The following is a 69,657-nucleotide window of genomic DNA, read 5'->3' on the forward strand; positions in this document are numbered from 1 at the left end:
TGTCGAGTCGGTTCTGAGTCACAGTGACCCTGTATAGGGTTTCTGAGGAGTGGCTGGTGGGTTTGAACTGATGATCTTGTGGTTGTTAGTCCAGCGCTGATCCTACAGCACCATATCAGGAGTCCATATATTTGGCAGTCTAGACCCTTCATTTAGAAATGGCTTGGTTGTGACAGCAAGGAATTGAATCAGAAAGAGGGCTTTATTGACTTCCATAACTGAACCATTCTGTTAGTTCCACCTGAATTCAGCCCTAGGGCAGCTGTCTCACACATACATGTTCCTTCCATGGGCCTCCTCCCAGAGCACATAAACACTAATGTGGATCATTAGCTTTAATCACAGACAACAGATGATAAATATAGTTGTGAATTGCATGAATCAGAAATTGCAGTTTATTTTGGAGGAAACTGCCAGAGCTTGTTGGGTGGCCAGGGCCCCCTAAACCCAGGCCCTGACTTCCCAGAAAGCAACGTATCTGCTGTCAGCACCATGGAGTCATTGGGACCCCCATAAACACTGCCTGCCTCTACCTTCATTCATCGAAATGGGTTCACAGACAGCATACCGAATGCCACATGGGCCTGGCAGGTAACACTTAGGAGAGAGTGGATTGAGTGGGGTACCAGAGAGGGTGGGGGGAAGGCAATCAACCCTGACCAAAGGGGCAGCCAGTTGCCACACCCATGCATCCTTTTTTTTAAGGCCAGAAACCCAGCTTTCAGGTGACAGCTAAGTATTGACCAATAACTCAAAATCTAAACATACCTGTGGGGGACAGGGGACCCCTGGTCTGTGACTCTTCCTCAATCAGTCCTCAGGGGACAGGTTTCCCCCTCAGTCCCAGGACTGTGAGCCTTACCCCTTGCTTGTGCCAACGCAGCTATCAAGTAACCTGAAGAACCCTGCAGGTGGCCAGCACGGGTGAGGAGGCAGTAAGAGAGTTGGAGTAGGTGCCCAGCTTGCAGAAGAGACCATGCTGGAATGAGAGCACAAGGTCATCTTAACCCTAACCATCAAGTCATAGAGACATGGGGTGACCCCTGGTGGCTCCGTCTCCTTAGCTGGCCTCTCCTGCAGGCGTTCCAGTTTAACTACTGCAGAAATGAGGTCTAAACTGAGGGCTGGCCTCCTGCCCAGTGGAAGCACCCCAGGTGCCTATCTGCCCCTCTGCCCCAAGTAGCTCAGGCCACCAAAAGCCAGCGGAGCCCTTACCCAGGCTGCCAGCTGCCCCAAATGGCTCAACCCCCACAGAAGATGCCTCCCAGTCTCTAAGTCGCTGCCGGGAGGAAGAGGGGATTTGAACATCTATCTCACAGTTGACAAAGCTGAGACTGGGTGCCCTTGGCTGAGCCACCCACCCCTCTGAAGGCGCTCTAACAATCCCGACAGCAGAGGCTGAGGCAGGGGCCACCCGAGACCAGCCATGCCCCGGGCACGCACCTGGAGACCGTCCCAGCCAGGTGTCTGGCCTGGAGGCCACGCAGATGCTGCGGCAGGCCGAGCTGGCCCCAGGGCCGGCCCTGCCAGCACTCCCAACTGCGGGTGCGCGGGCTCGGCGCATGTGACCTAACTGGGCTCCCAGGAGTTTGGCGGTGACGCCGAATCGCCTCACTGCACGCCAAGCGTCCATTGGCTGCGCCGCGGCCCGCGGGGCGGTGCTTCTCTGGCCCGGTGCCCCAAGTGCCCCGGGTGACGAACTGACCCATTATTCAGACTGCTCTCCTAGACCTGATTCAGGACTTCAGGAGCGACATTGTTGCGAGGTCCGGGACAAGTCGCTTCACTGTCCCGTGCCTCAGTTTCCTCATTTGTGAAATGGGGGCAGGAATACGTGGGCTAATACTGGAAAACCATTTGGCACAGAACCCGCCCACTTACGCCGGCCGGTTCCTCACCCTCACCCACCAGAAGCCTGGTGGGGTCTCAGTGGCCTACTGCCTAATGGCTGACCACAACCTGTGTGTGCTCACATCTGTCCAGCCAGGAGGTCTCCAGATTTTTGGAGTGTAGTGGGCAAAACCAGCACATTTCCTGAACAATAGGGTCCCCAGCCGTCATCTTGGACTATGCCCCATAGGGGTATCTAGCCAGTCTTCAGTCTCAACTGGCATTTCCAGTCTGTGCCGCTGGGTTCACCTTCACCTTTCTTCACCCTCTTTCCCTCTCCCTTAACTCTTTCAGCCCTGGTGCTGGTGGTGGTGTGCTGTGGAGTTGGTTCTAACTCATAGCTGCCCTGCATACGGTTTCCAGGCTGTAAATCTCTACAGAAGCAGAATATCTTACCTTTCTCCCACAAAACTGGTAGTTTCAAACTGCCAACCTTGAGGTTAGCAGCCCACCTGGTAACTACTCCTACAGTGTGTATTTATTAAATGGTGCCCTTTACATATGTGGCAACCACCTTTAAAGAACAGGCAGGTCTGTTCTGACGATGACTGGTTGGTTGCACAGGGAGGCCTATATCCACTTTATAGATCCAGTAACAGGTATCCTGATGTGGAGTCATAAGATAAGCACTCCATCTCAAGGTTGGTTTGAACTGCAAGGTTGGAGGTTCAAGCTCACCAGCTGCTCCTTGGAAACCCTCTACAGGGTTGCTGTGAGTTGGAACCTACTCCATGGCACTTAATCACAACAACTTAGGTTCTGAAAGGGGAACTAAGTGATTGAACAAGCAGATGAAAAACCAGACTGGCTGCCTGGCTTTGAAGGAAGAGATCTTTAGGCTTCACCCAGCACCCCTCCACTGCTCGCTCCTCTCCCTAGAAAGAGCTGTTTGGATTTTTTAAGGAAATCGCCAAATTCCCAAGGCCTTCTTGGTGCCTAGTCCCTCGGGGGCTGCAAGCGAGAGAGAAGATCCGTCAGTGTCACGGAACAGAGACTCATGCAGGGTTGAGGTCCTGTGCAGATTCCTAAGCAGGCTACTTTTGCAGGAGATGTGGTTTGGAGACACACACACACAAACACCACGAATCCTAGCCACCCCTATTCTGGGTAATTTTCCATGACAGCCACTTCCGGGAGGGAACAAAGCAAGCTGCACGTCCAGGCCAAGCCTCTCTCAGCCCAGGCTCCCCACTCCTAAAGTGAGCCTCTAATTTTACTCTTGGAAGGTGTGGCCAAATGGGCTATATCTGGAGTCTGAACAAGGCCTTCCTTCATTGGGATAGATGACTCACTGAGGCCCAAGAGGGTTCCAGACTCAATGAGCATTTTTCTCTTGCTGCCTTCTACCAAGAATGCTTGTCTCCGCTTGTACATTTGCTGGGACAGGCAGCTCACTGCCTTCCCACTTTTACATTCCTGAATGTTAGTTCCGGTTTATTTCTTTTCTTTTTTCCGGTTAATTTTAATTCACATAGTTGGGATGACTTCCCTCCCACTTGCTCTACCTGGCTCTGTCACCAAACCACAGGATTCAGGATTTGACTCCAGCCTTTTCCCCAAAAGGGCTACCTGCTGACCTGGCCCCAGCTTGTCATGTCCCAGGGCATCATGGCTCAAGGCTAACACTCAGTGTCTTCCTCATGCCCTTATCTTGGCTGTTCCCGGCAACAACCACCAAGTTTGAAGTCAGCCCCAAGCCTAGTCCAGCTGTAGTTTGTGGCCTTACACAGGTCTCTCGGGGCCAGCCTTCCTCCAACAACTGGACTGGGCCTGCTGGCCACCATGTTCTTCTCCAGCACCTGATCATTGTTGTTGTTAAGTGCCATCAAGTCAGTTCCGACACACTGACCCTGTATAAGGTTTCAAGGAGTGGTTGGTGAACTTGAACTGCCGACCTTGCAGTTCAAGTGGACTTTGCAGTCTGGCACATTAACCCACAGAGCAACACCAGGACTCCAGATCATAACTGATGAGAAATTCCAGTCTCTCCAGGCTCCCCTTTAGCCACCTCCTCCTGGAGAAGCCACCCTCCTGGGGCAGGGGAGGCTCTTCTGCAGGGAGGGCAGGCTGATCTCACAGGCAACCTTCCAGCCAGCCTATTGCACATGGAGAAACCGAAGCACAGTGGTGACATAATTAAACCGAGGCCACACAGCAGGTCTGGGCAGAGACATATCTTGGCTCAGGTCTGTCTGGTTCTAAGTGCCGGAAGTACCAACACTAAATGAGGTTTGTCAGGACCCCTAGAAACAATTATGGATTGAATTGTGTTTGCCCAAAATAAGTGTTGTAAATCCTAATCTCTACGCCTATGGTTCCATCTGTCAGATTGTAGTGCCGTGGTGGCTTGTGTGTTGCTGGGACGCTGGAATCTATGCCACCAGTATTTGAAATACCAGCTGGGAGATTTCCAGCAAGATGACAAGACTAGACAGACGCATTACGTGGACCCTCTACAACAAAGATATGAGAGTCTAAATGGAACCGACACAGATGAAAGGTTAGAGAAGTAGATTGAATGCTTGCTGGGAGAAGCTGAGCAGGGATGATGAAAGAGGGAGACCAACTGGTGAATGGCTGGCCAGACGTGATGCAACCATCTTGTGAGCAGCTTTGGCAACAAGTGGCCTGGCAAAGCAGACTCACACAGGTGAAGGGAAAGGTGCAATTCCTTCTTTTTGCCCCATGCTCCCACCCTCATCCACCCCCAGCACAGGCCCTGCTCTCCAGGAGTTGGGAGGCATGTAGTTGGCAGCCACCCCACTAGGAGGCGGAGACCACTTTGGTACCTGGATTCAGGTGGGCCTGGCTCCAGACCTACAGAACCTACAGAGCCACCAGACTAGCATTTAACCAGTCACCCTGCCCTCAGCTGCCCTGGGGTCCTAACAGACACTGACCCCAACTCCATCAAGGGTCTCCACAAACGACTTCTAGATTGAGTGCCCTGAACACAGCATACAGGCCATAGAAACTCCATCTAGGCCCAGGAACTTGGTTGTCACATCCTCAGAGACTCAGTGCGTGAGATCCTTGACTTGCAGGAGCTCCCAGAGTTGTCTCCTCCCTGGGTCCAACAACTGCGCTATCTTTTTTTTGTTTTGCTTTTGGGGTTTATTTTATGCCTTTGGTTGTTTCATTGTTTTTGTTTGTTTCGTCTTTCTCTTCCTTCTTCTCTTTCCATTCCCTTGAATTTTATCCTTTCTATATCCGCTTTTTCCCCCTTCTTTTCTTCTGTCTCTCATTTCCCTTCTTCTTTGCTTTCCCTTTTGACCCCGCTTTACTACTCTCAACTCTATCTTTTCATCATCCCCTTGACTTTTCATCATCCCCCTGACTTTTATAGATTTTCATCCCTTTATTTTCTCTCTTTTATGTTCTATTTCCCTGTCCCTCTTTGGTCTTGATAACTGTTATATCTTTTTTTTTCTGGTTGCAACTTCTTGTTGTTCCCCACCACCACCTTTATCATTTTCTGTTTTCATTGTTGGTTCCTTGTTTTATTAGTCTTTTTTATTTTCTTATGTATGTGTGAAGGGGAGGGGTTTTGTCTTTCCCACCCAACAGGAGACAGCAACCGTGCCCATACCACCCACTGGGCATGAGCGAGTACCAGCTCCTATAGTACTTGATCAATGATGTTGCTGTTGTTAAGTGCCATGGAGTCAGTTCCGACCCACAGCGACCCTGAACAGGGTTTCCGAGGCTGTAAATCTTTACGGGAGCAGAAAGCCTCATCTTTCTCCCGCGGAGCAGCTGGTAGTTTCGAACTTCTGACTTTGAGGTTCACAGCCCGATTCGTAACCACTACACTACCAGAGCTCCTTATAGACAGCAGTCAAATCCACCCTAAACTGAGGTGCATTAATGGTGAACTAGAATGGTATACACGCTTCTATTCTCTTAACTACACACACAGGATCTACAATAGGCAGATCCAAAAGATGGAGACAGCCTAAATGTCCATCAACAGAAGGCCTAAGCAAGCTTTGGTACGTATATACAGTAGAATACTATGCACTGTTGAGGAATAATGCATCTACAAAACACATCACAACATGCTGAGTGAAATTAGTCAGTCACAAAAAGACAAATATCTTGAGACCACTGTTGCAAAGAGTTAAGAAAAGGCTTTCTTAATAAAAGAAACAATCTGTGATGGTCACAGGGGCGGGCTAGAGAATAGACGCATGTTAACAGGGACGGCAGTATACAACAAGAGGGAGGTTAGCAGAAGAAAGATGGAAGGTAGCGGGAGACACAGGGAAGAATGCAATCACTAAAATAAACAAAGGTAAATACTGTTAACTGATGGCACATGGGGGGGATTGCAATCATTGCAACGAAGTAAACTATATGATTTGCTGAATGTAAAACTGATGATCTGTTCTGTAAACCTTCACTCAATACACAATAAAAAGTTTAAAACTAAAACAAAACCCAGCAGGTTTACTCTTGGTTTCAGCAGAGCTTCCAGACTAAGACATACTAGGAAGAATGGTCAGTCACTGAAAACCTTATAAATAATAGTGGAACATTGTCAGATATACTACAAGAAGACCAAAACATTATTAATAGCAGCAGAACATTATCAGATATAGTGCCAGAAGATGAGCCCCTCAGGTTGGAAGTCACTCAAAAAATGACTGGGGAAGAGCTGCCTCCTCAAAACAGAGTTGACTATGACGACGTGAATGTCGCAAAACTTTTGGAACCTTCATTTGCTGATAGGGCACAACTCAAAATGAGGAGAAACAGCTGCAAACATCCATTAATAATTAGAGCATGGAATGTATGAAGTATGAGTCTAGGAAAATTGGAAGTTTTCAAAATGAAATGGAATGCATAAAGATCAACATCCTAGGCATTGATAAGCTGAAATTAACTGGTATTGGCCATTTTGAATCAATCATATGGTAACTATGCTCAAAATGACAAAGAGATATGGTGTCACATTCATCATTAAAAGGAACGCTATCATAGGCAGCATTATATTGTACTTTACACTAGATCTTGAAATGTTCCTACAATGAAGACCTGTTAATACCACTATGATTCAAATTTATGCATCAACCACTAAAGCCAATGAAGATGGAATTAAAGAATTCTGGTATGGTGCTATAGGATAAGTACTCAACCACAAGGTTGGTTTTAACTGTAAGGTCAGTAGTTCAAACTCACCAGCTGCTCCTCAGAAACTCTATACCAGGTCTCTATGGATCAGAACCCACTCGACGGCACTTACCAACAACAACAACAACCAACTTCTTCAGTCTGAAATTGATCAAACATTCGATCAATATGCATTGATAATTACTGATGATTGAAAGGCGAAGATTGGAAATAAAGAGGAAGGATTTGGCCTTGGAAAATATGTCTTTGGTGATAGAAATGATGTTGAAGATCGCATATTAGAATTTTGCAAGACCAATGACTTATTCATCACAAACACGTTTTGTAAACTACATAAATGGCAACTGTACACATGGATCTCACCAGATGGAATACACAGGAATAAAACTGACTGCATCTGTGGGAAGACACAGTGGAAGAGCTTAATATCATCAACCAAAACAAGTCCGGGTCAGACTGCAAAACAGACCATCAATTGCTCATAAGCAGTTCAGGTTGAAGCTGAAAAAAGTGAAAACAACTCCATGAGAGCCAAAGTATGATCTTGAATATATCCCACTTGAATTTAGAGATCATCTCAAAAACAGATTTTGTGCATTAGACACTAATGATTAAAGACCAGAAGAATTGTTGGATAGCATCAATACAGAAAGAAAGCAAAAGGTCATTAAAAAGATAGGAAAGAAGAAAAGACCAAAATGGATGTCAGAAGTAACTGAAATTTGCTCTTGAGCACAAAAGAGCTAAAGCACATGGAAGAAATGAGGAAGTAAAAGAGCTAAAGGCACTGGTGCAGGAATTAGTGGAATACACATGGAAATGTTTCAACAAACTGATACAGCTCTGGAGGTGAACACTCATCTGGTCAAGTGATTGGAAAAAGATCCATATTTGTGCCCATTCTAAAGAGAGGTGACCAACAGAATGTGGAAATCATCAAATAAACTACAGCCCTTCAGGATGGATTGCATCTCAACATAAAACAAAAATTCTCAAAACTGCACTAATAAAATCATGATAATTGGAGAAAAGATTAAAGCTGTTCACGATTTTTTCAATTTTCTTGGATTTACAATCAACACTTATGGAAGCAGCAGTCAAGAAATCAAAGGACTTATTAAATTAGGCAAATCTGCTGCATAAGACCTCTTTAAAATGCTAGGGAGCAAAGTTTAAGAACTAAAGTGTGCCTGACTCAAGCCAGGTCATTTTCAATTGCCACATGTGCATGTTGGATACTGGATAATGCAGATTGTAGAAGAATCTGTGCATTTGAGTTATGGTACTGTAGAATAAGATTAAAAGTACCATGGGCTAACAGAAGAATAAATCTGTCTCAGGAGAAGTGCAGCCAGAATGCTCTGCAGAAACCAGGATGGCAAGACTTTGTCTCTCATACTTCAGACTTATTATCAGGAGGAACTAGACCCTGAGACGGACATCATGCTTGATAAAGTGGCCAGTCTGAGGGAAAAAAGGAAGGCCCCTCTAGTGAGCTGGATTGACAAAGCAGAGCAGCAAAGGGTTTAAGCAACAATTTTGAGAATGGCACAGGATGGGGTAGTGTTTCAGTGTGTTGTGCATAAGGTTGATTTGAGTCTGAACCAACTTGAAGGCATCTAACAGGAACAACAGTGCTTATGGTTCTGTAGGATAAGCACTGGACTGAGAACCACTAGGTCGATGGTTTGAGCCCACCAGTGGCTCCTTCAGAGATAAACTCTCCAGATTTTCTGCTCTGGAAAAGATTTAAGAGCCTCAGAAACCCGATACAGGTTCACTAAGACTCCACTTGACAGCAGCACTCAACAACATACCTATTGTTATAATCCCATTTGGGAAAGACTTGTCTTTGCTATGTTATGAGGCAGGGTTTGTGTAGGGTGTATTTTGAATCAATCTCTTCTGAGATATAAAAGAGATTAAACAAGTAAAGCAGAGATTGGGGAAGAGATAACATGCTACAAGAAAACTGCCCAGGATCAGAAGCTCAGACATAAACAGAAAGAGAAAAAGACTTCCCCTAGAACCAGCCCCCTGAATTCCGACTACTTGTTGAGGTGGAGTCGGTTTTGACTTATAGCGACTCTGAGTAGGGTTTCTGAGGAGCCTTTGGTGGGCTTGAACCGTGAACCTTGTGGTCAGCAGTCCAGTGTCCACCCTACATTGCCACACCAGGACAGAGATTAGTAATCCCTAAACTGTAAGAAAATAAATTTGCTTGTTAAAGCTATCCACTTGTATTTCTGTTACAGGTAGACCTTGAGTCCTGGGGCTTCCATTCGGCTTCCCTAACTTGGTGATGGAGAAACTGAGTCTCAGGTAAGGGTAGTGACCTGCCAGGGCTTCCAAACAGTTGACTGCCCTTTTTTGAGGCTGGAGTAAATGAGCGAGAGCGGCCGGCCTGAGGGGGAAGAGGGGGTGTATCGGGGCGGGCCCACAGATCAGAAGTTGGGGTTCCCGGCTCTGCCCAGATGGGGCAGAGCCCTAGACGGTGATGGGCGTGGCCTTGGCTCCCGGCTCCGCCCCGCCGTGCCCGCCCACTGACCACCGACGCCAGCGGAGTCCAGCGTCCGAGGGCCTTTCCGTGGGCGCCGGACTGCCGCTGAGGTCGTGGGGGCCTGTGGGCCGCCCGGAGGAGGCGCTGCGCCATGGACGGGCCGCCCTTCAGTGAGGTGGCCTTGGACCAGGCGCTAGCCGCGCCGTGCGAGCTGGACGTTGCGCTGTTGACCGACATCGAAGGTGCGTGGGAGCAAGGGGCAGGGGCCGGGAGAATCGTCCCTCCGGCTGCACGGCGGTGGGCAGCGCGGGTCCCCAGCGTTTCTGGGCTGTGCGCTTGGCGTTTCCGGGCCCCGCCGAGCCTCTCCGGTGTCCCCGGGCCGCAGAGATCCCACGCCGGATCGCGCCCAAGTTACTCTAGTGTCACAGGTGCCCAGGTTCCCGCGCCCCCCGCCCGGGCGGCCGCGGTGGGAGCTGAGATCCGGAATCGCCAGGACAGCGCCACCTCCGACCGTGACGTTAGCGCGGGGTTACTTGTGGTCATTCCCTTGGGTCGAGGAGTTCAGCGCGGCGCAAGAGCTCCTGCGCAGGCGCACATCCGGTCCCGCCCCTCCCCTAGGGTTCGGTGGACTGGGTTGGCTCTCGGTCCGGTGAGATGCACAAGCACGCAAACCCGTAAATAGATAAATAGTTGTACGTTGGGGTGAGGGGTAAAACCATCAAAAGAGCAGGAATGACTGAATTTGGGGATACCAGTGGCAGCAAGTACACCGGTCAGGGGCTGTTGTTTGTGCACTGTTCTGGCATATTATTGCGTCAAGATTGCTGTGTGGGACTTTGAGGAACACGGGCCGAGTTGTAATGACTAGTGGGAATACTGAGACCAAGAGCCCAGGAGCAAGCTGAGAACCTCACATAACCTGGGTGGCCATGTCTGTGGGTTTAACAGTCTGAGCCTCCCACTCCTACCACACTGCAGCCTTGCCGATTAGACCTATCCCTAGTGCAGGGGTGGTGACCTTTTTTCTGCCAAAATTTATAACATCATTCATGGACCCATACAAAATTATCAACTTAAAACTTAGCCTGCTATATTTGGTCAAACATTTAACTCATCTCTAATGTGACAGCTGGAACTGCGGTATGATTTTTGTGGGTTTTATAGGCCCGCGGAGTTCTCGGGTGGCACTGTCGGTTAAAGCGCTGGACTGCAAAGTCACTTTGAACCTCAAGGTCGGCGGTTCAAGCTCACCAGCCGCTCCTTGTATAGACAGGGTCGCTGTGGGTCAGAAGCACTTAACAACAGCAACATTACTGCCCGTGGATCTGACGTTTTCCACCCCAGCTCTAGTGCTATGGGAGGAAAGAGCTTAGAAGGAGGGAACCTGATGGAAGAAGTTTTTCAAAGCTGGTCAAGTGGTTGGTGGCAGCCTGTCCCAGACTCTGCAAGAGGGGCTGCCGGCACTGCTCTGAACCTCAGAGCTCCCTGGGCCTCACTCAGGCCATTCCAGGCCTGAGTGTAGTGCCAGTGGGTGTGCCGTGAGAGTCAGAACTGGGACCTGAATCAGGTCCTCTGGGCCTCAGTTTTCCTGTCTGAAAGAATAAGGATGAGAGTGCCCCCATACGGGAGTTGGGAGTGTGGAACTGGAGATAATGCATCCCACCAACACCAGCCTAGATTTCTCATCAGCTAAGTTTTACAACAGTTATCTTCCCTGATTCAAATACCGGCCCTGGGGAGCACCTCAGGCCCTTGCTGTCCAAGCGATGAGGAAACATTGAGGCCCCTGGACACTGGGGACCCCTGTTTGCTGGGGGTGGGGGACTGGGAGGACATGGAGGTTTACCCACTGCAAAAGAGGGTTTTACTTAAGCTGTGTGTACTATTCCCCCAATTTCACAATTAGTCTTTTCGTTGTAGAAAAATTAGACCATGCAGGTGAGCAAAGAAAAAAAATAAAATTCTCCTTAAACCCACCACCCAGAGATAAACCCTAGTAATTATTTGGGGGATTAGTTCCTTATGTGTATGAGAAGGCTTCAAAAAGTTTGTGGAAAAATAGAATTGAACGATAATGAAAATTTCCCCAGAACTTTTTGAAGCCCCTAATATATATGGTTTGGCATGGCTGCACACTTTCAATCTACTTTTAAAAAAAGAAAATCATTTTATTGAGGTATAAATTGCATACCATAAAATATAATTTGCTTACCATGAATGTACCCATGAATGTGCCTGTTTTAAGTGTACAATTCAAGGATTTTTTGTAAATATGCAAAGTATGTAACTATCGTCAGTTTTACAGACCTCTCCTGTCTGTTCACAATGAACTTCCATTTCCAGCTCCAGGCAGAGACCTGTTAGAGCCTCAGTCAGCCCCAGGACCAGGTTGGGGAGGGGGATGCTGGGTCTACCTTTGGAGGAGTCCAGGGTGAGGAATGGGGGCACCAGGCTAGAGATCCAGGAGGCAGTAGGGAACCTCCCCCCAGAGGGGGCAGTCTGAGCAGGGTGTGTTTTAGAAGTTCTTGCTGGCTGCTTAGGAGGAGGATCATAACATAAGCAGGTAACATTTATTAAACATTTACTATATGTTAGACCTGTGCTGCCATCTTTGTAATCCTCCAACAACCCCAAGAAGATAGATGTTAATCATCTTACAGAGGAGACTGTCATACAGCCAGGCCATACGGAGTCTGGATTCAAGTTCTTAATCAGTACAATCCTAAGACTGGGCAGGGAAAGGGACAGCAAATTGAGCAGGGAACGTAGGAGGTAGCTCTCTGTAAGTTATACTGTGAGTGACTCCCAAAGGGATCAGAGGGCAAATGGTCAGCCACTGCCTTCTCCCCACCCAGAGTGGCATCTGAGTCATCAAACTGGAGACTGGCCCTGGAGAGCCAACTAAAGGCCTCTGCCAAACTCTCTGTCATATCATGGGGTAGAGCTGCCACCTGAGTCCTATCTCTGTGGGTCAGGAAATTGCCCTGGGTTTGAGTCCAGTCTGCTCTGTGTGCTCAGGGCCTCTGCCTTGTAAGTACTCCAGAGGAGAGAGTCTTGCACACATTGCAGGCTGTAACTAAGCCAGAGCCACCACCACCTCCATCTGAGGCTGAATGTATCTAATCTTTTCACAAACTCCTAATTGCAGAAGAGGTGACTGCAGATGGAGCTCAGGGTGATCGGGAAGGGGCCGCATGTATCACCAGGAGACAGGGCCTGACTGTCTGGTGACACGGTGCCTGGAGCACGTCCACATCTGTCCTTGTCTGCCTCACCCTGGTGACTGCCAGAAAGTCATGCATGACTTTCCCATGATGCCCTCCTGGATCCCCCTCCCTATTCCCTTTCTCTCTCCCAGCCTGGGGGGTCCTTCCCAAAGTGCGTATCGTCACCACAGGAGAGGCCTTTTCTCTGATAGAGATGGCACAGAGGGGCTACATGCCACCCACTCCTCTCCCCAGGTTCTCTGTCTCCAGAACTCCTCCTGGCCATACCAAGCACAGACACTCCTGGGAAAAATAATTCTAGACTTGTCACTGCCCAATTCCCAGCTCTGGGTACAGAACTCACTAGCTCCCCAAACTTCCATATCTCCCCAATACTCGAAGGTGCCATCCTTCATTTCTGAGTGGCCTTAAGCCCTAGGGTCCAGCCTGCACACTCACTTCCCTTGCCACCCCTTGTCCTACCATGGTGCCACAGAAAGCCCTACCTGTGTGGCCATGAATGGTGGTTCCCTGCTTTTCTGAGCTGCCATGGATCCAGCCCTAGTGCCACTGAGAAGACTTTGACGGGGAGGAAGGTGCTAGGAGTGGGTCCCAGGGAGACTTTCAGGCAGATGGCTGGGAATTACCTCTTGCCTGTTACTCAGCCAGACACAAACATCCTTAGTGATTGGGTCGGCTCCAGGCAGGGGTCACTGCTGCATTGAGACCTGGGACTGTTGTCAGGTGCGGTTGGGTCGCCCAGATGGAAGTTGCACTGTGGCCTTCTCTCCTGTGAGCTATACCCTCTAACCTCTCGATACACCCTCTAACTCTGGGACTGACGGGGTCCACACAGTGTGCAAGTCCCACGTCCCACAAGGCTCCACAGAGATGGCTATGGTGGGCAGGGAGAGCCTGAGAAAGGCATCTAGCTGGGGTCCTGGTGAGAGGGGATGGCAGGGGAGACTTACAGGCTGTGGGAGGTGCATTTGTGACATGGAGAGACCCATCCTGCGTGGAACTTGCTCCCCACTGTCCAGCTCCCCACTGTAGGCTTTGCTTCTTCTAGTCACACTCCAGGCCTTGGGGGTCCCATTCTCCCTGCAGCCAGAGGGCAGGGGCTCCTGTCTCCACATCCAGACCCTACTTCATGACCCTGGGTAAACTGTTTAACATCTCTGACCTTCAGGCTGTAATCAGTACAAGTGGGAACAAAATAGAACCAGCATCTTGGGGTTCTGGGGATCAAAGGAGTAGTTCAAGTGGAGTGTGTACGTGGGGTGGTCACAGCTGGTCCCCAGTCAGTGCCACTTAGTAGTGGCGGCTCATAATTTGAAGCTCTGCGTCAACATCTGGTACCTGATATGTTTAGCTCAGTAACTGTTAGTGATTATTCAAGAAGCCTGTGTTGGAAGTTTCTAGAATTTTCTAGCCTATGATTCAAAGTTCTGAGTCCCAAAATGGAAAGCAAGGTGGGCCTGGACAAGGCCAGCTAGAAACTATCCCACCTCCTCTCTTACTCCTGGGGAGAAACTACCCCCTCTTTATCTGCCACGAAAGAGCAGAGACTGTATTGCTAGAGGCCCCTTGGTGTACAGTATAGTACACATCATCTGCTGTGATGGTCAGGACTGGGTTCATCTACAGTGGTTCAGGCCCAGGGGCCACCACTGGAGAACAGCTGGAAGTTTGTGGGGAAGCAACAGGGAATCTAAGCGCAGTAGATGTTTCTCAGGGTGCAAGGGTGAGGACCCTGCTGAGGAGTTGGGGGGTGGGGGTAGGGACAGCTAGGGAAGGAAAGAAGCAAGTCTTGCTGAGTTTTCTAACCCTTGATGGCTGACTGCACACAGAATACATCAGGACAGCCTTGGAGATGCAAATCAGAGCATCTTTGTTGTTCCAGTCACACAGCTGGTAGGTGAAGCGAAACAACCAGAAATAAAGAAAAATGATAAAACCCAATGCTGGTGGTGCTCTGGGGAAATGGGATGCCTTGCAGGAGGGTCTTGACCAGCTTGGCAGCTCTGAGTCAGCATGCCACCTGTGAACTGGCACCCCTATTGCAGGTTTCAAATTGGCTGCAGGGCAACAGGCCTGGAGGGGAGGCCTAATTTATACAAAGAAGGGCACAGTTTCACTGAGGGTATTTACCTGGCATCAGAAGACTATCCAAAAAGGCACCTCCGCTCCATGCTCGGAACGTTCTGTCTGAGCCTGGGGCCATACCTGGGCCAGGATGTTTGACCGCCTCTGACCCATCTGCTGCATCTCCAGGTTACAGGATGGGCTCAGCATAATTCAGAATACTCGGCTGAGCCTAATAGATGGCAGTAGGGTCAGCCGGTGTGTAGGACCTGTGAGAAGGTGACATCAGAGTTTGTTAGGTGCACAGCGAATGGAGGAAGGGTATTTCTTGCAGAAGGGACAGCCTCAGAAACATGGCCAGAGGCTAGCAGGGATGCTGGAGGCTTATGTTCCCCACCATGCTGAGCTTGGTAGTGCCCTGTGTGAGCCCTGGGCCAGGTGCCGGAGCTGATGCAGCCTTGGCCTCACTTGAAGCGCTTCCAGATGAGACCTGGCTTCTGATCTGGTGAGGCAGGTGGGAGTGGGCCAGGGGCAGTGGTCTGCAGGCCTCAGGGAGGAGCAGGGCTGGAGTTGGGCCCTCCAGAACTTTGGGCATCTCGTCCCGACTTCTTTCCACACACATTGGTTGAGCTGGAAGAAATAGTGACAGCAAAGGGAACAGAGCCAGATAAAGCCAGGTGTGAATAGTGTGGATATGAGTCTGCAGACCCAGACCCTAGCTTGGCACATGGGGCACCTTGGGTCCATGGCTTTCCTCTGAGCCTTAGTTTCCTCATCTGCCAGAGGACTCGTGCCCAGTCATTCCAGGAGGAGCCAGCATACACGTGATCCCCAGGGCAGCTAGGTGACACAAAGGGCAGCCTCATGCCCCATTGCATCCTTGACCAACAAGGACACAAGAACCAGCCAACCTGCATTACCAAGGAGGCAGTTGGGTACATCTGCAGCTCCCCAAAGTACTTGCCCCATCCGTGCTCCATGGTCTTCATCAGCACCTAAGGTGGTGATCTTGGGAGTCCATGAGTGGTGATGGTGCCAACCAACAGACACTGTGTACCTTCTTTCAAAGTTTGTGCAGAGTTGTGGTCTCTGTTGCACAGGACAATTTCATGCCCAGTCCCTGGAGAATCAGTCTTAATGTCCTTGGCTTAGGCAATGACCCCCCAGGTGGAATCCCAACTCCTTAGCTACCTTCCTGGTATCCCCCACACACACCTCCACACTGCCCCTCCATCACCCCAAGCTGCTTCCATGCCAGAGCCTTGGTGCCTTCTGTTCCTTCTACCCTGAAGGCTCTTCCTCCTTTTCTGAACCCCTCCCTCATTTCATTCGGGCTGTATTCAGATAGCATGTCCCCAGAGCCCTGCCTGGCTCCCTCTGCCTCAGCTTCTCCACTGTGTTCATTGCTGCATACAGCCATGCTTGTCTGTGTGGTCTTCCTCACTGGGATAGAAGCTCCATGAGGGAAATTCCAGAGCTGTTCAGCTGCTTACCCAGCACCTGGCACAGGCCTGACACATAGTAGACACTTTGGAAATAGAAAGTGCTAGCAAACTGTAGGCTTTGTGGGTAAGGCTGGTATGCTTTCTGTCCCAGGAGGTGGGCAAGCAGAGTTGGCGATCCAAGGCCTTTTAACAGCTGGGTTCATGACCTCTTGGCCGCACACCCCTGTTGGCCTCCACAACTCTGTGATGGTCAGCACTGGGCTCATGCAAGATCATGGCATGACTAAGACTCAATGGGAATACACGCTCTGATTGGTGACCACGCTCGACACCGATAAGGGGAAGTGAGGGAAAAACAGCAATGAAGCGGTGAGCTAAGCCCTACAACGTTCAATAGACTTCTGTGAACCCGGATGAAGACCTGGTTGGCAAGACCTGGGACCTGGGCAATCTTGGGCCCAGAGTCAGTGACATAGACACAGAGGACTAGAGTGGAGAGTGAAGAGTCCAGCTGATAAGAAGAGAGGGCATATGCATAAGAACACCCACACTTGCAGATAATACCCACTTATCCTGGCTTCAATGACTGGATGATCAGAGCTCAACCAGAAGTAAAAAGAAGTGGAAAAAAAAAAGTATTCTCATATAATTTGATGAACTTGACCTACACCTATGGAAGCAGCAGCTCAAAAGAGGGAACAAGTCCTTACAGCAAGAATCATTCCCACCCCCTCCACACACAGAGTAGACAGGGATGGGCAACTTGGACATTGGCTACCCAAAATGGGGAGCAGGGGGCTACAAAGGCAAGAAGTGACTGGCTTACAAGCTTTCAAGAGGGAACCTAGATCCAGAGGGCCTGGAGGAAGGTAGAATCTCCAGTGTGTAGTATTCAATCTGTCTAGGCGGGGCTGATGCAATGAAATGCAGACGGGTCTCTTGTGATACAATAGTGAATAATTGTTATCAGGACTGATTGTGAGGGTTGGAAATGTAAAGGTAGATGTTTTATAGCAAGGAGGGGAGTGATTAACTTTTCAGTCTAGGAGTGGAGGCCCCTAGGACCATCAAGGGAGAAGAGCAGAGAGCGGGACCCTATCCAGAGAAAAAGTGATGCCTGAAACGGAGGCAGAGATGATGACGTGGAGCGATGGAGCAGCTGGAGACTTTAGATCCAGAGAGAGAAAGCAACAGTGTGCTGAGGACCTGGGGGGCACTGGGGAAGGATTGCATGAAGGGGATTGTAACCATGGCAATGAGAAGATATACGATAGAATGAATGTAAAACTAATGTTCTCCCATGTAAACTATCACATAATTCACAATAAAACATTTAAGAAAAAAAAAAAAAAAGATCATGGGGCCTCAGGGAACAAATCTGCCCTGAAGACATTGGCACTGAATAAATAGGAATTAAAGGCTGCCCTGCCTGAGTCTGCCTTCAGAGTGAGGTTTGAAGGGGAGAGAGGGAGGTGGGGTTCAAGTTTCCTGTTGGACCCTGATAGAATCAGGACAGGGCAGAGAAGAGGAGGAAGAGGGAAAAAGACTGCTATTTGGGCGTTGCAAGTACAAACCCACTGAAGTCTGAGCCTGTGCCTCCGCTCTCTCCCCAAGTGCAGAGTGTGCTCTAGGAACCAGCGGTGCTTTAGAATCTTGCTGAGAACCCAGTGAGAAGGTGTCATCACTCAGGAGATAGTGGCCTTAATATGCAGGACTGCAGCTGTGGCCAAGCTTGGCACCCCAGGCTGCTCTCTGGACCCACCGTTATTATTGTTACTATGTGCCATCGAGTCCCTTCTGACCCATAGCCACCCTGTATAGGGTTTCCAAGGAGCGGCCGGTGAGCTTGAACCACCAACCTCGTAGTTCAAACCGACTTTGCAGTCTGGTGCGTTATTAGCTCACAGCGTCACACCAGAACTCCCTGGACCTACTAATACCCCTTCAAAATAAAAATCCCTGCCAAGGGCTTGTGGAGCTCTGATAAGAAGACTTCAGGCAGTTTCCACTTATCCTTCCCATTCTGGATTATTCATTTTGCCTCCCTGGGAAGGAGCAGTATTTGTGTTTTGCAGAGTTGTTATCCTAGATCTCATTCCCCACAGGCTCAGGGGAGAGGGTGGCCCAACTCTGTGTGTGACTTCAGGCTGCACCCACAGGGTATATGTGTGTGTGAGGGTTGGCGCACCAGTTTCCACCACAGTCAGCCCTGGCACCCAGATTCTCCTATGGAAGTTGGCTGCAGATCTGGCCCCTAGAGAGAGTGAAATGGGAACCCAAATTTGAGGGAGTGAGATGGGGGCCTGGAGGTGCTCACACCCCATTTCTGGAGGAGGCAGGCTTCTCCTCATGATACTTGGTACCTAGAGACCCCAGTCATCTTCCTGTCTGCATCTTTACTTGAGTGCCCTAGAGCCTGCTGCTCCTGGCCACAAAGTCTCCATGATGAAAGAGTGTAGCTAGTGGTCTGTGTTTAGGACATTCTGAGGCCTGGGATCCAGCCATAAATCAGAGTTCTTGTGGGTCAAAGCTTCGGCCTTGCCTTAAATTCCACAGGAGAGGCCAAAGTGGGCTTCTTTTCTGTGTGGGGGTGGGGTGGGGTGGGGAGTGTGTGTGAAGGTGCTAAGGTACTTGAGAATTGTGTGGTCCTTGGAATCCCTCCCCAGGCCTTTGAAGAGAGGGCCTGAGGACCTCATCTGGGAAAGTGAGGTCTGGGAGCTGTAAGGTGAAAATGGCTCCTGGAAAGGGAGAGAAATCGGGACCAGACGGGACCCCAGCCCCCTGTAGCCCCTGACTGCCCTGGTTCAGCCTCTCTCTGGAGGCTGGGCCTGGAGCCCAGAAGAGGGACAGCCAGTTCTGTCTCAATGCTTGTCAGCTTGGCTGCGAAGGCCTCTTGCTCAAAAGCCAGAATGTGCAGCCAGAGCTGCCGGCCAGGCTCAGTCCTTGTGTGTGTCTGACCTTTACTTCATACAGGTGCCCTCCAAAAGGCCCCAAGAGCCTGCCACGTTAGAGTAGATCCCCTGCCTCTGTGTTTTGTAGTTCCCTCACCCTTGTCAGGGACTGGGTCCCTAATCAGCACCCCCAAACCTTAGGGCAAATAAATGAGTGGGCTGCCCTTGGTGAGTGCTGAGGGACTGTGAGATATTTTGGTAAAGGGTAGACCTCATTCTATCTCAGGCTCAGCATTCCTCCCTGCCACACTCCCCAGAAAGGACATCTGTACTGGGAGTCAGGATACCAGGGTTTGAGGACTACCTGGAAGTGTGGTGCGGGCTAGGGGTTTCCCCTGGATCCTAGCCCATCAGTTCCCCCAGGAGTGGGGTTGACCTAGGAGTGGGAGTCACCACCAGGCGGTCCTAGGCCTTGTTCAACGTTCCTTGGGTACTTATCTTCCTTACTGCTCCCACTCACCGCTAAGGGAAACGTGACTGTCCCGTTTTCTAGAGGAGTTAAGCAGGCTTAGAGCAACAGAGACTACGATATCAGGGAACCAGTGATCTCCCTGCTAGAGCCTTCTCCTCCCTGACTTCGCGCCCTGTACCCACCCCACGCCAGTATCAATGGAAGGAACCAATGGGGCTGGAGCTGGGGGAATCTATGACCGCCAGTAACCCCAGCGAACTCCGGCGCCGAGCGGGTTAAGGGGTAGCGCCCACGAGTAACCCCGGCCTCATTCAGTGCCGGGGTGAAACCAGAGCTCCGCCGCCGTCTGAGGGCGGGGCTAGGGGCGGGGCCCGGAGGGTTGCGGTGACGAGGCGCTGATTGGCCGCGCGCGCTCACCCCATGCGCGGCCCGCGGCTGGGGGGGGCGTGTCCCGGGCAGGTCCGCTGGCTTTAAAGCCTTGGGCGGGCTGACAGGTGGAGTCCTCCGCGCGCTCGCTAGGGTCGGGGCAGGGCGGGCCGCCTGGACGCCCCAAGTGGGCGCGGGCTGAGCCGTGGAACCATGGACTGCACATTCGAAGGTATTTGAGGACCCTCGCCCTAGGCTACAATCCCCCACCTCTGCTGTGTGGTGCTATCTCGGTTCCCACGGTGGTGTTAAGGAACTTGGACCTAAGATCGAGCCTCTGGAGGAGGCTTGTGGACCGTCCCACCATCCCAGCAGTTCTCTGTCTGGCCCAGGGGAAGGGCTATGTAGAGACCCGAATCAGCACTGAGATGTTGGAGGGAGTAGACAGCATTCCTCCAAACTCTTCTCCCTAGGAAGCAGGGCGGAGGGGATCTAGTTGTCCTTCCGTGTCTCTGGGCACCTGTTTGGTGGCCCTGCTTTTGGGGGTCTCTAACCCATTGGTTTCCAGACCTGGATTCAGCCAGTTTTTCTTTTAGAGCCTCAGTTTCCCCATTTTCACAGGGCCTCTTGCCGACTGATGGCGCCAGGCTCTTGAGTGGGGCATCCTCAGTTGAAAGCACTTTTGACCTGTGTAATCTTGGAGGGCTATGAAGGGATTTGAGTGAGAACCCCAGGGAGGCTGAGCCTGGTATTATCCCCTGCCCGCAACTCTGCTGAGGCTTTTAGGAACTCCTCCTGCAAGACACCTGTCAGAGGGACGGAGGTGGGCAAAACTAGCAGCTCCTTAGAAGGGTCAGATCTTTTCTGTTTTACAAATGTAGCAACTGAGGTCCAGTAGAACAGGCAACTGACTTCTGCTCTACCTTGAAAGGGGGGGTGGGGGGGTGGGCAGGGCTAGAAGCTCAGGGGCTGGGGAGGGGCTTCTGGGTTGTAGGCCCTGCAGAGATCCCTTTGACCCAGTGGGTGGCTGCCCTGAGTGGGTTAGAGGGAGCTGGGCTGAGCCTTCCAGGCCGCAGGCTGCCAGCTGGAAGAGAGGGCTGTGACCAGGCTGGGGTGAAGGGAGAAGGGTCCCGGGCTGTACCAGGAGGAAAGAAGGACAGGCTGCACTCCCTTTGATAGAGGAGAGACAGAATTCCCAAATAGCCAGGTTGGATCCCACAGGGTTTGTGCCTGGAAAACACAGATACCCTGGTTGGCTGTGAGTGAGCAGCAGCTAGCTTGGCCTGAACCCCTGAGGAATGGGTTGATGATGTCAGCTTTGCCCCTGGGTTCCTTGGGGGTGGGGAAGGATGGTGAAAAGACAAACTGGTCTGAAGCCCCTGTGGGTTCCAGCTCCATGTGGCCAAATGTCCAGGCATTGGGTCAGGCAGGGTCAGACATAAGGTCTGTAAATCATGTTCTGAGGTCACACTGCCTTTCTAGAGCCTCGCTTTTGGAGGGTGACGGCTCAACTGGGCCTCCATGTCTAAATCCTTGCTCTCAGTGGCTGAGCCATAACCTGTTTTACATTTTCTTGCCTTTGCCACACTCAGCATGCAGGAAGGCAGAAGGTGTCCTAACTCTGAGGTGGGGTCCTTCTGGGGGACTGCTCTGCTGCCCTGGGAGTAGTAGGGTGCTGGCTTCACAGTGGGGCTGTTCATGGAGGATCTTGAGCCAGTCTGTCTTTCACTGAGCCTCGCTTCTCCATCGGAAACTGGAGGGAGCTCGTCCATGTCTCAGCAGGCTAATTCTGTGTCCAGAGGACACTGTAGGATGGCCTGGAAGGACTGGTCAGTGGTGGAATGTGGGCCTCTGTCTTGTGCCCACCTGCCCCCTTTGGGATGAGCACAGAAACTACCTGGCCCAAGGCTCTTCCCGCCAGAAGCTCTTGTCTATCTGTCTCCCCCATCAAGGACCTGATGGGAGGGGATCTGTGAGGCTTGCTCCCATTTCACAGATTGAGAAACTAAGGTCCCAAGTGGGGCCAGGGCAAAGCTATACCTGGGCTTCTGGACGCCCTTTGTCCTGGGCTTGGTGGCTATACTCCTTCACAGAGATGGTCCTGGTTGGGGGTAGTGATGGAGTATGGATCAGGCAAGAGGCTGGTTAGAAGGATTTATCATCTCCTGAGCAAGCGCTTAGAGGCTGGTTTGGAGCCCACAGTGTGTGTGCGCGTGTTGTGTATGAAGGCTCAGAGCTGGACACTTTCAAGAGCCTGCTGCCTGAAGACAGGAGTGAAAACTCACTAGTATCCACAACATCTCTAGCTCCCCAAAAAATGACGTTTTCTTGTCGTGTTCACGACCTAGAGCAGCAGCGCATGGGCACATGGTGGATGATTTAGGTTGAGTGCCTGAGTGTGTGTGTGCTGTGGACAGAAGGGGTTAGCAGGTGTTCAGACAAGTTGGTAGTGCCCGTACTCTACTCCGTCCCAGCTGCAGAGCAGGTTAGTGATTCTCATAGTGCTGTTGCAAGGGCTTTGGGATGCACCTTGAGCACCCACCAGCCATCACTCAGAGGCCAGAGCAATGGTTGTGGTCCAGGAGCGTGGGCTTGTTTGTGTGGGTGGTCTTGTGTCAGGTGGCAGTGCTCACAAGTGTAGGCTGTGTGCACAAGGACATGCAGGTCTGCATGTGCAATGTGTGATGTGGTACTTGTCAGGGACCAGCCCTCCCAGTGCCAGCTCACACACATGTCCTTTCTCTTTCCCAGACATGCTTCAACTCATCAACAACCAGGACAGTGACTTTCCGGGCCTGTTTGACACCCCTTATGCTGGGGATGGGGCAGGGGGCACAGAGCTGCCCAGTTCCAATGCCAGCTCCCCCAGCAGTTTGTCCCTGCCGCCTGCCATGCTGGGCTCCCCACTTGAAGGCCTCCTGGGGGGCTCCAAGGCTACAGCACCCCTACCCCAGTCTCCTTCCCAGACTCCACCCACCCCATTGAAGATGTACCCATCTGTGCCCGCATTCTCCCCTGGTCCTGGTATCAAGGAGGAGGCAGTGCCACTAAGCATCCTGCAGACCCCTGTCCCGAAACCTCAGCCCGGGGCCCTGCTGGCCCAGAGCTTCCAGGGCCCGGCCCCACCCCCGCCACTAGGCAGTTCGATCCCTGTGGTGGGCTACTCCAGCCCTGCTGCAGACTTCTCTACAGGTAAGGAGGTGATGGGAGGAGGGAGGTGGATTCCCAGGGGCCCAGGAAGGAGGAGAGGGTCTGCTGGGATAGAGGGGAGGGAGTTGCCAAATTTTAGGATTGGGTCTCCACTCTGCCACTTAAAAGGCCTGCTCTGAGCAGTACTGCAATACAGGTGGCCTTCAGGTAAGCACTGATCCTACTCTGCCAGGGCTTGTCTACATCAGCACTGCCCAGAAGAATGCAAATGCTTGTCTGGAGCATAGGCCCAGAGCCCCAGGCAGCTCCCAGGAAGAGTCACTGGTGAGAGAGACCCAAAGGGCAGTTTTAAAGTGGGTTCCAGCTGCTTCTGCCTTCAGCTCCACCCATCTCTCTGCAGGCACCCCTTCAGTGAGCTCCCAGCAGATGCTGACTGGCCAACCCCAGGCTTCCCTACCAGGAGCACCACCTGGCTCCATGCACACCCAGGTCCAGAGTACTGCTCCCCAGCAGCTTCTGACAGCCACAGCGGCCCCTAGAACGACCACTGTGGCCTCACAGATCCAGCAGGTCCCAGTAAGCAGATCTGGTCTGGTGTTGGGGAGAGGAGCTTGCCCCAGGCCCAGACACATGGCTCCTGCCTGCCTCCCACCCCCAGGTCCTGCTTCAACCTCACTTCATCAAGGCTGACTCACTGCTTCTGACAACCATGAAGACAGACGGAGCCACTGTGAAGACGGCAGGCATTGCCTCGCTGGCCCCCAGTGCCGCCATGCAGACCGGGCCCTTGCAGGTAGGCAGTTGGGCAGCTGGAGGGGTGTGGGGCCCATACACACATACACTGCCTGATAACCATGCTGCTGCCTGTAGACCCTGGTGAGCAGTGGGACCATCCTGGCCACATTGCCACTGGTCATGGACACGGACAAGCTGCCCATCAACCGCCTGGCAGCCAGTGGCAAGGCTCCTGGTGTGGCCCAGAGCCGTGGTGAGAAGCGCACAGCCCACAATGCCATCGAGAAGCGCTATCGCTCTTCCATCAATGATAAGATCATAGAGCTCAAGGACCTGGTTGTGGGCACTGAGGCGAAGGTGCGGGTGAGGGCCTGGCAGGGTACAGCCAGGTGACTGGGGTGGGTGGGGCTTCGGGGTCTATAGCCCAGACAGACTTGGGTTCAGTGCCCCAAGTAAACTTGATAGAGAATCTCCTGGTCACCAGGGACTGCTCTAAGCTGCAGAGACACAGCAGTAAGTGAGAGAGGCACAGATTCCACCCTCAGGGAGCTGTGATCTCAGTGGGGCGTGGGGGCCCTCAGTGTTTGAGGACACCAGATACAGAGGGAAATGGCAGAGAAAGGATGTGAGAGGTGGCAGGTCTCCATTGGCTATGGGTGGGGGAGTGGTCAGAGAAGGCTTCACTAAGTTGAAAAGTATTGCTACTAGGGTACCCGTTCATGCATGCATGAGTTTATTTGAGACAAAACATGTTTAAACATGCCTCTGTGCTGAGTGGATGACTGCGGACAGCTTCGCAGAAACTTACTTGTCGTAGTCTTGTTGGGGCTCCAACAAAGAAGGGCCAATGAAAACAGTGGCCTTTGACAGGATCTGCTGGGCCAGGTCAGTTCAAGGCATACAGGTCAGCTTGGAAGGTGATGGTGATGGGTTTTGGATCCCAAAGGGGTCATCTTAATAGTTTTCTCAAAGGACTGGACCTTTTTAGAAGGAAGTTCTAAGAAACCTGAAAACTGCATTCATGAGAATAAGCCCAGGAAAGTTGCACTTGGGAATTGTTTTCGGTCTCGACAATGCACCTGCTCATTTTTCCTGGATAGTAAGGGTGGTTCTACCAGAATTTCATTGGGAAACCTGATCGCATCTACTCTCCAGCCTTGATCTTGCCCCTTTAGACTTCTTTTTTGTTTCCCAAACTGAAAGAACATTTGGAAGGAGCTCACTTTGTGTCCCTAAAGAATGCCCAAACTGCCATTTTGACAATGGTGTAAATTGGGGAGCACAGAATTATTTGGGATGGGGAGGGGTGGTTAGAGAAATGGAAACACTTGTGAAGTTTATAAACCTGTTGTTGTTAAGTACCGTGGAGTCGGTTCTGTCTCATAGTAACCCTGCACAGGGTTTCCAAGACTGTAGATCTTTACGGGAGCAGAAAGCCTCATCTTTCTCCCACAGAACGGCTGGTAGTTTCGAACTGCTGACCTTTCGAACTGCTGACATTGAGGTTAGCAGCCCGACTCGTAATCAGGATAATGCACTCCACCGCAAGGTCAGTTTGAACCGCCGAGTTTGAAATGCAGGTAGGCGGTTCATAGTCACTAACCACTTCTCAGAAACCCTACACGGGGTCGTTATGAGTCAGAACCAACTCGAAGGCACTAATTAATACCAACAACGATTTGGTAGCAATATTTTTTGACTTTCATCTATGCAAAGGCCTAGAGGAGGCAAGAAGTTAATAATAGTAGCAGCTAGTCAAGCACTGTTACATGCAGCTTACATATTAGTTCTTCTGCCATCCTGGGAGGTAGGTCTGACTAGGGAGAGGCAGCCCGTGTAAAGGGAACAGCAAAGGCCCAGAGGCAGCTGCTTATTAAAGCAGCCCGCTCTCCTGTACTCTCTCCCTCCTACCTGCTGCAGCTGAATAAATCAGCTGTCTTGCGCAAGGCCATCGACTACATCCGCTTCCTACAACATAGCAACCAGAAACTCAAGCAGGAAAATCTGAGTCTGCGGACTGCTGCCCACAAGAGCAGTGAGTTCTGGCCTAGGCTCCTACCCCTGACCAGGCGCCATTCCTGGCCCCGCCCCTAGCGCAGGCCCCGCCCTCACTCTCATCCTTTGCCTCTTTCTAATTCTGGCCTTCCTCTGGCACTAAAGTGGCCTCTACCCCAGCTTCTAGCACCTTAGGGGTTAAGCTACCTCCCAGCCTTCTCCACTCAGGGCCAGCAGCTGATTCTGGTAGGGTGGGGTACCTGTCTTCACTTGCAGCCCTGCTCTTTGCCCGTCTACAGAATCTCTGAAAGATTTGGTGTCCACATGTGTCGGGGGAAGTACAGATGTGCCCATGGAAGGCGTAAAGCCAGAAGTGCTGGACATACTGACTCCACCGCCCTCGGATGCCGGCTCACCCTCCCAAAGCAGCCCACTGACCCTTGGTAGCAGGGGCAGTGGTGGTGGCAGTGACTCAGAGTCCGACAACCTGGTCTTGGAGGACAGCCAGGTGGGGCCCCGTGGCACTGAGCCCTGTCCTCCTCCAAAGATCCCCTCTGAACACCAGTGCTGGGTCAGGTCACCTTGACAAGGTCTGTCCCACCTCCCTCTTGAGAGAAGTCCTGAGGTCCCTCCCCAGCCCCAAGCCCTCACCTGCCCTGACGACCTCACCTTCCAGGGGAAGCTCGCACCGTCGTCCCCCCGCAGCCGGGGTCTGCTGGACCGCTCCCGCCTGGCTCTGTGTGCCCTCGGCTTTCTCTGTCTGTCATGCAACCCCTTGGCTTCCCTACTGGGTGGGCGGGGCCTCCCTGACCCTCCGGATGCCACCAGTGTCTACCATGGTTCTGGACGCAATGTGCTGGGCACTGAGGCCAGAGGTAGGTACCAGCTATCCTGGGCATCTTTGGGAGAGAGGTGGATACTCTTGTGGTTAGACTCCAGGCCTCAGGCTTGGGGCTTTGCAGTCCCTGGGAGCTGTGCCTGCAGCTCTGTCCTCTGCCCCCAGACAGCTTTGGCTGGGCCCAGTGGCTGCTGCCCACACTCGTCTGGCTGATTAATGGGCTACTGGTGCTAGGCTTCTTAGCACTGCTTTTTGTCTACGGTGAGCCAGTCACACGACCGCACTCAGGCCCCGCTGTACACTTCTGGAGGCACCGCAAGCAGGCCGACATGGACCTAGCCCGGGTGAGGGCTTGCCCTGGGACAGCAGGCAGGGAGGGCCCAAGGGACACCAGGCTCCAGCACTGGGAAATGAGGGAGTCACTCCTGGTCCTCAGCTGTCTGCCCTTTTCTCCCCATCCTTGTCTGCTCCTCTGGTCTCCAGCATGCCAGAGCCTTGCTGGTAGACCAAGGCCAAGGGACCTGCAGAGATAGGCTGTGTCCTCAAGGACACCCTCTTACCCAACAAACTTACATTCCCAGGGGGACTTTGTCCAGGCTTCCCAGCAGCTGTGGTTAGCCCTCCGGGTGCTGGGCAGGCCCCTACCCACCTCCCACCTGGACCTGGCTTGTAGCCTGCTCTGGAACCTCATAAGACACCTGCTGCAACATCTCTGGGTGGGCCGCTGGCTGGCCAGCCGGGCAGGTGGCCTGCGAAATGGTGGCTCCTTGCAGGCAGATGCATGTGCCAGCGCCCGGGATGCCGCCCTGGCCTACCATCAACTCCACCAGCTGCACACCATGGGTATGGCTGGGTGTGGAGCAGGGTTAGGGTCCCCCACCCTCTGCCCTACTCTGACTCAGGTTCCTGCTTGTTTCTAGGGAAATACGTTGGTGGACACCTTACTGCCATCAACCTGGCACTAGGCGCCCTGAACCTGGCCGAATGTGCGGGTGACTCGGTATCCGTGGCAACGCTGGCCGAGATCTATGTGGCAGCTGCCCTGAGGGTCAAGACCAGTTTCCCTCGGTCCTTACATTTCCTAACTGTGAGTGGGCATGGGCTGCCCAGGACAAGGACACTATGACTGAGGCGGAGGGGTCTGGGTTTGAGGCCTGGGTCCAGTGTGACAGCTCAGCTCCTTTCCTCCACAGGGCTTCTTCTTGAGCAGCGCCCGGCAGGCCTGCCTGGCTCACAGTGGCTCCGTGCCTCTCGCCATGCAGTGGCTTTGCCATCCTGTGGGCCACCGTTTCTTTGTGGATGGGGACTGGGCTGTGCACAGCACGCAGAGGGAGAGCCTGTATAGCTTGGCTGGGAACCCAGGTGTGCTCTCATTCCCATCCCTTGTCCCCCATATCCTTCATTTCTTGGCCTTCCTCCCCGCAATTTGCCCCATCTTTTGTTCCTCATTCTCTCTCTCTCATGTCCCTCCCTGTGTCCCATTGCTTATTTTCATCTCTTGTTCCCATCCCTGTCTTTCAGCCCTGCCCTTGTCTGCATCCGTTTCTGTTCTTGACCCTCTTCCTTGTTGTTTGTCCCACACCTTGCCCCCATCTCTTGTTCTCTGCCCTCATTTCTTGTTCTCATCTCTCCCTTAACCTTCATTTTCATCCTTTCACCCCCATCCCTCATCCTGCCCCCTCTATTACAGCTAAAGGGGTTGCAGGGAGAGGGCCCTGCTGGGGTACATGGAAGCGAACCCTGACAAGGGTTGGAGGGCATTTGTCTATTTGGGAAGTGGTAGAGTGAGGAAGTGAGACTCGAAAGGGGAGCCATAGACTAGACCGTGGAAGAGGAAGGACCAGGACTCAGGCCCACAGCGACCTCCGGAGAGACCCAAGCACCTCAGTGGTCTTCTGTATGAGTAGAGAAGTAGCCATCTATCCACCAACTCCTGCCATTGGCCTTGCCCTGTGGTACTTTGTAGTGTGGGTCAAGCTGCCCATGTGCCCGGGAGAAAGCCTGGGTATGTCCCTATGGAAGCAGGCACAGATGGTCTGCTATGTGTAACCCTCACCTTCACCTTTCCTCTTCACCTCCAGTGGACCCCCTGGCCCAGGTGACTCAACTGTTCCGTGAACATCTCCTGGAGCGAGCCCTGAACTGTGTGGCCCAGCCCAGTCCTGGCCCTGCATTAGCTGATGGGGACCAGTGAGTATCCCTGACCCCCTCCACCTGGAGTCTAGGAGTGACAGCATCCAGAGGCCTGTGCAGGTGACCTAGGTCCTGCCACTGCCTCCTCCCCGTGTATCCTCTTCACGGCTCAGTTTCCCCACCATCAGGCAAGAGAAGGGAGAGGGGGAGAGATCCCTACCACCAGTCTTCACAGCCAGCCCTCTCCTGCCACAGGGATGCCCTTGGGTACCTGCAGCTGCTTAACAGCTGTTCGGACGCCGTTGTGTCTCCCGCTTGCAGCCTGTCCATTAGCCCCAGCGAGGCCAGCCCTGGTGAGCCTATAGCCCCTCCTCCTCAGCAGTGCCATATCGCTGAGGGCTTGGGACTTGGTGATGGTGGTGGTGGTGGTGGGGGGCTGGCCTGAGTGGGGCCTCCCTCGAGAGCCTCCCTCCTCGGCAGGCACTGACCCTGTGGCCAAGTGGTGGGCTGCATTGGTTGCTGTGGCGATCCATTGGTTGCGGCGGGACGAGGAGGCAGCTGAGCGGCTGAGCCCACTGGTGGAACGTCTGCCTCGAGTCCTACAGGAATCCGAGTGAGTGCTATGAGCTGCCCCGTTTTCCCCTGGGCAGTGGGGGGGGAGACACTGAGGGCTTGGGACTCAGGCTGACCATCCCTCCTCTCCTGACCCACAGGAGAGCCCTACCCAGGGCAGCCCTGCATGCTTTCAAGGCTGCTCGGGCCCTGCTGAGTCACAGTAAGGCAGAGTCGGGGCCAGCCAGTCTGGCCTTCTGTGAGAAGGCTAGTGGGTACTTGCGAGACAGCCTGGACACCATGCCAGCTGGCAGCTCCATTGACAAGGTAAGGAGTGGTGCTGGAGGCCTGGCAGGCCTGAGGGGTGTGACCTTTTCAGGGGCCAAAGGTTATAGAGTAACCCAAGCTCTACAGGTCTGAGGATCTGGCTGATCTTGCTTTTTTGGCTAAGGCTTGGGCCATAGGTTCAGACTGGGGCTGCTGCTGCTGCCGCGTGGCCTCAGTGTCCCCACCTGCAGGTTACAGATGGCAGGTGTCCCATGGTGCATTGCTCTTACACTGCATGTGTACACTTCCACACTGCTGTGCTCCAAGCTGGGCCCTCCTGACCCTGCTCTGCCCACCCCCCACAGGCTGTCCATCTGCTCCTGTGTGATCTGCTCCTTGTGGCACGCACATGCCTGTGGCGACAGCAACAGCCACCAGCTCCAGCACAGGCCTCCCCGGGGAGAGGCGGTGGACCCCAGGCCTCTGCCTTGGAGCTACGTGGCTTCCAGCAGGACCTGAGCAATCTGCGGAGACTGGCACAGAACTTCCGGCCAGCCATGCGGCGCGTGAGTGCAGGAACCCTGGCCTGGTGAAGGGTGGGAGGAGCTATGGCAGCCATCACCATAGCCTTGACACTGCCCCTGCAGGTGTTCCTGCATGAGGCCACAGCCCGGCTGATGGCAGGGGCCAGCCCCACGCGCACTCACCAGCTCCTGGACCGCAGTCTGCGACGGCGGGCAGGCCTGGGGGGCAAAGGAGGTGAGTGTGCCACCAGAGAGGTATGGGGACTCCCACCTGGAGTGCTGAGACAGGAGGATCTTACTGAAAGATTGCGGATAGACAACCAACATCTATGGGCCACACAGCTGCCTATCTTTAAGCAGGCAGGCCCTGGGGCCTAAGGCAGTCTGGGAAGAGGGGCCAGGACCATGCCCTTGCTGGCCACCCCGCGGGTACTCTCCACCCCAAACTGACTGACACAGCCCTTGTGTGCAGGCGCAGCGACAGACCTGGAGCCACGGCCTACGAGGCGGGAGCACGCTGAAGCCCTGCTGTTGGCCTCCTGCTACCTGCCACCCGGCTTCCTGTCAGCTCCCGGGCAGCGCGTGGGCATGCTCGCTGAGGCGGCCCGCACGCTCGAGAAGCTTGGTGACCGCCGGCTGCTGCATGACTGTCAGCAGATGCTCCTGCGCTTGGGCGGCGGGACCACTGTCACCTCCAGCTAGTGGCCCTGTGGTGGTGCCCCTGCCGGAGCCGCAAAGACAGCTCCAAGACTCGGATTATCATCAGCGCTTTTCTTCATGCTGCACTGGGCCTTGTGATCTTCCATCTCTGCGTCCCCCACCCCTCCCAGGCCCATGTGGGCAGACCCCACCACTCCACTGCTCCCCAACTGGACAAACAACAGCAGGAATGTGCTGACCTCTGGTGGCCACTGTAGGGGTTGCCCTGTGGCTCGCAGGCCTTGGAATGGCTTTTCCTTTGCTATCCCCTGCAACCCAGGGAAGACTTGTACATAGTGTACATCCGGGTGTGTCCGCCTTCTGGCCATGGGGGCTCACGTGCTACTTGGTCCTTTGCAGACTTTATTTTCATAGATTGAAAAGTTTTGTACAGAGAATAAAAAACTTATTCCTAATTTGACTTTGGAGTATGTGCTTCTGCTGACAGGCATGCCTAGCAGTAGGGGCCCTTTAGACAATGCCTTCCGCAGCATGAGGAGAATGGCAGGGCCCTGTGGCGTTACTGAGATCCTGCCCTGGGTCTCCCTTTCTGTCACTTTTGTTTCTCCCCACCCATGCCTTTAGTCTTCTCTTCATACCCTGAGTACACATGCTCCACCAGGAACAGCCATGGGGACCCCCTTTGAGCCCCTTCCTCCCTCTGCACCATTCCCAACTAAAGCCTGGCCGCTCTTCCCGGGGAGTCTGGGCAGAAGCCATGGGATATAGGCTGCAGACTTCCAAAACAATTGTTGTATCTTTATTGACTTTTTTTTTCTGAATGCAATGACTGTTTTTTTACTCTTAAGGAAAATAAACATCTTTTAGAAACAGCTCGATACACACAATCTTCAGTGTGAAGCAATATACTAATAAGAACACTAGTCGTCTTAACATTTACAGTCTTCATATATATTATATATATGTATATGTATACATATATATACACTATATAACGAGGCCAGATATAATACACACGTTTACCATTTTACAGTCCTATATACAAGAAGTCGCTAGGGCAGCCCGCTCTGGGAGCTGCATCAGGCCTATTGAAGCATGGACAGAACTGAGGACACAGATGGACAGGCGGACGGACTGGCAGGGGCTGGCCCAGGCTCTTGGTGGCTGTGTAGGGAAGGGGCATCTTGGTAGCCCCATTCCCAGCAAGGGCCTGGGTTAGGCTCTGTGCTGCAGGGCACACGACGCACACGGGAGAAGCGAGCATGTTCCCAACATATATACATTCTATGTAACATATATATAGAGGGGTACACAGGTTGACACAGATTGTGCTGTCCCTGCTCCCGTGCTGCGGGCGCTGTAGACATTGGTCGTGCAGAAGACTAGGGCCCATCAGCCAAAGGTGAATTCTGGCAGCAGCTCCTCTCCTTTTGCACTCCTAGACTGGGCTCCAGGGGTGGGGTGGAGGACTGGGAAAAGGACAAACAGAAGAAGCCATATGGGTAGCCCAGTCCAGCCCCATGTAAAAGCTGGCATCCTCTGAGCATGGGTGCCTGACTCCCCGGGGCCTGCCCAAACCACAAGAAAGCTTGGGCAAAGGCTGTCTGGGTGCATAAGGTGCACTCGGTTAGTTTGTTCCAGAGGCTCTAGTCCCCACCCCAGTGGGTCTAGTGCTCTCCGGAAAGCCTCTGACCTCCCCCTGCTTCCATCATGGAGTCAGGAGTCGCCCTACACCTTCCCTAGGACACCTTGAACTCCCAGTGAGTCCAACTGTGTACCACAGCCCACTGGGGTGGTGGCAACACCAATGTAGGATGTGTGCCACATCATCTCAGAACTTCCAGGAGGTGGTACAAGCCCAGGCCAGAGGCATCTTCTACACCCACTAGAGAGCTTGGGTGCCCCCCACCCCCAAAGGAGTCTGGCAGAGTGCCTAGCCATCCGGTTCTGGGAGCAGGTAGCTTTGGAAGGGGTTTTCTGCCCAACCAGAGGCCACAAGTCTCAGCCCCAGGAGGCCGGATCCAAGATCTGGGATCTGGATCAAGGATCGGGTCTGGACCCCCCCCACCCCCAAGGCGGCTCCTTTCCTTCAGCGGCCTGCTTCAGCGGCCAGCAGGTAGCTTCCGGTTCCCCCAGCCGTTGAGGGTGGTTACAAGGGCAGCCTCTGCAAGAAAAGGGGAGATGCCCAACAGCCCGTTATTCACAGTCCAGTCCACACAAAGGGTTAACTCCTCCTAGGACCCACCCCCACTACTCGTCTGTCAGTTTGTCGTATTCTGGAGGCTTGCAGGTTGCTATGATCCTGGAAGCTATACCACCAGTGTTTCAAATACCAGCAGGGTCACCCATGGTGGACAGATTTCAACAGCGCTTTCAAACAAAGACCAGGAAGAAGGGCCTGGTGATCTACTTCGTAAAAAAAACTGGTCAGTGAAAACCTTCTGAACGTTGTCTGATACAGTGCCAGAAGATGAGCCCCTCAGATTGGGAGGCACTCAAAATGAGAAGAAACAGCTGCAAACATCCATTAAAAATCAGAGCGTGGATCGAATGTATGAAGTATAAATCTAGGAAAACTGGAAGTTGTCAAAGATGAATTGGAACACATAAAGATCTGTATTGCTAGGTATTAGGGAGCTGAAATGGACTGGTATCGGCCATTTTGAATCAGACAGTCATATGATCTACTATGCCGAGAATGACAAATTGAAGAGGAAAGGCATCACATTCATTGTCAAAAAGCACATTGCAAGATCTATCCTGGAGTACAAAGCTGTAAGTAATAGGATAATATCCATATGCCTACAAGAAAGACCAGTTAATACAACTATTATTATAATTTATGCACCAACCACTGAGGCCGAAGAAGACATTGAAGATTTTTACCAACTTCTGCAGTCTGAAATTGATCAAACATGTAATCAAGATGCATTACTAATTACTGGTGATTGGAATGTGAAAGTTGGAAATGGGAGAAGGATTGGTAGTTGGAAAGTATGGACTTGGTGATAGAAACAATTCCGGAATCATATGAAAGAATTTTGCAAGACCAATGACTCATTCATTGCAAATACCTTTTTTCAACAACATAACAGCGACTATATGCGTGGTTCTCGCCGGATGGAATACACAGGAATCAAATCGACTACATCTGTGGAAAGAGACGATGGAGAAGCTCAATATCATCAGTCTGAACAAGGCCAGGGACCTACTGCAGAACAGATCATCAATTGCTCATATGCAAGTTCAAGTTGAAGTTGAAGAAAACTACAGTAAGTCCAAGAGAGCCAAAGTCCGTCCTTGAGTACCTAGTCCATCTGAATTGAGAGAACATCTCAAGAATAAATTGGACTCATTGACTACTAGTGACTGAAGACCACACGAGTTGTGGGATGACATCAAGGACATTATACAGGAAGGAAGTACAAGTTCATTAACAAGGCAGGAAAGCAAAAAAAAGGGCAAAATGGATGTCAGAAAAGACTCTGGAACTTGCTCTTGAACACAGAGTAGCTAAAGTGAATACAGGAAATGAAGATGTCAAAGAGCTGTGGAGAATACGCTGATTTCAAGGGCTGTCACTACAAGACCAAGTAAAGCATTAAAATGAAATGAGCCTAGACTTGGAGTTCGAAAACTGAAAAAAAAAAGAACATGCTCAGCATTTCTCAAGCTGATAGAATTCAAGAAAAATTCAAATCTCAATTTGAAATATTGAAGGATTCTAAGGACAAAATATTGAATGATGCAGGAAGCATCAAAGGAAGGTTTACACAGAGTCACTGTACCAAAAAGAAATGACTGACATTCAATCATTTTAGGAGGTCAACCAAGAACTAATGGTATTGAAGGAAAAAGCACAAACTGTACTCAAGATACTGGTGAAAAGCAAGGATGGAATTGATGGAATACCAGTAGTAATGTTTTAACACATAGATGCAATGCTGGAAGTACTCAGTCGTCTCTGCCAAGATATTTGAGAGACAGCTAGCTGATCTGGCTAGCTAACTGGAAGAGATCTGTATTTGTGCCCATCCAACAGAAAGCAGAAATTATTGATGGTATCACCAGTATCACAGGCAAATTAAATTTTTCTGAAGATCATTAAAAATGGTTACAGCAATACATCCATCGACAGGGAACTGCCAGAAATTCAAACTGGATTCAGAAAAAGACATCGTATGAGGGATGTGATGTCAGATTAGAGGTATGGTGTCAGATGGATCTTAGCTGAAACCAGAGCATACCAGAAAGACGTCTACCTGTGTTTTCTCGACTACGCAATGGCATTTGACTGTGTGGATCATAAACTGTAGACAACACTGCAAAGATTAGTAATTCCAGAACACTTCACTGCGGTTTAAAATCAGGAGAGTTGTATCTTTTCACCATACCTATTCAATGTGTGGAGTCCTGGTGTGGCGCTGTGGGTTAATGCACCAGACTGCAAAGCCGTTTGAACTGCAAGGTCAGCAGTTCAAGCTCACTAGCTGCTCCTCGAAAATCCTATACAGGGTTGCAATGGGTTGGAATCAACTCGACGGCACTTAACAACAGCAACAACATTCAATGTGTACACGAAGCAAAGAGACTGAGAAACTAGGCTATATGAAGAACTTAGCATCAGGAAAACTCATTAACAACCTGTGATGTATAGAAGACACAACTTTGCTTGCTGAAAGTGAAGAGGACTTGAAGCACTTACTGATGGAGATCAAAGACTATACAGCTTTCAATACGGATTACACCTCGATGTAAAAAAAACAAAAGTCCTCACAACTGAACCAATGAGCAACTTTGGGATAAATGGAGAAAAGATAAAAGTTGTCAAGGATTTAATTTTACTTGGATCAACTATCAGCATTAGGCAAATCTGCTACAAAGGATCTCTTTAAAGTGGTAAAAGCAAAGACATCACTTTGAATCGTCTCAGATGCATGGGAAAGCTGGACCGTGAAACGACAAGAGAAGAACGGATAGCTTTGAATGATGGTGTGGGTAAAGAACCCTGACTATACTGTGGTCTGCCAGGAGAGGGAACAAATGGGTCTTGGAAGAACTACAGCCAGAATGCTCCTGAGAGTGAGGAGGACAAGACTGAAGCTCACATACTGTGGACATGCTGTCAGGAGGGACCAGTCCCTGGAGAAGGACACCATGTTTGGTAAAGTAGAAGGTCAGCAAAAGAGATGAAGACCCTCAGCAAGATGGACTGGTAGTGGCTACAACACCACTCGGACACATGAAGGATTGTGAGGGTGGGGCAGGACTGGGCACTGTTTCCTTACACGCTGTTAGCTGAAATTAACTCAAGGCCACCAACCAACAGTGCCTGCCCAGCTGGAAGCTCCGCCCAGAACCCCCTTCAATAAGCCCCTGCCCAGTGCCTCCACCACAACTCAGGAATGCTAGGCCCAAGTGCCTCTAGGGAGGGGGACAGTGGGGAGGACCTCCTAAGTATCTTCTGGGTCCCCTCAAGAAAGCCCAAGATCACCCATGTCCTGTTGTATGTATACAATGTCCTTTCTGGCGTGAATCACGGAGCTGGGGGTGGGGTGAGGTAGGCATAGGGACTCCTGGTGTAGGCGGGAAAAATCCCTCCCAAAGCAGGGTCCTGCTTGGGAAGAAAAATGAGGGGGGGGGGGAGGGGACTTGTGATCACCTACCTTATGCTTGGGACATTTCAAAGAAAAGTTCTCTTCGATGAAGACGCAACCTGTGACCAAAGAGAAGTTTCTGTGGTTAGGGCAGAGCATCCCAGGAAGGATTATTGTGTGGTCAGGGGGAGATGGAGGGGCACCCATTGCCCACCCAGACTATAAGCCTCATGGAGTAAATCAGATCCTCCTTAAAACCCCACAGTCCAAACTCAGTCGGTCAGTCCCTCCGTGTCACGGGCTTTGCTTGGTGGTATTTGTTACTGCCCCAGTGCACTGTGCTGGTATGCTAATCAGCCTTGCCTGGTTCAGGGGATACACAGCCCCAGGCCCTAGAAGATGGCTTGACCCCCCATTGAGGACTCTATGAAGGTTTGCTGATTGATGGGGAAACAGAGTCACATATCTGGATTTGAATACCAGATCTACTTATTGGCTACTACTTCTTTGAACCTTGATTCCAACATCTGTAAAATGGGCATGATGCCACCTCCTTGTACCTGCTCATGGGGGAGTGTAAGCCACTGACATGGCTCTGGCATGGGGAGGTGCTCAGGGGCTGCCCGCTTCTAGCCTAGCAAGGGAGCCCTGCCAAACAGGGGGCAGGAGGAGGATCAGGGAGAACTTGGACTGAATGTGTCTGGTATTGAGGAGCACTGCCCAGCTGAAGGGTCGGCGAGCATGCTGGGAATGAATTCTGCTCTCCTTCTTGCCTTGGGAGGCCCTGGCTTTCCCCACGGGCGCCCCCACCTCTTCCACCTGGCTCTATTCCAGCTCGCCCTTCCTCCCCAGGCCTTGCCAGCATTGTTTTGACGAAGCCTACACATGAGCACCCCCACTTCCTCCTGGTTCTCTGGCTCCAGGTGGTGCCACCATGTTGGCAGCCTCTTCTGGCCTCTGGTGGTTGTTAAGTCCTGTCGAGTTGATTCCAACTCATAGGAACACTGTATAGGGTTTCCAAGGAGTGGCTGGTGGGTTTGAACTGCTGACTTTGGGGTGATCCTACAGCACCATACCAGGACTGTGGCATTGAAGTTTTTCTCCAGAAAAGTGCCCCTGGACATGGGAGTGGGCAGCTCTGGGCCAGGGCAGCAGCAAGGGCAGAGGCTGGCAGCCCGACCCAGACACCCAGAGCTGTCTCCATGGGTGTGACGCATGCTAACATACACCTGTGAATCCAACATCAGGTCAGCCTGGCCAGCTCTTCATCAGTTCCCCTTTACCCCCAGCCTCTCCTGGCCGAACAACCAGGGGACCCACGGGCCCTCCCTGCCTCCGGAAGCCTCTCTTCCCTCCCCTCCTGCCCCCCACCTGCTCTGGCTGTAGCTCCTCAGTTTCCCAGTGGCCTCCTCCCTCTATGGCTAACTTCTGGTGACTGGTAAGACTCTCTCCAGAATCCGGTTGTGACCATACCCAGTCTGTCCAAGTCTCCCATTCCAGTATCCAGGCCTTGTGCAATGGAATCTGAAGACACCCCATTAGGAAGTAGGGTCTGTCACCATTTGGACTTGGGCTGGTATTGGAGCAGAGACTTGCCTCCAGCCAAGGCCATCCTGGGTTGTCTTACACCAGATCTGACACCAGACTACAACTCCCACCACGTCAGAAACAACACAGACCTGCTACTTAGCCCTGGTACTGCAGAAGACTAACAGCTGGGTTGCTAACTGCGAGGTACACACTTCAAACCCACCAGCCACTCCGAGGTTCTCTGTCCTATAGATTATTCATGCATTGGAATCGACTCACCGGTGGTGGGTTTGGTTTAAACCATTCAGTTGGTTCTGGTAGACTGTACGCAGTGTGACCCTGGGTGAGCCAACCTCCCTGAAATGGAGCATCCAGAGGTAGGTAACACAGGTGCCAATGTAAGGGCATGGGACCAAGGAGGCACTAGGACAATCACACTGAGGGCCGTCACCACGACCTTCAGTGGCAATCAGTTCAGTGTAAGTGGCAGTCTTGGTTAAAGTCTGGTTTACAATGCTCATGGCGGGGGCAGGGGGGGCTTCCATGGAGCTGCCACCACTCAGAGCCTGGGTGGCATCCAGTGGGCAGGGAAAGAGCAGACTGGGGGAACTGAGTGGCCCCTCACCCAGCAAAGCAGGAGTGTGCAGCAGGTTGGGAGGAGCAGTTGCTCTCCAGACAATGGGACGGTCCTGCTGCTATTGGGTGAAGCAGACATAGGGATGGAGGGAGCTGCAGCCCCCTCCCCACCTCAGGCCACATCTAGGAAGTTCACCTGGTAGGGGATGGGGTGACCACAGGGAGGGGGACAGAGGTCATGTGGATTGAGATTACATTTCCTGATTTCCTCATATGAACCAAGGCTTGTGTGTTCTAAGTAACAGAATAACTGAAAAGAAGCAACTGTTTATGCCCCCATTGTACAGATGGGGACACTGTATCTGCCCAGGTCACACAGTAAAAATGCTACCAGGGTTGAATCCATACAAAAAACTGGCCCCAACCCTCTAAAATGCCACCTTCAGCAACTTCTTCTGGATGGAGTAGTAATTGTCTGTGAGCCTTGCTTTCCTGACCTGAGTGAGGGTTAAGGCCCCTGCAGGCTGTTCCTGTGTGCCTGACACTTAGCCGGTGTTCAGCGCATGGGAGAAGAGCACAGCAGAGTAACGACATGGAACCTGCTGCCACTTCCAGATCCTATCTCCCTGTTTAAAACTTCACAGACACTCTCCAGCATCAACACAAGACAATTAGGCCTCAGTCTCGGTTTTGAATTTCATCTCCTTCCAAGGCATTCTGTTTTGGGTGCACTTTCCCTTTAACTAAGCCCAGAGAACTCCTATTCACTCTTCAGAGGCCTAGCCTCAGTACCCCCTTCCTTAGCAATGACAGCTTCTTGAACAGCTCTCTGCTTTATAATAGATGCCTTTCACTCCCCTTAGACTTGACAGTCCTTAAATGGGAGCCTGGGGAAGGTCTCATCTTCATGCCCCTAGCATTCCTAGCACATGCCCAGATAGAGGGGAGGCAAGGAGATAAAGAACCCCTTAGGCAGGGGAGAAGTCACAGGGCATGGTTGCAAGGACTCCAGGGCACTTCCATCCAGACAGGCTGGTCTTACCGGCATCACTGGCACACGGGTAATGGTAGGTATGGACGCATCCTTTGTGACAGCATCCGATGGTGGCCCCGGCTTCTTGGCAGCTGGAACATGTCTAGTGAAGAGAAGGGGTTGGCAGGTGAGTCTCCACTAGAGCCCAGTGAGCTTTTAGATAGGACCCTGATCCCTGCCTCCAGCCCCCAAAGGTGAGTTAGGGCTGAGGTGCAGATGCCCAGCAAGTCTGATTCTTTGACAGCCCCTAGGCTGATGCTATGGGGTGGGGGGAATCTCAGGGCTGGGAAATGACTGTTACTGAGTAAGCTTACGGGTCTTGCATTCACAAAGACCTGGATTCAAATCCCAGCTCTGCCCTTCTGTGCTGCCTGATGTCAGATGAGCAATTCAAACTCTCTTGTGCCTCAGTTCCTCATCTGTCATAGTGATGGTGCTTCCCTGCTGAGGGTGCTTGTGATGATTCAATGAGATAATCCCAACAATGCCAGCCAGTTGTCTGTGAGTGCTTCTGGGTGCTGGGACCCAGGTGAGTCGTGTGTGTGTCTTCATCCTCTTAACATGACTTCAAAGTGGGTGACTTTCATACATCCCACTTCACAGATGGTAAAACTGAGGCTCCCATGCCAGTCAAATGATGTCATCAGCATGGTTTCCTCCCTTTAAGGTTGCAGACTACATCCAGGGCCAGGACTCAAGCCAATCTCCTGTGATGCTGAGCTCATGTAAACGTTGGCTACCCAAATGTGGGTTCCTTGACCTTGTGGGCCCCACTGGGTCTGATCCAGCTGCCTTAATGGACAACAGGGCAATGCCAAGGAAACTCTTGGATGAGCAACACAAAAATGCAAGTCCAAGGACTGGCCACAGATTACAAAGACCCCACAACCACAGCCCCCTTATGGGGCAGGGTCTGTGAGAGGTCAAGGGAAGCCACTTGGTTCCATTCACCCAGAAGGTCAGCCACTGAAACATGGGAGGAAAGCTCACGAGCTAGGCCCATGGAAGCTCCATGTTAATGGCCAGCAGAGGCCGGTGCTCCGCTTCTTGCACTGAGCCAGCCTACCAGTAAAGAAACTGAGCAGCAGGGTTAGACTCTAGGGCCCATGCTTATAACGGTGGCCTGTGCTGCAATGAGTAAGGATCTGCCAAAACTGGGGAAGGACAACATTCTTAGCCTAAGAATGGGGTCCTGGTATGGCACCCAGCCTCAAGGTCAGTTTGAGTCACAAGGCTGGCAGTTCAAACTCACCAGCCACTCCTTGGAAACCCTACACAGGGACACTATTATGAGTAGGAACTGACTCCATGGCACTTGACAATGCCTGAGAATGCCCTCTCTAGTGCCCAGAGCTGAGGCTGGGAGAGCTATACCATCAGTGGTCCATAGGACCCCTCTGAACAGGCAGTTTCCTTTTGGGCAGGGCTGGGGCCTCCTCCCATGTGGTCTGTGGGCTCTGGGCTAAAGATCCTCCCCATGTTTGACCCACAGAGAGGTGACGAAGCATGAGACAGGCCCAGACCAGGCTCAAGTCTCCTGTGTCAAAGCGGTCCTTGGGTGTCTGTATGTGTAAAGGTTAACTGGGGGCTGCTCTGCCTGGTGGGGGACTGAGCCCCCTCAGCAATCTGTGAGGTAGGCATATAAATGCTGCCCGTTTCATTTTTAAACTTTTTTATTGTGAATTGAGTGAAGGTTTCAAGCCACCAACTTTTGAGATGAAGAAACTGAGGCAGGGGAGAGATGAAGGTGTCAGGCCCACCCCTGCTACCACAAGGCTCATGTTGGAGAAGGCAGGAGCCCCAAACTGGGGCCTCATCATGTCACATCCACTTCCCCTCACCCTAAAGCTTCCAAGGGACCAGGCACCTTGGAGGAGAGACAGGGGCCTGAATCAACCCTGTGGAAAGGCACACTTGCTGGGGGCAGACTGGGAAACAGTTTCCAGAAGGTAGGTGTGGCCAGGACTCAGAGAAAACGGGCTTTGTAGGGGTTCCAGGAAAGGACAGGCTGCAGGAACATTGAGGGAAGAAGGTATCCTCAGGATCTCACAGTCATTCTGTCCCTCCAAAGGGTCAGCAGGTACAATGGGGTGAGGGGACACCTCCTCCCAGAGCCCCTATCCTGAGTCTGACCCTGCAGCCTGGTCACCGGGGCCAGCATGTCCTAGGGGGGAGGCTCCCAGAGGTGAGTGCTATGCCTAAGTCGCAACCCAGCCGTTAGTGGTGTTCTGGTGACTGTGCTGCCTCTAGGCTTCCAGGGCTAAGGGGCCTGGCAGGGACAGAAGGTGTCCAGAGTGCTGGACGACAGGTGGACTGGGCGGTGGCCCCGAGCCTCTGGAAAGGGGAGGTGCAGACAGGAGCCAAGGAAGCCCTACCTTCCCCTTGCTGGGGTGCTGTGAAGATGCTACACTCACCCTCTCCAGAAGGGAGGCCCACACTGGCAAGCACCTGATGCCTGTGGCTTCTCTGTTCTGACCTTTCTGGGGATGCTCCCAGAGGCAAGCAGCTTGGCACATAATTGCTGGATGCTGCTCAGCTAAGTGCTGCACCAAATCGCAACGCAGGCCAGGACAGAGGGGTCCACGCCTCGGAAGCAGGAGCTGGGCTCAAAGCAAACATGGTGCCAGAGCCATGGGGAGAGGGAAGGCACTGGACGCGGGGGTGCTGGGCTGAGACCCACAGGCACACGGTCCAACAGGAGCCTGAGCAAGGAGCTGTGGGGTGAACTGGAGGTCAGTCCAAACAGACAGGTGCAGACACTTTTCAGGAGTGGTTATTGTTATCTTCAGTGATGGGCGAGACTGGAGGCTATTGAAAGGTGGCTGGAAGAAGCCAGAGATGCATGAGGAAAGCAGGAGTGAGGGAAAGGAATACTTCAGAAGGGAAGAGGGGGGCCCAGGCCTGTGAGGGGCCAAAAAAAGGTCTCTAGCCTACCCCTGGGCTGTGGGGGACTGAACCAGGCATTGATGGATGGGACGGTCTGGAGGGTGGCTTTCCCAGGTGTGGTGACAATGCAGGGTGGAGAGCAGCTGCAGGGAGGTCGGAGAAGGGAGCAAAACAGAGGGGTGGTGGGCATCATGTGGGGAGGAGTGAAGGGAAGCCAGAGGCCCAGGGTAATGTAGCTCCTTCCAGGCACCAAGCTCCTGAGATGCAGGAAGCTGCCCAAGGCCCAGAACCAGCCCTGACACAACCTGGTTTCTCCTCCTTCCCAGACAAGCGCTGGTCCTCTATCAGACTGTCTACCCAAGAGCAGGGGTCAGGGAGCACTCAGCAGAGTGAGCGGATGAGTTCATGAGTGCGTGAATGGGGGAGCCTGGATGGGGGAGGAAGAACACTCCTGAGCTGGGGTGTCATTGTGGAGGCAGGGTGCTGACTTCTAGTCCCCTGGAGCTAACATGAGACAGGCCTGTGGGGGTAAGCAGTGCTTTGTTGGTCCCTCTGAGCTGCTTCAAGCTCTCTTCCTTGGCAGGGGGCCATCATGAATACTGGGAGTCTGGCAGTGACCAGAGACAGCGATAGTAACACCCCTGCTTCTACGGCTACCAGGATCTCAGTATCAAAGGGTTGTGAAGTGCTGCCCAGTGGCCCCGTACAGGGTTTCCAAGGAGCTTGCAGTGAACAGTCCCGTGCTGATCCCACAGCAGGGCAGGGCACTAAATACATACCAGGCACTGTTCTATAGGGGGATTAACCCTTGAATCCTCACAGCGCCTCCATGAGGTGTGGCAATGGAACTTGAAGACCAGCTCCGGTTTTTGCTTATAGAGCCATGTAGAAGAGCTCCCTGGAAGCCTGCCATGGGTTAGCTGGTTCCTAGGTCCAGGTGGACAAGGTCCTGTCACCAAGGGCATGTCACAACTATTTGTTATTCCTGGGGGGGTCTTCGAAGCATCTAGCTCCGTTTACAGGTGAAGAGTTGGTACCTGGGGCAGACAACTTGCCTTTGAGGGCTGGCCTTGGGCTGCCTTATGGTCTATTCTGGTCCCCTCAGGAGAAAGGCTGGATGGAGTCAGAAGGTTTGGGTAAAGGTGAATGGACCCCAGGCTTGCCAGGCAGCATGGGCATATTGGATAGTGGGGCAGCATGGGCAGGAATGTGGTGGTCAGCCTGTAAGCATAGCCAGTCCCTGGGCTCCCCAGATGGTGCTCCAAGTGTGGGGACATTCTTAAATGTGTGTGGCATGGGCATGTTTGAGAGACAAGGAGCTCTTGGCCTTGAGAACCCTGAGCTCCCTGCTTTGGGATGGGCTTGCCTCTTACCATGTCCACAGCCACCTTCATGGCCTCTTGTAGCCCAAAGAGCTTCCCGGCCACCAGGTAGACCCCGCCTGTCCACACAGCACAGGCCTCGTGCACCCAGTGCTCCTGGGTGCCTCCGCTGGGCTCCACCGGGTCCTCTTTGCTGCACTCATGCTTACGACTCTTGTCAGCTGGGGCTGCCTCCTCACCACCATCTCCCTGGCCATCACAGCAGTAGCAGCTCTGCAGCCGCCTGGACAGGCCCCGGGCACTGATGCGCAGTGAGCCCTGCTTGGCTGGGTCAGCTGGGCCCTCAGGCCTGGGGGGCTTTTCGGTGGTGGTGGTGGCGGTGGCGGTGGCGGTGGCAGCGGCAGCGGCAGCACACTCGAGGCCTCTGAGTGTTCTCTCTAGGGGCAGGGAGGCCTCCTCGCAGGTACCCTCCATCCGCACCTTCTCCTTGAGTTTTGGCTTCTTTTTTGGGAGGCAGTGTTCAGGGTAGTAGGGGCCGCAGAGGTCCCCGAGGTCCTTGAAGTTGGCTGGGTTTTGGCAGAGGCAGCAAACAAGGCAAGAGGTACTAAGGGCCTTGGAGACCACAGGCCCCAGGTGCATGGTGGAGGAGAGGGGCAGGGAGGGCTGGGGCTGGAGGACAGAGCCTCCAGGAAGCATGGCCAGGGAGGCTCCAGCCACGTCCAAGGAGAATGTGGATAAGGAAGAAGAGGAGGAGGTGGAGGACGAAGGCTTCCTGTGGGACTTGGGCTCGTCCCCGGGAGAATTGACAACAGTACATACAGTTGTAAATGCATCTCGCTTCTCCACCCGCACGTAGGGGGAGAAGGCAGGGATCCGGCTGTCAGCCCGGAGTCGTTTGCAGGAGGAAATGTACTTGAGGCGGATTTCAGGTTCCGCAGGATCCAGGGGCAACACCTGTTGCTGCCGCCGCCGCTTAGCACGCCCCTTACAGGGCGAGGAGGTGGCGTTCTTAGCCCGGCCCCGTGTGAGCCGCTTCCGCTTGGAATAGCTGCTGTAGTTGACATGACTAGGCTGCTTCTGTGCCCTGGTCTGGGGCTGGCCAGGCAGGCCCTCAGAGCACTGGGAGTACAGGCTCAACTCCTCCATCTTTGGCTTTTTGCCTCCTCCACCAGAGACCTCATCATCATCCCCCTGAATGCTACTGGCCCTGTCTCGGGGGGTCGGGAGCAGAGCTGGGCCCAGGTGGGGCCGTTTATCCAGAGAGCCCTTAGGGAGTCCCAGAGTTCCGGCCCTGCCCTTCCTGCTTCTCTTCTTAGATGTCAAGGGAGTCCCTCCAGGTGGCAGGGCCTCCAGGGATGTAAAGGCCTCCGTTTTGAAACAGTCACTTGAGGACAGCTTCTTACTGTTGATGAGTTTGCCTTTTAGGGATCTGTTGTTTGAATTTCTGCATAATGGGTCAGCCCCCAGAGCTGTGGGGAGCTTCTGTCCCACACCAGGGGTTAGCAGGCCATCTTCTGTCCCTGCAGGGCTGCCTCCCAAGCTCTTGAACCCCCGATCCTTCTCAGGGAGGGCCGGGCTCAGGGGGTCAGCAGGTGCGGCCCCAGGAGCCACTTTGCACGCAAACTTCTTGAGACTGGGCGAGGTGATCTTCTGCACAATGGCCTCCAGCTTCAGGCCCCTGCCCTTGCGGGGGGGCAGCACCTTGGTCTTCATGGCCCCCTGGAACGCCGCTCTTGAGGCCATCTTGATACAGACGCTGGGGGTCTCTGGGGGCGGGGGCTTGGCAAGGGGCTCACCACCAGTACCCTTGACCAGTTTGGCTTTCTTGGGAGAAGACAACCTCTTGAAGAGGGCGAGGGCGCCCTCGGCCTTCTCCTCGTGGGTGTCCCCATTGCAGCTGCTGCCACTGCTCCGCAACACGAGGCTGCGCTTCTTGGTGGGGACGGGTGCCATGAAGGAGGCCTTCCGCTTGAGCGCATGCAGAGGCCGCTCTGATGCCTTACCGATGCTCCCGCCAGGCTTGGGAATTCGTGCCCGCTGGCCTACCCGGCCCTCCTTCTGGGGGCTGCCAGAGGCCTTGAAGGGTGCAGGCAGATGGTTGTTGGTAAGGAGTTTCTTGGCGGTACGGCAGTTGGGTAGCCGGTTCTCCACTGGCCGCCTCCGCTTGGCATGGAAGGCCTCTTGGGTCCTGGTGCGAGAGCGGAGGATCATGGAGCGCTGGTCTTTTCCAGGGACGCCGGGGGAGTCTGGCTCCTTGGTCTTAGAGCCCATCGGGCTGCTGTCAGAAGCCATGGGCAGGGCAGCAGGATTGCTGGGGCTAGACGCGGCCTTGGGCGAGGGCTTGCCCACCCGTTTGCCTGACTTGAAGGCCGCTCGCTGCTTGCCCCCAAGCCGATCTGGAGGTGCAGGGGTGGTGGGCAGGCCTGGGGGGACGGGCGTGCGGGGCTCACTCAGGGCTGTGAAGGAGCGTGTGCACATCCTGGGGAGCCCTTCTGAGGTACCACGGCCTGGGGGCCCTGCCCCTTCCATCTGCCCCTGGGGGGGTCCTACACAGGACTCGGGAAGCAGAAGGTCTTTGGGCAGTACCGGCGCCCTGCATGGGGAGTCCTCGGCCTCAGGAAGCCCCCGGTGCACCCGCCGACTCCGCAGGCTTTTGCCCCGAGGTACCGGCTCTTTCTTGGCAATGGGGGTGTCTGGCACGGCAGGCTTGTTGAGCTTTGGGGCCAGTGAGGTGTCTTGGGTGGCAGTGTCTCCTGGCGCCCGCTCACCTTCAGGTCCTTCCTCACCAGGCTTCATGTGGGACAGGGAGGCCTCGAACCAGCTCTGGACCTTGGACTCAGCACCCACGGTGGGGCCCAGCAGTATGACGGAGTTCCCAGACAGGTGGCAGGGTGAGCCCCAGCCAGCCTTTGAGTCCAGGGCCTCTTCTACCTCCTCCTTGGTGCAGGCCAGAGGGGCCTTGGGGGACAGCGGGTCCTGTAGGCTGGGCCTGTGCTCCGGACTGCCTAGGAGCTCACACAGGGAAGAGTACTCCTCCTCAGCCTCCAGATCCTCCTTCCTGCTGGTGGGCGGCAGCAGCGGAAGGTCCTCGAAGTCGGTGGTAGTGCAGCAGTGCCGGCTCTCCTCCAGCCACCGGTCGGCCTTGCCTACTTCGTGGCATTGCAGCAGACCCCCAGCCTCTTCCTTCACCCCACTCGCGTCCTCCTGCTTGAAGTCCCCTGGCAAGGCTGCCTTCTCCCCGACAGGTTCTTCCCCTTGGAAGTTGAGGCAGGCGGGCGCCTCCTGGGCACCCTCTTTAATGATGCTTTCTGAGGCCTTCCCACCGGGCTCCAGGCCCTTGTTGAGCTCACCAGGGTGCAGTCCCCAGCGGGGGCAGGCATCACCCAAGTTCTCCTCGGGCCAGGCAAAGGGGTTGGCGCCATCTGCTGAGCTGGTGGTGGCTGTGTCCGGGAAGCAGTCGAAGGCTGCTGAGGCAGGGTCCGCAGGGGTCACCCCAAGGGGGGTCTTGGTGCTGAAGGAGAGGGACCCGGTCGTCTTTTTGGGGTCAGGGGTGTTGAAACCCATGGAGGGGTCCTCAAACAGCCCTGGGCTGAATTCCTTGGTGCCGCTGCTCTTGTCCAACTGCAAGGGGTCTGGCAGGGTCTCTGATTCCCCAGGTCGTGGCCACCCACTCTTGACCCCAGGGTCCAAGCAGGCGCTGTGGTTCTCCAGAGAGAAGGTTGGCTTGCTGGCATCCTTGGCCAGCCCAGGCCCCTCAGCCCAGGCCTTACTGGTCTTCTCGCCCATGGCTTCCTGAAGCCCCAGGATCTCAGAGGCTAGGTCCTCCTGCGCCAGGGCACTGAGCAGAAGCCGTGGGCAGTCACGCTCACCTGTCACGAACTTGGAGAAGCTGTCTAGTGGCAGACTGCTGTGCAGGCTCTGGAAGGAGTCATCAGACTTGGTGGACATGTCGTCCGGTGAGGTCACAGAGCAGGTGGACACGGACTCAGGCTTGGCCTTAGAGTTGCTGTTGACCCTGGCAGGGCTGCCACGGGCCTGGTTGCAGTAGAGGAAGCTTCGATCCAGAGGGTCCTCGGAGCCACTGAGGTAGTCGGCCTCCGGGGGCTCGGCATGGATGGACTGCGGAGTGCTGCTCAGTGGTTCCGACAGTGGTGTGCCCACCGGCTCGGCCAAGTAGCTGCTGCCCTCAGGGCTGCAGTGCTGGCTCTTGAGCTGTTCCGGGGTCCTGGACACGAGGGTCTTGACCCCCTTCTTCTGTGGTACAGTGGCCTTGGAGAGCAGCAGCTGCTGCACAGTGTTGGAGATGTTCTCCACCTGGGAGGTTAGGGCTGTGAGGCTCTGCAGGCTCAGATCTGACAGCAGGCTCTCGGGGAGCTTGTCTTTCTGCAGGGGCTTGCAGTTGCCAGCCTGGGGGTCCACGGAACTGGTGGCATCCGTGGGAGAGGGATTAAGCAGGGGCATGAAATGGCTGTGGTCAGTGATACCAGCGGGGAAGGCCCCAGTCCCAAGCGGCTGCTGGTTGTAGGGAAAGTTCTCTAGGTTTGGCATCAGTGGTGATGGGGTAGAACTGTAGGACGGGGAGCGGCCCACGGAGCGCGCGGGCGAGTGGCTGGAGCTCGGGCTGAAGGTCTGGTAGTACTGCTCGGCAGTCCGGACAGCTGTGTCTGCTTGACAGTAGCCCTGGCCTTGCTGCCCATAGTGTTGGTACTTGGTGAGATTTTGGTAATGGAGGGTTTCCTGGGCATGGTGCCGGCTCTGAAGGGCTTGCTGCTGCTGCTGCTGCTGCTGCTGCTGCTGCTTCTGCTGGTCATAGCTGAGGCGGCCAGACGAGTAGGCATGAAGGTTCTGGACCCGCTGCCCGGGGGCCAAGCTGACGTTGGTCGTCAGCGGCCTGTCATGGGACGGGGCGGATGGTGCCGTGCAGCTCTTGTAGGAGTGGGTCCCTTGCCCAGCACCCTGGACAGACTGGGAGTAGGTGGAGGACGCAGGGAAGGACTGGGAGTGCTGGGGAAAGTGACTGCTCTGGGGAAAGGGCAGCGGCGAGGTGATGTCGTTCTGCAGCTTCTGCCTCTGGAGTTTGGGGTATACCAAGGGCTGCTGGGGCTGCTGCATGTGGAGGGAGTGAGTCCGAAAGGGCAGCTGGGTACCCTGCTCCGGATATTGCCTGCTGGGGGGCACCGCTGTCTTTTTCATCAAACTCTCATCATATTTGCCCACGCCCCCAGGCAGAGGCTGTGGCTGCGGGGGTGGTGGCTGTGGGGCCCCCCAAGCCTGCAGGCTCTCCTCCCCACTCGAGTAGCGGCCTGGGTATGCACTGCTGTCCTGCACACTGTAGCTGGGGAAAGCTGGCCGCCCCTGCAGAGCCTGCTGTGAGGGCAAGGCTTTGCTGCCTCGGTGGTACTTCTCGGTCACCACAGCCGCTGCTGAGCTGGCGGGTGTACTTGTGCCACCCTCGTAGCCTGGGTAAGGCTGCTGGTTATAATAGTCCTTGGTGAGCAGCCTCTGCCGATCACAGCTCAGCCCGGCCTGACTCGGCTGCCTATAATTCTCCAGGCGTGATGTCTCCTGTGAGGTCTGCTGGTAATTCTGCTGTTTGCCATGGAAACCACACCTTTCTCGAAAAGACTGCATGACTCGGGCTGGTTATCTGTGAAAAGAAAGGGGGAGGCAGAGGGGTGGGGAGGCAGAGAGACGATTCAGATGGGCCAGCCACCTCCTCCTGCCCCAGAAGGCAGCCTCCCCTCCCCATCCTTCCTGCTGGAAACAGCTCTGCACAGTTGCCCTGCCTGAGCCTCCCACCAGCTGTGCACATATTGACAACTTCTGTGTCAGGGAGGCGGCACTGTATTCCTGCTCCCACATTCCCTGCAGCTGAGCCCTGCCAAAGACATCCACCAACAAGGAGATGCAAACTGGCCACCCAGTGTCAGGCTGCCTGCCTGCAGGTCCCAAGCCAACTGCCACCCCCAGCCCCTGCCCAGCCCCTCCCACTCCCCCAGCCCTGTTCTGACAGCTCCCCAGCTTTGAGGAGAGCAATTCCAGCTCCCTTGTCCCTGGGGGCCTGATGGATCCTGTCATGTAGTCCCTGTGCTCCATCCTTAATGCGTGACACAGGTCCTAGGAGAGTTTGCCCCTACACACACACACACACGTGTTCATACAGACACACACGCACACAGAAGCAGGCATTCATGCTTGCAGAGATCACACCAGGCACATGTGCACACACACAGGCCACACCATCTGGAATCTGTTTTCACAGAAGACAATTAGGGGCCCTGAGCCACTGGAGGCAGACATCGTCCCTGCTCCGACCTGCAGGGAAGCGGGGTGGGGACACCTGCCTGGTTTTGATATCGTAGGTACATAAACAGATTATGTGGCCTGGAGTGAGAGTGTGCATACTAATGAGGGACACACATCCACAAGGCCTTGCCCTGCACCTACATGAGGCTGTACTCCCTCCCTGCCTCTGCAGGGTCAGGGCTAGGGCACACTGCAGCCCCTCATGCATCTGGTTATGATTTTAGGGTCAGACCTGGATGGGGTCGAGCCGGCTGAAGCCGGATTCTAGGTCAGGAAATGACCTGGGTGGAGTGGGGGCCTTTCAGAGCTGAACAACTGGATTCACTAAATAGGCAGAAGGTTCTCAAGCTGACAGGCAGGCCAGAATGCCGCCCCCTCTGAAAACACTGAATAAAGCTGGAGGAGGAGGGGAGGAATGTGCTGGGCACTGGACCAGGGATCTTGTTGAGGGTCTGGCTGTTGTTGGTAAAGTCCTGAGGGCTTTGGGATTTACCCTGTGATAATGTTGGGCACCTGGCCGGGGCCCCGTAGAGGGCAGGGACTTTCCAGCTCTCATTCCTAAAGGCTGAAAGAGGAAGGGGTGGTTTACCCCAAGCTGCAGACATTCTAAGGTTCTAGGAGAGTCAGAAAGGAAGAAAGAGGGAGCAACAGAGGAAGATACAGAGAGACACAACAGAGATGGGGCCACAGAGGGGAGGTGCAGACTCACCCCTCTTCCTGTGGCCCAGAACCCACCATAGACCAGACTCAGTGCAGTGTCTGGGGGCTGCTCCAGGGAAGGAGCCAGAGGAGGGGTCTGCCCAGCACAGCCAATCAGGAGCCTTGCTAGGAGAGCCGCGGGCCCACCCTCTGTCCTGTGACGTTAGCTAGCCTTGACGCCTGGAAGAGAGGTACTGCAGACTTGGGTGGGGGTGACCAGGAAGTTGTCCACAATGTGGGGGGACCAGTGCTTCACCGAATGAGCCTCCTGCCTGCTGGTCCCTCAGCCAGAAGTCTCCCCTCACTCCCTCCTCGGGATTTATCACAGTGCTGCCCTCATGACCTACTTCCATCCCATCTTCGGCAGCTTGGATCACACACTACAAGAGCTGCCAGGTAGATTTTTCACTCTGGCCTGGCAGCTCCCTGCCAGGTGGGCAGTCTTGCGCCTCCTAACCCTGCTTCCTTGGAGTGCCTGATTTCCACCTTGCCACCTGGTTTCATGAAGCCACAGCAGGGCAGCAAGCAGCTCTGAGGGTGAGCCCAGCCCCTGCCCCACCCAGTCCATATTTATGAGTCCAGAACTCAAAGACCCAGGACAGCAATGAAGGCTGAGCCTTGTATATCTGCACAAATTACATTTCAGCTTTTATTAGTCCCAGATCGTTCTCATTTCCTGCTGAGTGTCCTGTGGATATCATTAACATTTCTAGAGCTTGCTTTTTTTTTTTTTTTCACATTCTCCAAAATGCATTACCAGAAACATTATTTAAAGAGAGAGCGCGTGCGTGGGCGCTATTATGCCTCGCCATGCCCCCACCCCACCCCCAACCCCCCGCCCAGTCTGCTCTGTCCACGGTCCCCCCTTGTTTAATCAGTCCAGCTGTCTTTTCACTTAGCCGAGCTGTATTACAGACGGGCTTCCCAAAACACACTAGCAGCTGGATGCAGTGAGAGCATCTATCTCTAAGAAAAGACAGTTCAATTAAAACACGAGAAGCCCAGTGTCTGATGGAGAACGCAGGCAAAACTGCTCGCCCCAACACCATCCTCCACCCCCGACGGGAGGGAACAAAGGCTAGACTTCAAAGCATCACAAGCTCTGCCAGGAGAAAATGGAGCTCTGCCTCTTTAAGAGCGGCCTGGGGCCTGCCGTGGGCTCGGTTGTTATTAATTATTATGATTATGATTACTTTTCAAGAGCACTAGGAAAGGACCAGGAGGGGGAGAAGAGGCAGGCAGTGGAGCTGGGAGGAGGGGCAGAAAGAGGCCCTCTTGGTAGAGAGATGGTGACCTTCGAACTGTGGCGGGGGAGGCAGCCAGAGGGGCTTGGCTTTGGCTTAGCTGGCGGGGAGAATCAGGGGTGGGACCCCCACCTCCACCCCAATCACTCCCTGGGCTCCTTCTAGTCCAGCTTAATCCCCTAGCCCTTAGGTTCCTCAACCCCCCCCCCAACACACACACACCTGCCCCCTTTCTGCCTATACCCTCCCCCTTCCTCTCCTCTCAGATACTTACTTAGTCCAAGTCTTGCCTCATAGGTCTCCTCTCTAAAGTCTTGCCAAACCCTCTGCCCTTAAGACCACTCCAGGACCCTGGTCTCCACAAGTGTATTTTACAGAGAGGCGACCCACCACAAAGCGAGTGGCCTTACTACCCACCCCCCAGATGGCTACATTGCCATGAATAGTGAGGGAGAGGGTACCAGAGGTGGGGTGACATGATGGTACAAGACCTGGGCCCTCAAGACCTCCAACACTGGGGTAAACTTGGGGACATAAGTCCTTCTTCCAGGCAAAGTCACAGTCTGAACACACACTCCCCCCACCAGAGGCTGCACTGCACAACAACAGTGGGAGCAGCTGTGAGGCACTGCAGGATAAGCACTGCTCTGCAAACCACAAAGTCGGCAGTTCAAGCCCACCAGCTGCTCCTCGGAAATCCTATACAAGGTTCATTATGAGTCAGAACCAACTCGAAGGCGCTTTACAACTCAAGGTTTCCTCCTTCAGTGTTAAAATTGTTTTGCTCCTTTTACATATGAAGAAACTGAGGTTCAGAGGGGTGAGGTGACTTGTTCAGGAGCAAAGGGCAGAACAATTTCTCTCAATGGATGCCCACAGTGACCACAGTCAGATCAAAGAACCTTCTCCTGGACCCCACCTCAAGATTTTCCATGTTGGAGAACAATGGCAAGAAAAGGTACTGTTGCGAAAAGTCAGTGAGTGAGGCTCCTCTTGAGCCTCCCTTCCTTAGTGTGAGGAGCTTGTTTCTAGTGTCTGCAAGGCCCTGCAAGCTAGATTAGGCTCCCACCTGCAGCTGCACCTCACCCTCCTTTGAGCAGCAAGACCCACTTTAGGGGGGTCATTAATGGGCAGCGGTAGTCACCAGATGCCTGCTATCACCATGGAACTACCTTCCCTTGGGCAGTTTCCGATTGATCAGCAGGTCCAGGCCCCCAGTCAGGAAAATGAGCACACAGTGTGGACTCAGAAAGCCCTCCTACCCCAGCCCCCAAAAGTGGCAGAGAGAAGGGACGGAGGGAGAGGGGAGACTGAGAGGAGGAAGAGGAGGAAGAGGAGGAGGAAGAGTTCTGTGCCCCCACAGCAGCTCAGAAGCCCCTGAGCATTCCACCTATTTTATCCAAGGCTGGCGTGGCACTGTGGGTTAATACACTGAACTGCAAGGTCGGCAGTTCAAGCTTAACAGCCACTCCTCAAAAACCCTATACAGGGTCGCTATGGGTCAGAACCAAAACGATGACACTTAACAACCTGATTTGTGGAGTCCTGGCGTAGCCCTATGGGTTAATGCACTGGACTGCAAAGTCTTCCAAGGTTCGCAGTTCAAGCTTATCAGTCGCTCCTTGGAAACCTTATACAGGGTCGCTATGGATCGGAACTGACTCGATGGCACTTAAAACCTAATTAGTGGATTCCAGTGTGGCACTGTGGACAAAATCAGCAGCTCAAACCCACCAGGTGCTCCTCAGAAACCCTATACAGGGTCCCTATGGGTCGGAACTAACTCTATAGTACTTAACACCACCACCTGATTCGTGGACTACTAGCTTGGCACTGTGGATCAGCAGTGGACCGCAGTTTAAACCCACCAGCTGCTCCTTGGAAACCCTACACAGGATCCCTATGAGTCAGACCCGACTTGATGGCACTCAGTAACAACCTGATTTGTAGCTGTGGAAAAAGGCCACAAGGCTTTTTCTAGGAACCTGAGTAACAGGAGGGGAGCTACAACCTGACGTTAGGATTCAGAACTGGGGACATATCTAGAAAGTGCAGATGGTGAAAGAACCTGGACACCCTCTTATGTGTTGTTGTTGTTGTTGTTAAGTGCCATCGAGTCGGTACCAACTCATAGCGACCTTATGCACAGCAGAACAAAACACTGTCCAATCCTGGGCCAACCTCACTATTGTTGCCACGCTTGAGTCCATCGATGCTGCCACCTGGCCAATCCATCTCTCATTGGGGGTCTTCTTTTTCTCTGACCCTCTGCCCTACCAAACATGATATCCTTCTCCTGCCCTTATGAGCAGTGAATAATAAATCTATGAGAGACCTCCCCGTGGGATGTAATTAGAATCCAAAGGGTCGGTCTGTCTGGGGTGGGGCAAGGTTTGTGCTTCCTAGGAGCCCATGGGCCCATGGGACCTCAGGACAAGGGCCAGTGGAGGGGAGGGACCCATGGGGACCAGCTCTGCTGCTGCTGGCCTGAGCTAGCTGGAGGGGCTTGCTTGGGGTTGTTGTTGTTGTGAAGTGTAGAGGGGGACAATCACAGGGGCATGAGGACCTCCAGAGAACAAGGCAGTTCCTATCCAAGCACACTCAGTGCTACCTCTCATTATGAGCACCCACACGCTGATATCCTGAAAGGCTTGAACACAATATATGCATATTCTTGTGAGCAACCCCATAAAGGTGTCCAACATGTCCCTCAGCAATGGGCTGAGGTCTCAAATAGAAGCAACTCATAGGATCAGGGCAGCTAAGCAGGGAAACCAACCTCTCGAGATGTCAGGCTGCTTAGTTGAGGCTGGGACCCAGTGAGACTGGGGCTTAAAGATCTTTGGTAAGTGTATAAGTGGGGATCAGACTTCTGGGATCTCCAGGGTTGAACAGGAAGCTTCCCCATCAAGTCTTGGAACACTGTGTCTTCCAAGGATCCTACTGCAAGGTGTTGTTCTTAAGTGCCAATGAGTCGGTTCCAACTCACAGTTGGTCCTGTATAGGGTTTCCGAAGACTGGCTGGTGAGCTTGAACCGCTGATACTATTGTTGAAACTAACCATTGGGACCAGTGCTTTATGCTACAGCACCACATGAAGTCACCTGAACGGGACCCTTCCATTTGTTAGTTACACCCTCTGCCTGCTAGGCACATCTCTTTATTCAGCACCTACTGTGTATTCAGAGCGCTGTGAATCCCATCACCCCACCCCCAAGCACCAGGCCCAGTTAGGAAGTCATGACCTCATTTTCAAGGAGTGGAAACACTGGCCAAGTTTCCAGAGGGAGAAGGCAGCAGAGCTAAGATTTCCATGTTTGTGCCCTGACTTCTCAAGTTTATGGGGTGCTCCAGCAGGGCTGGAGAATGTCCAGGGTGAGGCAGATGGCCAGTCAGCATCCCAGCTGTGAGGAATGGGTAATAGGAAAGGGTGAGCTGCAACTGTACCCTCCAGCGAGGTCGTTAGGAACAGTTATTATCGGTGCGTACTGATGAGCCACTGCAAAAAAAATTTTTTAGATCACCTTATTCACCACTCAACACAAAGCACACCACCAATCCCATCTCTGTTAAAATGAGGGATATTAAAAAAAAAAAAGAGGATTGTTGATAGGCAGAGATAGAAGACCAGGTGTGGTGACCAAAGGGCCATGAGGGTCACAGCTATCCTTCCCTCCCCAAACCCAGGCCAGGCTAGTGCCACTGGACAGGGACAGCCTCTACCACAGGCCCAACAAGACCAAGGGGCTGACTTGACAGCTGGGAGGGGGACCTGAGGGGGGCTGCAAGGGGCCTGCTCCCTGCTCTTCCCCACCTCAAGCTCCTAGAGGTCTCTGGTATTGCAGGCAGAGCTGGTTAGGGTTTGTGTGGCTGCTGGCTTGGAGGGAGGACAAAGAATCCAAGAATGAGAGACCAGCCATGGCTGTGATCCTTAATGTGCACCCAAGAGAGCAACTTTGTCTTAGGGGTGAAAGGGGCAGGTCTGGCGGGCTGACTGTGATCTTGGACAAGGCTTTTCACCTGTCTGAACTTCAAGGCAGTCTCACTGGCTGCTCTCTGCTGGGAATGCCATTCCCATTGGCTTCCTCAGCTCCCAGGCTCCCCTCAGGTGTCACTTTCTCAAGCATTGTTTTCTGCTCAATGAGACTGAAACAGCACCCCCACCCTCCATCTTGATTTCTTCTCCACAGGCTTTCTCCATCTATCTTCGACCTCCTCTTCAGACTGAAAGGTCCATGAAGGCAGGGTCTTATGCCCATTTGGATCATAGCTGGGTCCACATCATCCAGAACAAAAAAGTGTAAAATGTCAGACGATATCCAGAACAAGCAGTTGGATGTGGGCACAGAACATGGCATGTGAGTGGGCCACAGCTATGACCCCTTTTCATTCATTTCACAAAGAATCTCCCTTGGGCCTGGCACTGTGTGACTCTGAGCAAGGAAGCTACCCACCAGGGTCAGACAGGTAACATACCTGGGGGAGGTGGGAATGGAGGCAAGCTGGGGATCCCAAGGCTCCTAAATAAACTGGGAGCCCCTACTCAAGTCCAGCAGGTTACTGCTAAGTGGGAAAGGGGGCGTAATGTGCCAAAGCAACTGACCTTTTGCCTTTAAAAACCCAGAAGTCAGAATTTTGTAAAATAGATCTTTTACAAGTGTTATCAACTGACTTTAACAAGAAAAGGTGTGTGTGTTTGAGAGCCCTTCCAGGGCTCGGGAGAGGCCACCTGTGACTGCTTTTTGGCATCACAGTCTGGTGTCACTGTCTGGGGGCAAGTCCAGGGGCTTGTTTGGGAATCTCGGAGCTTAGCTGGGGCTCAGAATGAGGAGCTCCTATCATGTTCCCAGGCCCTAAAGGAATCTGAGAGGGGGCAGGACATGCCTGTGCAATGTGGCAGACTGAGTTACAATGGCCCTTGTGAGGTAAGGCCACATTCTCATTCTCCTGGATCCCACACAGTCCACATTGCAATGACATAACTAATGGTATGCTATGCCCCTCGGTGGGAAGTAGCCTACTTTGGGCAGCTTTATTCCTTAGTCGCAAGACTAGAAACTGGCCTGAGAGGTGCTAACTGGATATACTGTTTAGATGGATGAGTATGAGTACATGGATGGGGCAGGCTGTGTTGGATGTATTAGTTCTCAGACAGCCCAAAGCGAAGAGGCCCAGAGTCAAGTTTGAAGATGAGGGGCTTGGAAGCCAGGGCTTGGAAGCCAGGACTTGTCCAATGCTTTTGCTTTTTCCAAGGTCACAGCCCCTGCTGGACCTTGTCCTGGTACCCATTCACCCTCCAAGACCACTTCTGCTCAATTTCATTTGAGCAGATATCCTGAGGAAGACAGACAGACACGTTGGAGTGATGACATAACATGAAGGGGGGGGGGAGGGGAGGGAATCCAGGAAGGGAGCATTAAACTAGACAAGGGGGGGGGGGCAGGAGGAGGGGGAGATCGGAGGTGATCTAGGTCAGGGAAGAAGACTATAACTATGGGGTGGGATGGGGATAGGGGAGCAAGGTTAGGCTGAGAAGTATACAAAAGCAAACAAACAAAAAAAGCATGGGAGCAACTGCATTCAATGTCCTGTTTCCATCACCACCAATCAAGCTCTGGTGACCCTGCAGAATCACACCTGCGTGGCTGCTTCTCCATGGCAAAGGTGGTCACACTCCTCTGTACCTTTGAGGTTACTGCAGCTTGGAGAGAGGTCATTGTTTCTGGCCAGGGTGCCATCTACACCCCTCTCCTGGCCAACAAAACCTACTGCTAAGAGAGTGAGCTCCTTCCTGTGAACACAATCTATGTCCATCTGCCCTTAGGTCAGTAGAGGAGGCAACAGGAGCCTAGAGAGTGTCGTCCACATGTGTCAGGGAGGTCTCCCTGGGCTGAGACCCCATATCTGTCTCTCAAAAAAAGGAGCTGAGCTGGAGGTCTACACTAGGGAGGGAGGACTCCCTCTTGGATACCCCAGCTTCCTGCTCCCGCGTCCCCAGCCTGGGTCAGAACGCCCTACTCTGCCTGCCAGTCATCCTGACAAGTCAGGGAGGCCAGCTCCCCAGCCTTTCCAAGCGCAGTTCCACCTAAGGGAGCCGCAGAATTGGCGCCCCTCCCCCGGCCCCTAGGGGAGGAAGCGCCTGTCAGGCCGCCACGGCGTGTCAAATCCTCTTGCTGCCTAATTGTGAGACGACAGCGTTTAAAGAAACGCTTTTCTGGCCGCCTGCCACACCGCAAACTGCTTGGTATAATTTTATTATTAAGGAGAGAGAAAAGGAGGGAGGGGGTAGAAAAGAGAGCAAGAGAAAGGGAGAGCGCAGTGCAAATTGCTTAGTCCGAGTCAGCTGGTGGAGTATTCTGCTAAATGTTAAAGCGGGACGGCTTTCCAGTTGGCAAGATGACTTCTTTAATTGAGCATTCAGTCTCTACTTATGGTAATTGAAACGAAGCGGGGACCCGGGTCTGACAATTAGGGTCTGCTACTAAGGCATTCATTAACCCTTTCCACCATTGCCCCTCCGCCCCGATCAACTGCCCTGACACTCTGGAAGTCCGGAGGGCCATTCTGGGGCCGAGATCCAGGAGGCCACTATCCAGCGGTGGTAACGAGGAGGCATGGGGCTGCCAAACATGCAACCAGCGTGAGTAGGGTTAACACGCTTGGCGAGTTCTAGCAGCCCGCTCGAGCAAAACCGAGGCCGGGGACGTAGTGCAGGGCGCGGGAGAGGTTTGAGGCCTCGCCGCCCCTCTGCAACAGATAGATGAGCTTGTGAGACAATGGCAGCGTGCCCGCTGAGGCCGGCAGAAAATCCGCAAGCTTCCCTCAGGGGCAGGTAAAAAAATTTCACCTTCTATTTATATGGTCCCCCCTCACGCCCCCGCCTTGTTTCTCTGCCTCTGCGCCAATCCGGAAAGCGCCACCAAAGACGCCGCGCCGCCTCCTCCGCAGCCCAACCCGCTGACCCCAGCAAGGTCACGACGACCTCAGGCTCCGTCAGCAGCGCTCCTGACGCCCTCCGCCGGAGAGGCAGCCTCCTTGCGCCCGGCCCCTTTCCAGGCGCCCCTTGCCGGGATTCGCGTTAATTGGAAGAGCCAAGAAAAAGAGAAAAGGGTTGCTGCACTCGCCACAAGGCGGAAACAGCACTGGACGCCCCCCGCCTCCCTCCCACCTGCGTGGGGACCCGGGAGGCTTGCAGGGGGTGGGGTGGGGGGGCTCCCCGCCCCCATCACTCGTCTTCCAGATTCCCGCTGCAGCCGCCTACGGAAGTCAGCCGAGTGAAGCAGCTGTTCCTTGCACACTCCACTTGACCAAAGATGATGATAAATGAGGCCGGGGCTGCCGCGGGGACGCGGCGGTGGCAGCGGCGAGGGGCACGCAGGGCGGGGCGTATGGCCCCGCAGCCTCCTCTCGCATCTCAGGAAGGACAAGTACTGAAGGACGGAGAGCAAGCGGCAAAAATCAAAGACCCGCATTCCCTCCGGGCTCCCTACGCTATCCCCGGCACCAGGCGGGAAGTCGCCGGGCTAGAAGTGCGCCACAGACGCGTGCTCTGAGCGCCCGGAACGCCGCTTTGGGGTTCCAGGCGGAGACCCTCACAACATCCCACGCCGCAGCTCAGCCCCCCGCCCGTCCCCTTCTAAAGCCTTAGTCCTCTTGGCGCCCTCTTCCCCTTATCCCACCCCCTCCCCCCGCCAGGGCCCCACACCTATTAGCGCTCGTAAATAATGAATAATGGAGCGCTTCCCTCCAGCTGCGCAAAATTGCGGGCGGGGACTCTGCCAGATGCGCCTGGTCCTGGGGAGGGGGCTCGGGGGCGCGGCCCCTCCCACGTGCAGCCAGTGCGCGCAGGCCGGCAGCCAGCCCCGCCAAGGAGGGGGAATCCCGCTCTGCCCTCCCCAACGCCACCTCCCCAGGAGTCCTCTGGCACCGAACGAGGCGAGAGCTCGCGAGCTTCCCAGCCCGAGAGGGTTATTTTTAACCTGCCCCCCTTTCTATATCTGCCTCTCGGGTTGGCTCGCCCGCCCGCCCGCTCCACGCACTGAGGACGCAGGCTCCTCACCTCGCTCCACGGCTCCGGCCTCTGAGCGCCTCCCCCGGCCTGCGGTCCCCGCCCCTGCGCGGGCATCGCGCAGCTAAATCTCAGGCTGGCAAGGACCGATTAGGCGCCGCGTGCCTTTCTGCGAAATATTGGAGCCGGATGGGATGGGGGCGGGGAGCCCAGCGTTTTAGTCCCCTCGCCTTCCTCTCTCCCCTCCCCACTCGTAGAACCGCTCCAGCGCTCCCCCAGCTAACGGGGGCGGCCGGCCGAGCCCACTTTAATGTTCGGCCTTTTCTCTTCAACGCCCGCCCACCTTCGGTAGTCTACGAAGCTGGAGCTTCTAACACAAGGACCCTCTGGCAGCGGCGGCGCCAAGTGGGCTTGCTGACTCCCAATTTCTAGTCCCTTCTTTAATCCACTCCCAAATCCAACATTTAAACAGACGCGGGCCGATGGGGTCAGTGCAACCTCAAGTCAGACCCCTCCGTCTCAGTGCTGGGGGCTGGGAAAGTGCAGTAACGGCGGCCCGAGGCTCGTGGACAGTTTTCCTCAAGCCCTTTCCCCTCTTCTGAGCTCACTGCCTTTAGACCCTCATCTCTTCTCCAACAAGCCCATACTCAGGCGGAGGGGGTCCTGCACCCCAGACTCAGGAGCTCAGACTCCTGGGCCCTCCTCAAGGGATGAAGCAGCAGGAACTTAGTGTCCAGGCCAATGACCCTGTTCTTCCTAAAGCCCCAGTAGTGATTTCCCAGTGGGGTCGGCAGAGTTGCTGGCTGAGCCAGACGCCCTTAGGCGATTTGCCTTGACTTCCTTCAGAGACTTGACAAACACGTCCCCCTCCCAAGGAGGGGTGTGTGTGTGGTGAGGGGGGTGAGGGTGAGAGAAGACAGAGGGCATTACAGCTGCAGGAGCTGCCTGGCTTTGTGGCAGGAAAGAGCACAGCCTAGTCTGGGAACAGATGATATTCTCCCCAGTCCAGCTGGGCTAGAGGGAACAGCCTAGGGGAATTGGCTTGGGGTGGGAATGGCCGGGACTCACTCCAAGAGAACTGCCTCTGGCTGGGGATTACTATACCAGATAAGAAGCGTGGCAAGCTCAGAGCGCCCCCATCAGGGATGTGTGCAGAATACAGATACAGAGGGCGCAGGGACAAGAGTTCAAGGACAGCAGCTGCTGCCAGTTGGACTTGTCTGGTGACACTTTTCTGCCACCAGCTCCAACAGAGAGGGGACTGCTGGGCCTAGTGGGAGGTTTGTCTTCCAGGAGGAAGGGGAGAGGGCCTCCTGAGCAAACACAGGACCTGGTGTGGCAGAGCAATCCCAAAGGGCACCTTTCCCAGCCAGCTTAGACAAACGGCTGTGGCCTCTCTCAGATCTATAATGTCCTCTGTGACCTTCACAAGGCAGTGCCAGTGTAACATCAACATCTACATTTGATGCTCCCTGACTTCTCCTATAGCCAAGATGCCTTGATAGATTTTACTTTTGATCCTCTAATTGCCATTGTAGGAGGTGACGTCACCCTGAAGCTCACAAGCATGGTAACTGAATTCCAGAGAGGGGATGGGGCCATTCCAGGCTTCACCCTCTTTGGGCCTAGGTGGCCATTCCAGGCTTCACCCTCTTTGGGCCTAGGTAGCAGAGAGATGCCAGGGAGCTCAGACGGAGGGCATGGGATTCTAAGAGCTGGATGGAATTTATATATTCAGAAAACTCTTGTTCTTGGGAGGATAAAGAAGGCAGGGGTAGGTATGGTGGAAGACTGGAGAGAGGGTCTTTACACCCACCCAAGATGCCAGGCCCCTCCTAAGGGTTTCATGTGGGGGATCAGTCGTCAGGGGCTGTATTCTCTAGATGAGCTCTCAGGTCCACATAGGGCTCATTTATGTATCTGTATACCGAGACATATCTCACTCAGCCATGTGCCAGTACTTTCCCAATGTGTGCAGTGATTGTTACAATGAATTACAGATTCACATTAGGCCTATACGCACCCCAGCTCCCCACAACACACAGTTCCTATTTTGATAGTAAAGGGGTCTTCACATCCACAAAGGGAGCCCCAGCTGGAAGGAATATAAGAGGAAGTTGCCATTTCCAGGCATGGCTTGAATGGACTACACTGCTGCCACTAACTCTCCCCACAGATCCCGCCCCCTGGGGAAGACCAGCCTGGGAAAGCTTCCCTCAGGACAGAAAAGATTTGTCTTTGGTTTTCAGCCTCCTATGTCTGAGTGGGCAGATAGCAAGTTTTCCTTTCTCCCAAACAGCTATGAAATTTGGTGGTGTTTAAGGGTAAAGATTAAGTACTGGATCTGAGTCCAGTATCAGCCATTTCAAAGAACACTCCTGTTTTCTCCCAGTGCGATTAGTGTCTGCATTGGCGCTAAAGGCCTATTTACTTCTTCTAGAGCCAGCTCACCAGACCCTTGCAGAGCACCGCCCCCTCACTTCCAGTCACTGGCATCTGGGGGAGAGAGCCTCTTCCAGCTGTACAGTGCTCACTTAGCCTGACCTCCTAGGTTGCCATGTTTTAGAAAGTCAAAAGAAAATCCCTCTTGGCTTGTTTTGCTGTGAGGGTATGAAGAACCCAGGAGTGGTGAAGTGAGAGAGAGGGATATCAGATTCGCAAAGGTCAGCCTCACTGTGAGCTGGCTTCTGGGTGGGAGTGTCCTCTGCTCCCACCCCTATTGCTGCCTGTAAACCGCCAGACCCCTGACAGCTGGACTGTACTTCCCCTTTCTTACCCCAGGCTGCTCACTTGCCCTGGTTGAGCTTTCTGCTTCTTAACTGTAAAATGCACTAATGGGATTCTGGAGAGTAAGTGGGGTTGTGGGCTTGGCTGCTGGCAGAGGTCCAGGGAAAGACAGCAACTCCTGATGTCATGTCTGACCCACCCTGTCTCCAGGGACTTCAGGAGAGGGCATCTTGGGACCGCCCTCAGTGTGATATCCTGTCTCCAAAGTTATCTTCTGGGCTGGCATCTTGGTAAAATGAACACTGGATTGTAAGTCACAAAGTCCGCAGTTTGAACAACTAGCTGATTGAGGGAGAAAGATAAGGCTTTCTGCTCCTGCAAAGATTTACAGTTTTGAAAACCCTATGCAGGGTCGCTGTGAGTCAGGTCAGAACCAACTTAACAACAACGTGCTGTGGATGGCGGCGAGGTGAGTACCTGAGGGTCAGCATTTCCAGCAAACTCCCAGGTAATGTGACTCCACTCAGCCCTATGACTCTGGGTCCTGATGCGTCCTGGAGGTGGGGCTTGGCAATTCTGTCCTGCTCAGGGAGGGACCTCCAGGCCCAGGTACTTTGTTTCAAAGCTGGGTCCCTATAGTGACCAGAGAACCCCCAGGACCCTGCCTACGGCATTTGTTTTCCAGCTGTTGGTTTAGCAGACACTTGAGATTCTCCGCCTCTCTGGTTCTGTTTCTCTATACAGTGGGAAAACAGACCCCCTTTCTTCTTAGGGTTCCTGGACACTTTGACCCTTCTCTTGAAATCCATAACCTGAGTATAACTCCGGGACTAGATCTCCATCCTATGGACCAGAGTCCCTGGGATACAAGCCTCACCCAGACCATTAAGAACAGCCATATCTAACTGTATGCCTTTGTGTGCCACGTACAGTCCCAAGTACTGTGCATCTACAAAGTCACCTCATCCTCACAACAACCCCATGAGAGGGGTCCCTTAACTCCTCATTTTATATATGAGTCCCAGAGAGAGGGGCTTGTTGCCCGAGTTTACATAAATGATGAGGGATTCCAGACCCACTTCCTTGAGCCTACAGGGCTGAGCTCCAGCTCACCCCAGCACAGAGGAAACACTCCACTTGGTTTCCTTTGGGCATCGCAGGTGCCGTGACAGCCTTGGTGAAGCTGTGCCCCAGTCTAGCCGGGCTATTGGGGTTAAACCAGGACAGCCTCAGTGGAGAGTTGTTTGGCAATATCTCCATAAATAAAGGACTCCTGGTGTGATGCTGTAGGATCAGCACTGGACTACAAACCACAAGGTTGGTGGTTCAAACCCACCAGCAGCTCCCTGGAAACCCTATATAGGATCGCTATGAATTGGAACCGACTTGACAGCACTTAACAAGAACAACAACCCAAATAAAAAGTGCACACGCACTGTGGCCCGGCTGTGGGCAATACTGTCTGCATAAAGCGTCACCCATAGTAACAAAGGACCGAGAACTCCTCAGTGTCCCTCTGAGGGAGACACACTGTGGAGATTCCTTACTGTTGGATACTAGAAGAATGAGGAAGGTTGTGTATTAGTGGGGAGCTGCTTCCAAGTCTGCTGAGAAAAGCAGTGCAGGAAGTATAGCCATTTGTATAAACCACGACAGTCTTGTTATATGAATGAACATCCACCCTTTGGACTATGCGAGGTGGTTGAAGAAAGGGCCCAGTTTAGGTATGAGTCCTGGTTCTGCCACTTCACAGCTGTTCAACTCTAGGCCGGTTATTGTTGTTGTGAAATGCTGTCAAGTTGGTTCCGACCCATAGTGACCCTGTATAGGGTTTCCGAGGAGCAGCTGGTGAGCTTGAAGCATGGGCATTGTGGTTCAAACGGCTTTGCAGTCTGGCACATTAACAAACAATGCCACACCAGGATGTTACCTCAATAGGATGGGATGGTGCCAAGTTAGGCAATGGGCTGGTAAGGAACCCCTCTCCTCAATTTTATAGATTAGGAAACTGAGGACCAAGTGCTAAATCACATCTGAATCCCTGAACAGACTGTGTCCCCCCTTCTAGGTGCACACAGCCTTTGGAGGCAAAGGAAGAACTGACTTGAGCCCTAAGTAGCAAGGACCAAGGATTAAGTCCAGATCTGGTCCTAAAGGAACAACTTCTGATGAGCATGCTCTGTTCCCTTCAACAGCCCTGAATCCTCAGACAGAAGGGACAGATAGGCTGGCCGCGCTGGTTGGTCCTGAGACCCATGCCTAGAGGACAGGGATGTCTATCTAGGGAGCAGTCTAGGAGTGGGGCCTCTCGCCATGTCCAATCCACATCTGGGCTCGGACACCACTGGCTGTGGGCCCTCTCCACACTTCGGGGGTGCTTCAGAAAGTGGTGAGGATCACATGACAGGACTCACACAAAGTAACGAGGAGCTCCCTGACCAGCAGAGGCGAATACGATAAGTTAGCTGTTATTTTTAAAAAAGTAAATATTTATAACAGAGGGCAAGTTCAAAAAAATCCCAGACTGGCCCTTGTTGGCTATGGAGGTGAAGCCAGGAAGTCAGAAGTTCCTTGTAGTGGCCAGACCTGATTCCAATCCTTTTGCCCTGGGAGCAGCTGGTCCCCATATCGGGTAGAATGAGGGGGACCAGTGTCCTGATACTGCAAGCTGGTGGGCAGTGGCCAGTGCAAGGGCTGGCCATCTGTGTTCCTTGCCTGGGCACATCAGGTAGAACAGAACCATTAGAGGCTCTGCAGCCACAGGCCTGGGGAAAGAGGATTCAGAAAGGCCTCTGTTCCACATTAACCCACGCCTGGCCCTTTATAGACCAAAGCCTCCTGAGTCTTTGGAAAAAACACCAAGAACCTAAGGCCCTGGCTGGCTGTGTGACCTCATCAAAGTCACTTCACATCCCTGAATCTCCATTTCCTCATTCATCAAATGGGGATGGTGGTCAGGGCCCACCTCATAGGGTAAGCAAAGGACATAAAGGTGCTTCATCATGTCTCACACAGTGTTGTTTACCTGCCTCTACACATTCTACATAGATGAGGAAACTGAGGCGCAGAGAGGTTTGGGCAATTGTCCAAAGTCACACAGCTAAGCATGATCTTAGGTAAATACGTTGTTGTTAAGTGCCGTCAAGTTGGTTCTGACTCATAGCAACCCTGTACAGGGCAGGGTTTCTGGGGGAGACCTGATATTACAATCATAAAAGTGAAAGTACACAAGCACTGCTACTAGTATTCTACTTCATACATGCATGGATTTATTCCACACAAAACATCCTTAAACATGTCTCTGAGATCAGTGGATGGCTGCAAACAAGTTCTCTCAGTAATGTACTTGTCTTAGTCTCCTTAGGGTTCCTTCTTCAAAACAATCCACTCAAAACAGTAGTTTCTGAGGCAATCTGCTGGCCAATTCAATTCAGAGCAGAGAGGTCAGCTCAGAGACTATGGCACTGTTTTCTGTTTTGGATCCCAAAAGGGTTGGTTACACATTCAACACATCACAAGTTTAGCTGTTCAAGTCCACCAGTCTTTCCTTGGGAGAAAGACGAGGCTTTCTGCTCCTATAAAGATTTACAATATCAGAAACCCTATATAGATACACCATGAGTTAGAACTGACCCAATGGCACACATCAATCACCATCACCAAATAATCTTGATAGATTTTCTCCAAGGGCACAGGATGATCACAGAGGTCTGTTATGAAGAAGATTTAAGAAATTAAAAACAGCATTGGTGGGGAAAAGGCCAGGACAGTTGTATAGAGGAATTTCTTCCCATCACAGCAATATTCTTTGAGGATAGTAAGGGCTATTCTCAAAGAATTTTGTTGGGAAATTTTACCCCATCTACCCCACAGTCTTGCTCTTGCCCCTTCAGACTTTTTTTTGTTGTTGTTCAAAACTCAAATACTATTTAAAAGGAACACCCTTTGAGTCCCTTGAGAATGCCAAAGCTGTCATTTTGATGTGGTGTAAATCAGAGTGCAGAATTCTTCTAGGAAGCATTAGAGAGAAGGAAACACTACCTTCAGAAGTGTATGGACTTAGATGGAGATGTCAAGAAACAAGAGCTTCACATGTTGATATTTTTGTTGAAATAAGGTTTCTATGATATTTTACTTACCCTATATACCCTGACTCTGGGGTCAGTCTAGGGTTTGAAAGCTTCAAACCCAGTTCTCGAGGGCAGTGCTGGTCAGGGTGCCATGGCCTGCCACAGCACTCACGTCAGGGCACAGTAGCTCACTGGGGATCGCACCTGAAGCCCCACGTCCCCGGGTGCCCTCTGTGAGCTGGGTAGCGAGCGAAGAACCTTCTCTGTTGAACTGCTTTAACCCCCCAGAGTAACAATGCAGGGAACGCATGAGCCGTCTGTTTTACAAAGCGTAGAGGGCACATTGTGGGGAGCAGCAAAGTGTGGATTGAGTCCTGGTATGGCGCTGTGGGTTAATGCACTTAACTGCAAAGTCGGTTTGAACTGCAAGGTCAACAGTTCAAGATCACCAGCTGCTCCTTGGAAATCCTATACTACAAGCTGGAACTTAAAGGCATTGAACAGCAACAACAGCCTAGCTCTAAGTCTGCCACCTAGGGCACAGATTCTGGGTGTAGGCAAAAATGGAGGACCTTGTTCCTCCAAAGAAGGGGGCCTCTGAAGGCTACAGAGACTCTGGCAAACTTGCTTTATGGGACACTGATCCTTCGAGCACCCAATGCAGCCTTCCATAGTCTCCACCTTCATTCCAGCTCACCCGGAGCTGTACCACAGAGGTCCAGTGAGGGGCAGTGACTTACCCAAAATTCAGAGTCACAATTCCTGGCCCCTAGGGACTCCTGGTGTGGCATGGTAGGATCAGTACTGGACTGCGAACCACATGTCAGTAGTTCAAACCCACCAGCTGCTCCTCAGAACCAACTAGATGGTAGTTAACAATAAGGGACTCCCCTAAGGAGCCCCAGTGGTACAATGGGTCATGTGTTGGGCTGCTAATCTTTAGGTTGGTATTTCAAAGCCACCAGCTATTTCATGGGCGAAAGATGAGGCTTTATGAGTCTGCTCCCATAAAGATTTATAGTCTCAGAAAGCCTAAAAAGGAGTTCTGCTCTGTCCTATATACAGAGTCACTATGAGTCAGAATTGATCCAATGACAATGGGTTTGCTTTGTGTTCATGAGTTCCCCTCACAGACCATACAGCATCTCCATCCACCTATCCACCTATCCATCCACCCTCACATCCCCTCTCCGTCCATCCATCCGTCCAACCTCACATCCACCTCTCCATCCAACCATCCATCCAAACTCACATCCACCTATCCGTCCAAACATCCGTACATCCATCCATCTTCACATCCCCTCTCTGTCCAACCATCTGTCCAACCCACCCACCATCTATCTATCTTCACATCCACCTATCCATCCAACCATCTGTCCACCCAACCTCACATCTACCTATCCGTCCAACCATCCATCCATCCAACCATCCGTCCATCCATCCAACCATCCAGCCTTACATCCACCTATCCACCCAATCATCTGTCCAACCATCCATCTATTCATGCATCCATCCACCCATCCACCTGAGAAATAGTTATGAAATACATACTCTGTGTCACACAGATTTGATAGATTCCTGAAGGGAGGACCTAAATTATACCTGTTTGGAACAGGAGACTAGAAAAAGCTTCTCAGAGAAGAGGACACTTTATTTGCGATCTGAGCAGTATGTAGGAGTTAGCAAAGGAATGGGGAAAGGAGATTGTGTGAGAGAGGGTAATGGAAGAGTCAGTATGGCTCACAAGTTGAATGTGAGGGGCACAGAACCTTGTAAAGCACAGTATGGATCAGACTCTGGGCTGAGGACAATGGGAAGCCATGTAGGGTAGACAAGGGAGTGGCATGAAATTGGAGTTTGCAGTAGCTGCAGTGATGGAGATGGATTAGTGATGGGGGTTAGAGTGGAGGCCAGGGGACCAGCAAGGACAGTCTCCCAGACAGCAATGGTAGACACAGAGCAAAGTAGTGGCTATTATTGTTGCTGAGTGCTGCTGAGTCAGTACTGACCCATAGTGACACTATATAGGGTTTCCGAGGAGTGGCTAGTGAGCTTGAACCACCAACCATGAGGTTCAAACTGACTTTGCAGTCCAGTGCATTAACCCACAGCACCACACCAGGGGTCTGGGATGCAATAGTCAATCCCAAATATGCTGGGGAAAGGGCTGATGACTAACCACTTAATCGTCTGCTCTGCAAGGGCAGAAGGGGTGCACTCTTCCAAGCCTGGCTTGTTGATGAAGCCTAGAGAGGGCAAGGAAGCCACACAACAGCAGCTCTCACAAACACAGCTAACAACAGGCACCACCAACCTCTCCATTCTCTTTGGTTCACTGCAGCAGGAAGGCACAAGCCTGGGAACAGAGGGGACCGAGTGTGACACTGAGGCCTGCAGGGTGGTCTCTTCTCTCCGCCTGCTGGGTGTTGGTAGGAACCCACTCGCAGCACAATGACAGAGGCAGGTGCTGTGGCCTTGAAAGGCAGTAAGATTCCCGTGGGAAAAGGGTGGCTCTGCTTTGATGGCTGGTAAGCCCAGCTGTCCCTTAGGCACCAGTCCCTGATTGGGTGACAAAGGTGGCAGTGGTGTGGCCACGGACACGTGCAAACACGTTTCAGGAAGCACTGAGCAGTCCTTCCGGCTGCTTCTGTCTTTTTTCTTACCTCTTCCTTTTCAGACGAAACGTTCCTTGCACACTGGGTAGGCCAGTGGGACCGTGCCCCCCACCCGCAGCCTGGCGCCTTTGTCATTTCCCTTCCCACTTTCAGAGCCACTGCCTCCCGAACACACAGTGTTTAGAAATCGCCCCCTGTTCTC

At 53.2% G+C, this 69,657-nt stretch overlaps 2 protein-coding genes across 3 annotated transcripts; one reads left to right on the forward strand and one right to left on the reverse strand.

Annotated features, from left to right (window-relative positions):
- Positions 1–9,674: 9,674 nt before the first annotated feature.
- Positions 9,675–30,884, forward strand: SREBF1 (sterol regulatory element binding transcription factor 1). Of its 2 annotated transcripts, XM_006875542.1 has the most exons (21): positions 9,675–9,769; positions 17,243–17,252; positions 20,142–20,220; positions 22,740–23,180; positions 23,539–23,714; positions 23,797–23,931; positions 24,009–24,230; positions 25,794–25,908; positions 26,168–26,432; positions 26,574–26,743; positions 26,872–27,050; positions 27,288–27,549; positions 27,627–27,793; positions 27,900–28,068; positions 28,788–28,896; positions 29,095–29,192; positions 29,320–29,452; positions 29,553–29,718; positions 30,024–30,224; positions 30,306–30,417; positions 30,655–30,884. In XM_006875542.1, the coding sequence occupies exons 1-21, from the start codon at positions 9,675–9,677 to the stop codon at positions 30,882–30,884; spliced, it is 3,534 nt and encodes a 1,177-aa protein (XP_006875604.1). The 2 variants fall into 2 exon arrangements, with proteins under 2 accessions (XP_006875604.1, XP_006875605.1); XM_006875543.1 differs by lacking the exons at positions 17,243–17,252; positions 20,142–20,220 and having other exon boundaries at positions 9,675–9,765.
- Positions 30,885–36,378: 5,494 nt separating this feature from the next.
- On the reverse strand, positions 36,379–49,423 carry RAI1 (retinoic acid induced 1). The gene is made up of 4 exons (XM_006875551.1): positions 43,838–49,423; positions 39,588–39,681; positions 36,509–36,558; positions 36,379–36,456 (listed from the first exon to the last, which is right to left on the reverse strand). The coding sequence occupies exons 1-4, from the start codon at positions 49,415–49,417 to the stop codon at positions 36,379–36,381; spliced, it is 5,802 nt and encodes a 1,933-aa protein (XP_006875613.1). The 5' UTR covers positions 49,418–49,423.
- Positions 49,424–69,657: the final 20,234 nt, after the last annotated feature.

The sequence above is a fragment of the Chrysochloris asiatica genome, unplaced genomic scaffold (assembly GCF_000296735.1).
Source record: "Chrysochloris asiatica unplaced genomic scaffold, ChrAsi1.0 scaffold00331, whole genome shotgun sequence".
Lineage (NCBI taxonomy): Eukaryota > Metazoa > Chordata > Mammalia > Afrosoricida > Chrysochloridae > Chrysochloris > Chrysochloris asiatica.

Bases quoted from the DNA above. Each gene is read 5' to 3' on its own strand.
- SREBF1 (XM_006875542.1), top strand. From the start codon at position 9,675: ATGGACGGGCCGCCCTTCAGTGAGGTGGCCTTGGACCAGGCGCTAGCC. The intron at 25,909-26,167 runs GTGAGTTCTGGC...GCCCGTCTACAG, and splicing joins GACTGCTGCCCACAAGAGCA to AATCTCTGAAAGATTTGGTG. The intron at 26,433-26,573 runs GTGCTGGGTCAG...GTCCCCCCGCAG, and splicing joins AAGATCCCCTCTGAACACCA to CCGGGGTCTGCTGGACCGCT.
- RAI1 (XM_006875551.1), bottom strand. From the start codon at position 49,417: ATGCAGTCTTTTCGAGAAAGGTGTGGTTTCCATGGCAAACAGCAGAAT. The intron at 39,682-43,837 runs GTAAGAGGCAAG...TCTCTTCACTAG, and splicing joins TGAAGGTGGCTGTGGACATG to ACATGTTCCAGCTGCCAAGA. The intron at 36,457-36,508 runs GTAGGTGATCAC...CTTCCCAAGCAG, and splicing joins TGAAATGTCCCAAGCATAAG to GACCCTGCTTTGGGAGGGAT.